Below are 59410 nucleotides of genomic sequence, written 5' to 3' on the forward strand. Positions count from 1 at the left end.
TCTTCGCGATGTCTAAACCTAGGAACACTTGCTGGGTGCGCCTCATTCGGAGCGGAATCAAAGCAGTCAAGCCGCCACAAGACCAAATCACGTGGAGAAACTGAGTAAGATTAAACTCCCTCCCCTTTTTCCCAATGGGATCCAATAGCTATCAGAGGCGCTGTCCCTCCTTGTCCAATCAGAATAGGGTACGCCGCTGTTTCCCGGATCGTTCTATGCTAGTCGCCTTCCCCACCCACCCCCCGCCCCGCCCCAAAGAAAAAGTTGGAAAGATGGCGGCGCTCCTGGCATTGGAAGGCGACGTGGAAGCGGGTTTACAGTCGGTGTTTCCGCAGGAACTGGAGTTGTTTGCTGATGCTTTTCCTGTGCAGACCCGGTACCGGCTCTGTGGGCACGAGCTGAGCATCCTACAGTACCACGGGGCGCGGCTGGGAGTGGCTGCTCCGGTCTGGGAGGCGGTGAGCGCAAGTCCCGCCTGGGACGGTCGAGATCGAAGGGATCCTTGGGTGTTCTCCGAGCTGGGTTGTTAAACGTCTGCAAGAAAACAGCTTCAGGAGCACCAAGGACTGACTCCTCATTTTCATCCCTGAGCTACAAATATTCTCCTTTAATGGTCGAGATCGTTAAGACTGTAACTAGCACGGCTGGTTCGAGCAGATCTTTTATGCCTATATAAGTAATTGGCATAACAAAGAAAGTTTGGGCGGTTTAAAGTCATAACAATTTACGATCATACCGGGGAGTCGTTGGTTTGTTTCAACAAAACCCCCAGCAACGCCTTAACAACAAAGAAACATTACGAATATTGAAGCTTTTGTGTTCCCATTTCATTACAGTAAATACACGGAGTGATCTGGTTTTAAAGGGGACAATAAGGATTTGGCACCCTTTACATGCACATATTTAGCTCCCTTTGGCACCTCTTTTCCTCATTTGGCTTAGCTTGGAAGCTGGATTGTTGCAAGCGTTAATACATGGAAAATACAAATAATATGAAAATTCACTACAAGAAGAAACGAACATAATTGTACCAGTTTCTTTAGGGCTGCTTAATGTATTTTGGTATATCATTTGCCTCATTTCTCAATGCATATTCAGATCTGCGTCTCGATTTTATGTCATATAAGACGTGTGCTTGGCATGTGATGATCCAGAACAATTTAATATGTTTGTGCAAGTATTTTCATAACACTATTCTATTTGATTGAGACTTAAAATCAAAGTAAACATAAAAACAAAAAGTCAAAATGCTAAAATAACTTCTGAATCAGCACAGTCCATTATAATGAATAATAAAAAGTCGAGCCTTGTATCAAATTTGCTTAACTTCTTTATGTATTTATAATTTAATGGTCATATTAGCATCTCTGAGTTAAGCATATCACTACTCTGAAGGTCTAAGGATAAAGGATATCTCAGATAAAGATGCATCATGGGTGTTTGCAGGGGGAGTACAATAGAGAGGGGCTGAAATGTGTAGCAATGTCATGACACAAATCCAGTGAGTTACATATGTGGATCTAATGTCAAAGTGCATGAACAAAACAGTGATGTTTATACTGTGGCATTAATTTATGTGTGCTGCTATTTTTTCATTATCATGGTTACCTGCAGACAGCAGTGGGGTACCTAGGGGTAAGTTGAGATAAAAGTGCCAAAGGGAGGAAAGAATGTCTTCTTTGGATAAACAGCAAGGGCAGGATGAATATATGAAAGAGGAGGCAATTGCATAAGAACAATAAGAGAAAGGGCTAGAGGAAGATATTAATTGTATTGTATGTAACCTTGTACAAGTTATGTTTAGTTATAAAGAACACATAAGGTGTTCTTACTCATTTAGAAAAATATAAACATCAAGGAATCATAATATTTTTACTTGAAGAAAAAAACTATAAAAAGATCAATCCAATGTAGAATATTTTGTGGTAAATAGAATTTTTCCTAGATATGTTACATTCTAGATATGAACTCTGATGTGACCACTTTAGATGAAGGAGCACCTAGAAGAGCCACAAGAAACGGATGAACAAAGACATCAAGTCAGATTAACTGTTCCTCTAAGCCAGGGTTGAATAGAGGTCTGGCTGGAATAAACCAGGGATGTCCAACCTTGGCAACTTTAATACCAATGGACTTCAAATTCCAGATTTCCCCAGCCTGCACCCCTGGATTAGATTAAGACCCTATCTCATCCAGCATTCTGTATTATACAGTGGCCACCCAGATGTGCCTGGAAAAGATCTCCCATTTTCCAATTGACCCCTCAGGGTTTCAGGTATTCTGGGAAACCACTGTTTCTCAGAATTTGACAGAGAAATAAATTTTGCAAGTAATAACTTGTGATGTGTGTGAAACCAGGGTGGTGGAACGGAAGGATGACATGGAAGGGAATATATTTATGTAAAAATAATTGGCTGCAAAGCACCTCAAAACAAATGCTAAAATGTTGCCTCTTGGAAACAAAAAGCTTGTAGAATAAAAGACATGGTATCCTCATCAGAAGAAGTCTGTGAAACAAAATGAATTTATATACGTGCACTGATCTATTAATTTTTTGTTTGAATATTTCATTCTGAAATGCTATTCCCTCATGTTTTTTAAGGCTCTAACCCTCTGTGAATATTTTGAAGCAAAGAAGATGAACTTTCAGGGCAAGAAAGTGATAGAGCTGGGTGCTGGGACTGGTGTTGTGGGAATCCTCGCTTCACTTCTTGGTATGTTGAATTAACTACAGGCAAGGGTGGGGAAGAATACAGTAGTCTTCAATTTACGAAAACAATTGAGCCCAAACTTTTCATTGCTAAGCAGGATATCTTTGTTTTCTTCCCCTTTACAGGTAGTCCTCAACTTATGACCAAAATCGAGCCCCAAATTTCTTTTACTAAGTGAGACATTTGTTAAGCGAATTTTTCCCCATTTTATGACCTTGCTTGCCACAACTGTTAAGTGAATCACTGCAGTTGTTAACAATGTGGTTGTTAAGTGAATCTGGCTTCCCCATTGACTTTGTTCATCAAAAGGTCGCAAAAGGAGATCACATGATGCTGGGACACCACAACTGTCATAAATATGTTAAGCTGTTAAGTGTCTGAATTTTGATCACCCTGACTATATCCCAACGATTGTGTGAAAAATGGTCATTGGTCACTTTTTTCAGTGCTGTTGTAACTTTGAACGATCACTAAATGAACTGTTGTAAGTGAAAAATTATCTGTGCTTTTTTATTACATTTATATGCCACCCTGTCTCGTGGTTGCATATTGGTATATTATGCATAGAATCATTGAAGTTTATGATGACATTTGTCTGTATTCCTTCCTTTAAAGGCTAGGGTTGAGTCAAGGAGAACAGATGGACACCAAGGCTGTGCTTTTGTGCATAATATCTGTGGCCTGAATCCTTGAAAGCTTTTTGTTGCTCAGAGTTCCCTTCCTTTTTCTTTCCAGGAGGTCACGTAACCATCACAGATCTTCCTGTAGCTTTGAAGCAGATAGAGGAGAACGTCCATCAGAATTTGCCTGGACAATGCATGGCACGAACCAGGGTTTGTGCTCTATCATGGGGTCTGGACCACAAGGACTTTCCTCAAAATTATGACCTCATCCTGGGTGCAGATATTGTCTATCTCCAGGACACTTACCCACTTCTGATAAGAACTCTCCAGCATTTATGTGGCGCTCAATCGACTATCTATCTGTCTTCAAAAATGAGAGAGGAACATAGTACAGTGCTGTTTTTTGAGACTCTGCTCCCTGTGCACTTCAACATAAAACTCGTCTTTAGGAATGAGGCTGAAAATATTAACATCTACAAAGTGACCGGCAAGGATTACATTGGTTAAAGACTAGTTAAAGACTGGTTAAAGATGCTCATTTTCCATCTTTTTTTAAAGAAAAAGAAAAAAATTGTGATTTGAGAATTAAGAATGGAATGAATTTGGTGTCTCTCGCTAATTGCTATAAGAACAAATCTGCAAACCTTGCAAGGAAGAACCCTGTCTGAGAAAGGGCAGTCCTATGAAACATATATTCCCAGTGGAAATTTAACGATATGAGGCAGCCATTATCTCTTACTGTCTTCATCCCCTAACTTACATTTTTCTGAGGAAAAAGAGAAATGTCTTTAGGAGTGTGTATTTATATCTGAGGGATATCTGAGGGAACACCTGCTGCCGGCATCAAGTTCCCTTCGTCCAGTGCGCTCCCACAGGGAGGGTCTTCTCAGGGTGTCACCGGTAAGAGATTGCCGGCGGACGACACCCAGGGATAGGGCCTTCTCAGTGGGGGCGCCTGCCCTTTGGAACCAGCTTCCAGTGGAGCTTAGGACTGCCCCCGACCTCCGTTCATTCCGCCGGGGCCTGAAGACCTGGCTCTTCGAGCGCTCTGGCCCAGGCTGAGGATTAATTTTATTTTAACTGGGTTTTTTACTTATGCAGGGATAAATTTATTTTTTTAAAAACTTGGTTTTTTAACTTTTGTATTTTGCTTTTTAATTGCCCTGTAAACCGCCCTGAGTCCTCCGGGAAAGGGCGGCATATAAATACAATAAAATAAATAAATAAATAAATAAATACTAGGGGTGATATGGCTTTCTTACAGAAATGTTCAAAAGTGGCTGAGGCACCAAGTGAACAAAGGCACATTAACAAAGATTAATGTATTTGCAGTAGTGCAAATACAAGGTGACCAAAGCATGAGTGACTATCTTAAGGGCCTCCTGGTCCAGGTATGAGTGCAAATGATGCACACGATGTATTTGTACAAAGGCTCTTGATTGAGCAGAAGTTGAAAGTCTAGGAGAAATCCCAGACTTGCACACCAATTATGTCTGGAGCAATGCAACCTCACCCAGAACTAGTGGAAAATTCCCATTTTTGTGTGTGTGTGGGGGAAAATCCCATAGCTACTCAAGTTTTATTAAGTTCAGTAGCATCACTTGGTTTGTCAAGAATCAAAATATATAGCAATCATCAGCACACTTAAGATACCTGATCTTATGCTGATGATCTCAAACCAAGGAAGGGTAGGATAGATACACCACTTTTATCCCAGTCCTGCTAGAGGTGATCCATAAATATGATTAATGGCATCCTGTATTATACCTAGGGCTGAACACTATGAAAAGGACCTCCAAAGCTGCAGCTTAACCAACTCCCCAAAGAGAGAAATTGTTCAGTGCTGTTGGATACAGTGACCACTTCTAGAGTAGGGAGTTTTTTCCCATGACTAAAATCCTGACTTTGTCTTCCACCCTCTTCCAGCAACATTATTTAACCTTCAGTAGGTCCTTTGAAAATCAGGGGTTCTCTGGAATCAAGCCACATGGGCACAATGTGATCCAAGGTTGTCACACACTCAATCCAAAGTGGCAATTAGGGCCTCAGTTAAACCATTAATCAGAAATCTGAAATCCACAGGGATCCATAAAACTTTCATAGGAATGAGGTGGTTGGTTCTTGCCTAAAAGTACAAGTTCAAGAATACGTTAGCTAGACGAAGTGAAGCATTTAATATGTGCATTAAAACACATGGTGCCTTTTCTCGTTTTGAGGGTTTTATGTCTTCCTCTTTACGATAGCTTATACAAAATGGAACGTGTTTGTACGCTGTGCATTTGTATTTCCAACACTATACTGTCCCATTCACAGGAATCAAGGCTTCACTTGAATTTGTATACTGTATCTTAAAAGATGCTAGTGATGCTAGTGATGTGTATGCATTTTGTGAATAGATTCTGTATTGCTTGTCGATTGTAGAAGTACAGCTGCAACTACTCTGTCGCTGCATTACATGGAAGATATTCAGCATTATGTGGTTTCTTGAGATCATGAACCAAAATAATTTTTATTTATGTTACTTGACCTCCATCAATTAGTATACTGCAAATGGTAAATGGCTAAGTATTTGCATGATTACATAGCGTTAAAAGTCCACCCGTCTTAAAGTGGTCAATTTAGAAGAACACCGGTCTAAACCCAGCACAACGAGCTGACTCGCTTTCCCTCTCTAAGGCTCAGCGGCGTCTTGCTTTCAACCAATGAAACGTCTGGGTAGATTAGAGGGAATCAGCGTCGAGGGAAGGCGGGCTTATTCTGCGCGCGCGGCTTCAGCCTAAGGAAGGCCGGGTCTCCCTGGTCGCGTACCCCGTACGGGGTTTGATGACGTCTAATTCTTGCGTCCTCAACATGCTGCGCGTTTCGGGGCTGGGGTGGACTCTGGTCTCCTTGCAAGCAAGGGGCGCCCTGGTGCTGCAGGTGAGGGGCGCCTGCCTGGAGGCGATGCCGGCTGATTTGGTTTACTAGCAGGGGTGCTGCTTGTGGTCTGGTTTCATCCAGGTCCCTAAGACTACAGCAGGTTGCCACGTTCGTTTTTATAGGCGGAGACCCCTTTGCCTTTAAAACTACAGGATTGCACGCGTGGGAACTTAGCGAGAGGGACTTCCCTGTTTCTGCCTGCGATTCAATTTTCACTTTATTATCTTTGTTTGTATAGAATGGCAGGATATAAATTACTTTGGTGTAGTGGTTAAGATACCAGGGTAGAAATTGGCAGGCTGGGAGTTTTAGTTACCGCCTTGGGCATAAACCAGCTGGATGATTTTGGGCTAGTTCCCCCCCCCCTCTCTCAGCTCCAAGGAGAATGCAAACCACTTCCGAAAAATCTTACCGAGAAAACCGCAGGAAGTTGTCTAGTCCAGCGTTTCCCAACCTTAGGAACTTGAAGATGTTCTGGGAGTTGAAGTCCACGCATCTTCAAGTTCCTAAGGTTGGGAAACGCTGGTCTAGTCAGTCACCCGGAATCAAGGCCGACTCGGAAGGCACAATCAATCAATTTAGTGCCACTCTAATGGGGCTTATTTGAAATTGGAAGATCTGGAAGTAGTAATTCATGTCCTCATCGTCTCAAGGGTGGACTTCTACCATGTTCTTTTCTTAGGGCTGCCCTTGAAAACTATTTGAAACTGCAATTGATGCAGAATGATTGGCAATTTAGTTACTCGTCCCAGCTTCTGCCAACCTAGCAGTTCGAAAGCATGTAAAAATGCAAGTAGAAAAATAGGGACCACTATGGTGGGAAGGTAATAGCGTTCCGTGCGCCTTCGGCATCTAGTCATGCTGGCCACATGACCACGGAGACGTCCTCGGACAAGCGCTGGCTCTTCGGCTTTGAAACAGAGATGAGCACCGGCCCTAGAGTTGGAAATGACTAGCACGCATGTGCGGGGGAACCTTTGCTACTGTCACATGATGTCAATTCTATGCTGCATTGATTTATGGGCATAGTTCAAAATGTTAGTTTTAACCTGTAAACCTTGAATAGCTTGAGTCTGCAGGTTTCTCTAGGACCACCTTCTTCAAATTGGATCTGCCCGTGAATGAAGGCAAATATGTGTGTCCCTGGATAATGCTGGGTCAGTCACTGGGACTAGAGGTTTACTCTTTCTAGGTAAAAGAGTAAACCTCTGTCCTATTGACTGACCCAGATAGGATCTTCAATCTTCCCAACCCATGTGAACAATAAGAGAGAGGAGCCTTCTCAACAGTTGCTTCTACTCTAGAAAACCTTCCCTCCAAAAGTGCAAATGGCCCATACCATGTTATTCTTCAGAACAGTAGTAGAAACTGTATATTTTTGAAAAGGAGCTTCAGAGGTTGATTTGTATATCATCTGTTCAGGGAAGGGCTCATTGAAGTGGGATGTTTTATTGTGGAATTGTGTGTTACAGTTTTTAACCTATTATTAAATATATTGTGATTTTGTAGATGTTGTATTTTGTATTGTAAGCTTCTTAGGGTAGTTTATCACAAACATTATAATAAAAGAATAGAAGTTTGTTCCCACACTCTTTAGCTTCAGATTGTTGGGGAAACCGAGAGGTTTCTTTCATGCTTCTCAAGTCAGTTTGGCTCTATGGACTACATATCTGCCTTCATTTCTTCAGCATCTGAGAAGAGCATCTCTTTTGTGCATGTTCTCACCAGATCATAAGACTGCCTTGCTACAGGTGAATTGGTACCTGCACATTCTCTTTGGGAATATGACTTCCCCCAACAGAACGTTGTCAAACTTAGAATTCTGATTTTATGTTTCTCTGCTAGAGGTCATTTCTAGTAGGAATTGACTCCCAAGTGACTGTATGGGATCACTCTCTAATTCTTCTGCTTCATTTTGTCATACACAAATGGGTCAGTGGGAACTTCAAACTTTTTCATTTCATTTTTGTTTTTCCCCCTATAGCAATGGCATTTGCCTCGTTTCCTTCATGCTGGCATTCCTGTCCTGGCAGCAAAAGAAGCACTGATGAAACTTAGGAAGAAAACTGGCTATTCCTTTGTGAACTGCAAGAAAGCCTTGGAAAAATATGGTGATAATTTTGAAGAAGTAAGAATCATTTTTGTGTGTGTGACATTGTAACCCATATCTTTCATTTTCTCATTCTTTCTCTATCAGCATGCTGCTTCCATGTTCCAAAATCTTGTTTTAAAATATCAGTAACAGTTTTGTTTTAAAGCAACAGTTTTGTGCTTGCTGGCTAAACGGTAATTCTTACTGACATCAAAGTATTTAGGCTGGAGTGAATGTAATTAAATCTGTACTGACCCTTGTTTCTTCTTTTTTTTTTTATTGAAAAGTTTTATAAAATACAATTTTCCTTTAAAAAAAAACCCCCCTTCCCCCTCCCTCCTCCCCTCCCTACCTCCCCCCTATCTCCCCCCCTCCCCCTCCCCCTCCTCCCTCCCCTACCTCCCCCCCTCCACTTCCCCTCCTCCCCCCTCCCCCCCCCGACTTCCCAGAGCAAAATACAAGGTATATATCTAAAAGGCAATCATAATCAATCATATACTAACAATTATAAACTCTAAAATCCATCACTCTCTAGCTTGTATATAGTAAACCAATCCTTAATAATACTAAATATATATAAAAAACTAAAATAAAAAAAACTAGCATCATTCCCATCTATGTTCTTCCACAATTCACTATTACCTTAACATATTCTCATTTGCACATTAATAAATAGTTCTTACACAAATTAACCCACATTAACCCACAAAACTTTCTTCCTCTTCCTCTGTAGTAAGTTGTCCATTAATTAATATTTTGTGGAAGTTCCATAGATTTCTACTGGTCTTATTTTTTTTTCTTTTTTGAGCGTTTTAAGGCAGCACGCGTCACCCTCTGTTCTCTAAGATCATCCAAAAGAGTTGCAGCTTGAACTCCTCCTGTACCCTTCTCGTCTATCTGTGCATCTTCATCCTCTTGATGTTCTCCTTCTCCAGATCCCTCTGCAGCTTCCAAAAGTGTTGACGGGGTTACTTCCAAAACATTATTATAAAAATCATGCGCTTGCTTCACATTACTCAAACAGTATCTTTTGCCATCATACATGAAGCTCAACCCAACTGGGATCTCCCATCTAAACCTTATATCTCTTTGCTTGAGCTCTTGCACAAGAAATATAAAATCCTTCCTTCTCTTTAAAATCTTTGGAGGAATTTCTTTTAAAACCAAAACTTGTTGACCAGCAATCACAACTTTGGTATCGTAGGCAGCTTGTATAACTTCATCTCTAATTTCCCTTTTTACAAAATAAACCACCACATCTCTAGGCAACTTTCTCTGTTTAGCAATCCACGAATTCACACGGAACACTTTGTCCATACCTTGTTTTAATTCAGATGCTGGATGGTTCAATACTCCCTCAAAAGCCTCAGAAACCAGCTGCTTTAAATCTTCCTTAATATTCTCTTTTAGGCCTCTAATTCTCACAGCAAACTGCATCTGGTAAAATTGGGCCAAGCTCTGTTCACTGTCAATTTTGTCTTTTAAATCTTCAATTTCCAATACTTTTGCTTCTAATAAAGCATTCTTTTGAATCAAGTCTTGCACTTGATCATCCAGCACCTCCACACATTTAGCAACTTTTTGCACTGAGGACAAAATGTCTACCTTCATTTCTCTAAGTTTCTGTTCCATCCTTTCTTCCATTCTCTGCTCCAATTTCTCCAATTTCTCCTCCATCTGTAGAAATTTAACACCCATTGACTCCAAAATTAACTGGGTATGTTTTTCAAGATCCTTCGATGTCAATACATCAGGAGAATGCAACGCCTGCAACAATGATTGTTGTTGCACCGGAGAATTTCCAGCACTCCGAAAAGTTCTAGGGGGGGGGTTTCGCCGCCATCTTTTACTTACAATTGTGACGCACTTTCACTTTAAGTTTTAAGCAAAGTCCATCAAGCTTGAGAGTAAAATAAAATCTTCTTCATCTCTTCATCTTTCCCTCTTGTACTGCTCTGCCTGCTCTTTCCCTTTCATAGTCTCTCCTTCAAGCAGGGATGGTCGCAGACGGCTGGCTCTGCTCCATAAAGTCCGGAGCAGAGACGCTGGTCAGCTGGGAGCAGCCCAGGCTACGGGGGAGTTCAATCCTTCGGCCGCCCAAGCTCCAAGCTCAGGCGGCCCCGGCGAACTCAACCCCAACCTGGGGGCTCACCCCCTCCTCTTCTCCCGAGGAGGGGGCTTCAGATTCGCCCGAACAGCTGATCGGCGCTGTTTCGGGCGAAAAAACACCAGCTGAGCCGCGGGCAGCCCGGGAAGGCTCCCTCCGTCGCCGCGGAGCCACCGGAAGACCCTTGTTTCTTCTTGCCTTGAAAATCCATACATACTTTTATAAGCAAACGACTTATAAAGTCACGTTTTTTGTATGTTTTCTGTACAACTGACAAACCTTTATACAGATAAAATTTGAGCAGGCAGGGAAATGCTCAGTTATAGAACCACCCACTGCTGTTCCTGGATCCTCTGAAAATAACATACGTGGAAAAACCTGAAATGTGATCAAGAAACTTTCCAGTGATTTTCTAACTCTCTGTTTACAAAGTATTTTTGAAATAGGGGCCACCCTTCAGAGCTATTTACCACTTTTTGTAGAAGTATAATGAGAGAATACATTTGTTTTTATTTAGTGAATGGCGCATCATAAATAGACTAGCAATGTATATTAACCTTTCACCTAGATAAGTAAAACACAACAAAATATAAATGTTAAAAAGATCTGTATGAACAGTTTGGAAACATTGGATCATGAATCTGCTGAGCCCTCGACATTGATCTGGCAAATTCAAATAATATTCCCAATCTCTCCTATCATTTGGGCCTGAAAAGGTCCAGTTTTTGTTTTTGTTTTCATTATCATGTATTTTGAGAGCCAGGAAAGTCTACAGAGATGTCTGGCTGCCAGCAGTTGCTAGTTCGTTTAGTTCCCGCTGTCACACTATCCAGGGTGCACCATGAAGAGACGAACTAATCTCATACCCTAATCTAATATCTAATACTCCCTCAATTAAACAACATCTCTGGGGGATACAGGAAGTGAGCATTCTTTTCATGGTGCTGCCCTTTTGGAACACTATTCCTGCCAAGATTTATATTTTTATTTATTTATTTATTTATTTTATTAGATTTATATTCTCCCAAAGGACTCGGGGCGGTGTACAGGGCAATTAAAACATGGCCTACAAAGTTAAAAATAAATTAAATTAAATTTAGCCCCAAACCAAGTAAATCAAATTCTAAAATTTAAAATCCCAATCCCTCAGTCCAGGCCGGCAAGCTCGAATAACCAGGTTTTCAGGTCACGGCGAAAAGAGCGAAGGTCGGGAGCCATCCGGAGCTCAACCGGTAATTGATTCCAAAGGTCTGGTGCGCCCACAGAGAATGCTCTCCCCTTGGGGGCCGCCAGCCGGCACTCTCTGACTGACGGCACCCTGAGGAGGCCCTCTCTGTGGGAGCGCACAGGACGATGGGAAGTTGACGCCGGCAGAAGGTGCTCCCGTAAATAATCCGGACCCGTGTCATTTAGGGCTTTGTAGGTCATCACCAGCACCTTGAATCTCACCTGGAGGTGAGGCCCCTCCAGGCCCTTTTTAAGTGAGCCCTTAATACCTGAGTCTGTCTCTAGGTCAGGAGTTAGAATGAGTGGTAGCTCCCTTTGTTTTGATGGTTTAAATTATTTATTTATTTATTTATTATTGATTAATTAATTAATTATGAGACTTGTATGCTGCGCTATCTCCCGAAGGACTCAGGATGGCTAACAATAATAAAATACAAATAAATACAAATATTAAAAAAGAATTAAATTGTGTCAAAGTCCCACTAAAACCAATAAAAACATTTAAAATCATAATTAAAAACCCCATTATCATCAGTCCAGGTCGGCCTGTTGGAAAAGATATGTCTTAAGGTCACGGCGAAAGGACCAAAGGTCTGGGGCCATCCGGAGCTCCCGGGGGAGTTGATTCCACCAAGCAGGTGCCCCAACAGAGAAGGCCCTCCCCCTGGGGGTCGCCGGCCGACATTGTCTGGCCGACGGCACCCTGAGGAGGCCCTCTCTGTATGAGCGCACAGGGCGATGGGAAAACGTTCCTGGCAGCAGACGGTCCTGCAAATATCCCGGGCCTAAGCTCTGTGGCTTCTCTGGTTTTGGCTTCTGGATTATATATCCTTTTCTCTATATATGTTTGTATGGGTGGATAGATAGATGGACGATTACATTATCTCTCATTCTGGGGTTTGTCTTCAAAGGCTGAAATCTGGCTGCACGAACAAGCACAGAAGGAGGGATGGAACAAAGCATTGAAACTTTACGGTCGGAAGGCAAAAGAAGGTCTAATAGGGCTGCTTCAAGAGGGTAGCTCAGCAGTAATGGTAGAGGTGAGTCTTTCCTTTGAAGAAGATTTGTTGGCCTTCAGGATGATTACAAAGGCCCTGTTTAGCCCCCTGCCCTTTCCCCCCCCCCAAACTGGGGCCAGAAAGTTTACAAAGATGGCATGAGCTGATTGGTGGGTGGATGGATATTTTTTATCAGGGCCTCAGTGCAATTTATTTTAAGTAGTTTTTATTGAAATGTATTTTTGTGTTCAGAATTTCTTTTGGCAGATTGGCTACTAGATAAATGGGTTAAATAAATAAATATTAGACACATCTGGGAGCAAGAATGGCTATATGAGAATTATATGGGGATATGCTTCCCTTTGACAACCGTATAGATCTCCTCTGTCCTGAACATGGTGTTCTTCAATAGTTTGGCCTATGGCTCTCTTTGGAAGGGGTTTTCGAAATGTTCTACGTTTGAACATTTAAAATGGTCTGCCTCAGTTATCTAGGTCGTGAGTTCAAAATGAACCGTGTCAAACTGCTTCCAAAACTGCCTATTTGAAATTCACGATGGGATAATTTGAATTTGAAATGGGTCTCTGCACCGCTGCTTTCTGACCACAGGCAGCAGGCCTAGAGATCAGGGATAGCAAGAAATGAACATTTGCATGATAGTTTGCTGTAATTCCTAAAAGCCTCTCTAGGTATAAGTTTGGAAGCAAGTGTTCTCTTGAAAAGCCACTTTTTTATGTCTCCACGTAACACTATAAACATAAATACTTGCTTTTTAGCCTGCTGAGGTAATGCAGGAAATATTCCTGATCTTTCCCAGATTCAAACTTCAGGAAATCTAATTTATCTAAAATATGGGTCAGTTCACTGGTCATAGGTTTTAAATACATGGCGTGTTTAACTTCCTGGGTTTTCCCCTTTAGTTTTTTGTTTTTATTGAGCAATACTGGCATTGAATGACATGATGCTGGGATCCTGTTTTTTTTTGGTAATAGGATTCTGTTTAGAGTCTGTGTCAAAGACAAAGAGATATTTGCAATAGTTTGGCAGCTGTTTTCATTTTCTTTTAGTCTTGGGAGAACAGGCATTAAGAGTACTAAGGATCCTTTTAGCAGCCATTTTACATCCAGTTCTTGTTAGACTAGCACAAACCTTACAGTGGTCGGGCTACTTTTAGAAGTAGGTCCAATATTAAGCTAATAATTAATTAACTATATCGAACACGCAATAAACAGAGAGCTGCTTTTTGACATTAAAACGTACACAAAGCAATAGTTAGCTGATTCATTGTAGTTTAGAATACAGAATATCCTTACAGGGTAAGGAAGAGAGAAGAATGCTGTTGTCACATTAACAAAAAGTTAGGATCCCACTTTCACCCATCTTGGGACTTTGGGAACATCTCAGTGTCTAGCTCTATTTTAAACTCTTTAGCAATATAACTGGTGGTGAGATATTTCTAAGTTAGCCCTGCTTTTCTGCCAGGTAAACTGTGAGACCGATTTTGTGGCCCAAAATGTTAAATTTCAACAGCTGGTTCAGCAAGTAGCGATTGGAACAATGATTCACCATAAGGAGACCGTAGACCAATCAAACACATATGCTAAGGTAAGAATGATATGCACACACGTATGTACAAATGATATCTTGTAATTTTGAAGAATTTGATACTAATGTTGCATTTAAATCTTCTTGCCGGTTGGTTCTTAAGGGGCACCTTCAAACAAAATTCTAGTTGGGCACTTAAAAATGTAGGAGATGTCAAATGTAACTTTTTAGGTGGGGGCTGGCCAACGTGGCACATGAGACTTAGCCTAAGAAACTAGTGCATTGTTGATCAGAAATAGGTATGTATTCCCCATACTAAGAGTGATATGAGGTATCTCTCAAAAGTGCCTGCAGAAATAGAATGATTCTTTGGCATTAAATCCTTAAGGAAAAATGTACCTTGCTGCAAAATTGCCTCACAGCTGATACCTTGCATCCACTTAGCAAATGAGTGTCTGACATGTATTTATTTACATTTTTGTATATTGCTGTATTGTGAGAAAACCTATAGTAATCTAGGCCTTTTCCTTGTTCACAATCATCTTAGCATGAATCCACCATTCTCTGTTTTATCTGTGTCTCAAATGTGTCTCAAAAGCTCTGTGGCGCATGTTCAACTCAATGGCGTATAAAACTCTCCAGAAAGCATCAGAGCTTTACATTCTAGGACAGGGATGGCTCAGTTTTTCATGGCAAGTGTCCATGATTGACATCTTTTGGTAGGGGTGATGGTCATAGTCAGTGCTTTTTTTGTAAAAGAAAAAGGTGCTGGAACTCACACATGTCATACAACCCACCTTGCCTACCCTACAAGGTTCCATCCAAAAAAGGTGCCGGAACTCCGTTCTGAGCGTTCTATGAGAAAAAAAGCCCTGGTCATAGTATATGGAGCAATGATGCAAAATGAACAGAATTTCTATATTTGGGGAAGTTGAAAGGTTTTTTGTTGTGGTGGTGGTTTTGTTTTTGAGTTGTGTGAAGAGTATCTTAAAATGCACAGTTTTCACGTGCTGCTTACCTCAAAATGCTATAAAGCATGCCACTACTGCCAGTCCAGCAATGAAACCAAAGGGAGCTCTAGTTTTCAGCTAGTTGAGCAACTGGGCTAAAAATGCAGCCTCAGTCCTGCCGTAGGACACAAAAACCTTCCCTTCAAAAAACACCTGAGCTGAGCTGAGGCCCTGGTAAATATAGACTCCCCAGCGTCATTCTTGATAATGAGATGTGTGGCATATACATTTAATAAAAGTAAATATGGGTAACTCTGAAGGTCTCTGGTGTATGAAACTATGTTTTTGGCCTCTTCACGAGACAGCTTATTTTATAATGAGCTTATTTTTCTCATTTTTATGGTTAGAAATTACAAGTTGTTGGGAAAAGTGCAGAATTTTCACACATCATCTGTGTTCAGTGAAGTGAAAAGATATCTAACAGCATGTCTCAAAGGCTCTGGAAATCATGGCCACTTTTGATAATGGTTAATGACCATCTTGTATTTTTATTGGCTGTCCTGTCCCCATCCCAATCAAAAACTGGGCTAGAATGAAGAAGGCGTCCTTAGTAATTCTGTTGCACATTAACTTCAGGGAAAAGAATAGCACCTACAAGTCAATTTCCTCCCTCAAATGCTTCCTCATGAGTGTTGTTAGACTTACTTCATGTATTTTAAATTAATTTACTTTTTTAAACAAATGGTTCTAGTACATTACATCAGGATTCTTCAAACTTGGCCCTTTTATGACTTGTGGACTTCAACTCCCAAAATTCCTCAGCCAGGTATACTGGCTGAGGAATTCTGGGAGTTGAAGTCCACAAGTCATAAAAGGGCCAAGTTTGAAGACCTCTGCACTACATTAACTAGATAGCAGGTAGTCTTTAAGACAGTTAAATACATTTTAAGTTAAATATCTTTTACAAACCAGTAGCTGACAATTTCTGAAGCTTTCTAGATCTGATTTGCTACAAGAACACAACAGTCCTATGAAACAGTCCTATTTCTGTTTGTGGGTGGCAAATTGAATGGGTTTGATGAAAGAGGAATACTGCAAGAAAATACTGGAGAAGCCTTTTATTGATGTTGCTTGGGCATTGGACCACTACTTCTTGCTGACAATTTGCTGCTGATGTGGTTTGCACCTTTCTCTTCATTCCATTTTTGTTATTCCAAATTCCTTGCCACATGAGAAGAAAAGCAATGCATACAAGCAAGACGCTAAAATGAACTAGTCACTGGATTTACTTTGCAGGTTTCCATTAAAAAATTAATTGACACCATGTTTGAATGTTTTGTAGCGTCTCTTAAATTCCGATGAGCTTTCTCAACTCAGGACAGGACCAGAAGGATCATTGCTTACTGACCAACTCGCTCTGGCGATAGGTGAGTGTTTGGGGCCCAGTAATACCCAATAGTGGTCAGAAGGGAGGGGCAACAATTTCCTGTTTTCATGCACTGTTCTTTCTTTTTTTTCTTCAATGGATGGAATTTATGATAGATGGACAGACATAATACCGCGTTTCCTTGAAAGTAAGACCTACCCTGAAAATAAGCCCTAGCTTGTTTTTTTTGGGGGGGCGCTAATATAAGCCCTACCCCCAAAATAAGCCCTAGTTTTGGGGCAAAGCGCACACCTAAAAATCAAGCTGGGGTGGGGGTGTGGAGCTGCCCCACATGTATCCGCATACTGTTGCAGCCAGATCTCCCATGAATTGACACCTTGCCTCTCCGGCCCACTTCTTCTGCACCTTTACTGGCTCGTGCTGTTCTCTCTGCTCCCTCTCCTCCCCCCCACCCCACATTTTGACTTTTAAAAATTTTTCTTTTTTTTTTTTCTTTTAAAGGCAAACTTGGCGAGAACATGGTTGTTAAGAGGGCAGCATGCATATCAGTGCCTGAGAATTTCTTCATCGGCTCTTACGTACACGGGTCACCCTCAGAAAGCAGCTCGTTGCTTTCTAACACGTTATTTGGCAAATACGGTGCCATGGTGATCTGCAGTTCCTCGGAGGAAGAGCAAAAGTCTGACATTGCTGAAATGAGTCGGAGGCTGGCCCAGCATGTGGTAGGTATGGCCCCTCTCTCTGTGGGCTCTCTGGAAGACGAACCTGGAGATGAATCTGAAACGAAGATGCTTGCCCAGCCATACGTTATGGAGCCAACTATTTCCTTGGGACAATACCTTCAGCCGACCGGGGTATCTGTGTTGGATTTTGTGCGGTTCGAGTGTGGAGAAGATCCAGAGTTGTCCGAATCGAGCTAGGCAAGATTCGTTTGTACTGGGAATATCAAGACTAGTTCCCAATTCTGCTTGGGCTTGGGAGCGATTCACGGAAGTAGATGGTAATGCCAGTAATGCTTTGTCTAAAGCCACGAATGGAAAACATGGAATGTCTTTCGAAAACTCAGAAACGGCTTTTGTGCAATGTGACCAAGAAAATATGGCAGACAGATGTTAATGTAACAAATAAAAGTATGAGTTCCTTCTGTAATAGTAATGGCAAATTTATGAAGGTTGTGGCCTCTGATTCAAGCCTGTCATATTGTTCGCATTAGTATTCGGAAATGTGACAAGTCTGTTTTTATTTTCTGTAAATGAAATCAATGGGATTCTTTGAAACTTACTGTCAGCAGACGGCATGTGTCTTTTGCATACCTTTAAAGCTTTTAACCAGAGTGACAGAATATGTATTTTGCTGAGTAGTTAATAACTGCTATTCTGATTAATGAAGTGCCTGTGAAGAAGTAAAATAAGGACAGTAAAGGATTCATGAGTGGGAAGAAAAGGGTGGAATGCCAGCGACAAGTTGAGACTGGGACTGACAGTCATCTGGAAAATACCAAATGAGAGAATTCTCTGTGAGGTAAATGGCTGAATCATGAGGAACATAAATTCCTCATACCCCTTGGAAACTTCCTGCAGCCGCTTCTCAGATGAGCACAGGAACAACCACCCTCAATTGTAATGTGTTGACAATGAAGACTAGAATTGCCTTCTTGCTTCTATTCAAGCCAGCTGTTATGTCCCTTTAATGTAGTTACTACCAATAGGTAAACTAAGATTTTTAGATTTTTTCCCCCTGCATCCTCTGTGTCTGAAAGTGTCTGGATTAGCAGCAGTGGGGCGTTGTAGTTGCCGTCCAACAGAATAATGGCTCTTCTGCAACAGTTTGTGCTTAGGAATTTGTTGTGAACTATGTCTGATGGTTAGTAATTGGAAGCATATCGGGGTGGGGGGGAAAGCATTGCAGATTTTAATTAGAGATTGCTCAAGTCAAAGCTAGAGGAGAGATTGTAGGAGATTGCACTAAGTTAAGGTAAATTGGGCTTTTGGTATATATTCTTGTTCTTAGATAAACCTTGATAGATGGCAATCAATGCTATAGAAACTGGTCTTCAAATTTGGCAACTTTAAGACTTGTGGACTTCAACTCCCAGCATTCCTCAGCCAGCCCTCACTCTAACCCTCAGGGCTGGCTGAAGAATGCTGGGAGTTGAAGTCCATAAGTCTTAAAGTTGCCAAGTTGGAAGACTCCTGCTGTAGAAGATGACAGGTTCTGAAACTGTTAAAGCAACTTAGAGGAGAGCTGCAATGTTTTTTAAAAAAAACTGCTGTCAGAATAAAAATACAGTATATGTATCTTGTCAAGAAACGTTAGCTTATTCCATTATTTAATTTTCCAGGCTTTATAGCTGGCATTTTCTTCAGGGGCTTAATGTGGCCATATTTAAGAGCCGTGGTGGTGCAACGGTTAGAATTCAGTATTGCAGGCAAACTCTGCCCACAGCCAGGAGTTCGATCCTGACCGGCTCAAGGTTCCATCCTTCCAAGGTGGGTAAAATTAGGACCCAGATTGTTGGAGAGCAAAATGCTGACTGTAAACCGCTTAGAGAGGGATGTGAAGCACTGTGAAATGGTATATAAGTCCTATTGCTAATGTATAATTTGATGTAGGTTAAACTGAGAATGAGCGCCTGGCCCACAGAGTGAAATCCAGTCATTAAAAATAGGTAATACGCTTATTTTTTGCCCAGCCCTAACCTCAAAACAATTGTTAGTTTTATTCATGGGTAATACAAATTCATGTGTCATTTCAAAAGGTGAAAGGACAAGAACAATCACCATTTATAAACTTTTGAAATGAAGCATCTATAATCCAGGGCCTTTTGTATGCAACCTTGAAGCAGATGGAGAGTCTGGGACTCACTGGATAGCCTCAGATGCCCATCTTTCCCAACTGGCATAGTCATTAGGAATAATGGGGGTTGTAATCCAAGAATGCCTGAAAGGCCATCCTTTCACAGTTCTAATACAAGTAGTCCTCAATTTACAACAGTTCATTTAGTGACTGTTCGAAGTTACAACGACAGTGAAAAAAGTGACTTATGAGCGTTTTTTTCACACGACCATTGCAGCATCCCCATGGTCACATGATCAAAATTCAGAGGCTTGGCAACTGACTCGGGACAGTTGCAGTGTCTCATGGTCATGTGGTCCCCTTCTGACAGGCAGTCAATGGGGAAGCCAGATTCACTAAACAACCGTGTTACTAACTTAAAACGACTGCAGTGATTCACTTAAATGATTGGCAAAAAACCCCCCACAATAATAAAATGGAGCAAAATTCCCTTAACAAATGTCTCATTTAGCAAAAGACATTTGGGGCTCAGTTGTGGTCGTAAGTTGAGGACTGTCTGTATTCCTTGAAAGTAGATAGGAGTCAGAGCAAATAAGGCACTATTCACATGTTTAATGATGACCATTGAACAGTACATGCTTATGTCTGATTTAAACAAAGCAGCAGGCCTGCCAAGCAGCTTGGGGCTCCAGGGGGTCAACCCAGCTGCTATTTATAGGGTACCTATTTGCCAAAAGCACAGCACCAATTCCTAGTGGGTCTGCTGAGTTTCAGCAATTCAATTTTACCTCACAAGCAGCGACTTTTCTGCTAACAGGCTCCTTAGAGAGTGGGTAATTGTTGACAGCAGGGAGAATAAACTTCCTGGATAGCAGCAGCAGCCCTTAATACACCAAAACAACTTTCTGAATGTACTTAGGCCCTACATGGATACGCTCTTAAAAGAAAGATAGCTCCCGAAGGAAGCTGCTTCTGGACTTGGCTTCTTCTCCAAAGCAAGAGAAACCCAAGAAGGTTCCCTTTTTTCGAGTTTGATAAATGCCACATTTTTTTCCCCCTCAGAAAAGACCCCTTTCTTTTTTCATGTGAAGTTGCTTCCAAGTAGGGAGGACAGTGAACTTTTCCCGGGGGATTCCAAAGACTCTCGTAAAATCGTCATCTGACAGGAAATTCTATGGATGGGGAAAAATAACAAGAGATGAGTAAGAAGGATGAGGCGGGAGCAGAGTGTAGAAACAGTGGGATTTCTCCCAGTTCAGTTAAAATAGTTCTACAGATCCCACCAGACTAAATCAATCATGCCAATTGCTTTTAAGAGATTTATTTTGATGGCAGGAAGAAACCACACTGGATAGTTTATCCTACTGAGACGTAAAGGGGCTTACCGCACTGAACATTATGCACTGAAAAACATTAATTGATGCCATTTAGAATATGGTCGTCATGAGAAACCTCTGGCAAAGGACTAAAAAAAATGGACTGATGCAGTGATAAAGGAATTAACACGTGCTGTCCTAGTTACCCGTCTGCAGGCTGACTATGTAAGAGGCAAAGAGAAAGCCTTCAATGAGGGAGTTAGGGCTAGAATCCTTCCTGATATGCTTATTTTGTAGATAAATGAAATTTGGGTAGATATACTTGGCTCTGAGTTGCAATTCAAGCTTCTGAAATCCTTACGTGTGTGTGTGTTTTAAGTCAAGGTTTATCTCTTAATCTGCTGTTTATGACTTCAGAAGCCTGATATGTTACCATGTATAACCCAAATATTTGGAGCTGACTTGTACAGCCATGAGAATTAGGAATATACTGTCTGCAATCTAAAATGATGATTCCTCCCCCTCAATTCTAAAGCAACATGCTTAAGGGATGTCCTTATGGCATCTTTGAGACAAAATCTGGTTACTCTTCTCGGCCCATGGCAAATGCTTGATAGGACTCACCTCCTTCTTAGCAGGATCCACATCTTCAGGTAAGTCCTCCAGACTGGAGAGCAGAACTTCTAGAGGATAGATTGGACACTTGCTGCTCCTCGGGGTTTCAAGCCTGTCACCCTAAACAGAGCACAGCAGATTCTTAAAAGCTTGCTGAAATGTTCATGTGGACCAGCCATCTGGTATCCTCAAAAGAAATGGAACTACAATTCCCAGGCTTCCCTGCTAGAATGGTTTTTCAAAGCATCTAGAGGTTGCTGGACTAAGCAGGACATTCCCTAGCACAGGGGTAGGCAACCTTGGCTCTTTTATGACTCGTGGACTTCAACTCCCAGAATTCCTGAGCCAGCACAGCTGTGCTGGCTCAGGAATTCTGGGAGTTGAAGTCCACGAGTCATAAAAGAGCCAAGGTTGCCTACCCCTGCCCTAGCAGGAAAAAGATATTTGTGGCCTCTCCTGATGCAGCCCTAGATAACAATCAATGGTAAATGATGCTGGAAATTGTAGCTAAACACATGGAAGGCCATAGGTTCCCCCTCCCTCTTCTAGCCTAATGTTTGCTGGTGCCTTCTTTTATCCTGTTGCAAAGATTTAGTCATATCTCATTATTAAATACCAAATGCTTAATTTAAAGAGTAAGAATGACCTTTTCTACTCCATGTCTGAAATGGTATAAGGTCTGAAATGGTACAGGGTCTCCTGCTTGAGCAGGGGGCTGGACTAGAAGACCTCCAAAGTCCCTTACAGCTCTATTCTGATTGATTGGTTGATTGATGTTCCCACTGTTTTAGGTATGCGGTGTTTTCTCCTGCTGATTCTCTGCTTTGGGGACAGGTTGTGCCTGATGCAGAGGTTAGGCAGAACAGCTGGTCCCCAGTAAAGGTGTTTGGAAAAAATAATGAATTGTGTAGGATGTTGTGGAAACCTTTCTCTGAAAATAGAGCCCTTGGCCTTAACAGGAGCTTTAAATTATTCTATCACTGCCACCATCTTTTTGCAGCACACAAGCTTAGAAATGACTTTTGCACAGGCAACTCAAAAACATGTCACCAGTCCAAAGCCACCTTAACTGAGGTACTGAAGAGGCTAAGAGGAGATCTGTAGCGGAAGGTGAATAAAAGTGGATCAGTTTGAGTCCAATGTGCTACACTGATTTATAAGGCTGGACGATGAAGTATCTACCGTAACATAATCAAAGCTCCCAGGCAAATCAGTTTTTAAGTTTCCAGGATTTCCCATTTAAAGGATCTTAGGAAGCAGTTCCTGAGAAAGCCTCTCTGTCCGAGGTCCTGGAGAGCTACTATAGAAAATGCAGGGACATATCAGAGGTGAAGAACGTGTGTGCCTTTGGTATTACTGTATTATAATATCTAGTATCTTCCCATAATGCCTGGTATTGTTTGGGCACCGTGGTTTAGCAACATCTGAAGGACCGTTAGGTCTCCACCTCTGGGCTCATGGGCTGAGTGACTGGATATGACTGAAATACAGCAGCTTCCAATTTCTCTTCCGGCTAGTTGCTTAACCATGGGCAGTGGTTTTCCCAGTATAAGCAAACTAACTTACATCTGCGATTCTGATCATGTCATTGGCATCTCTCAGTTCCTTCTTCAGCTGCTCGTATGTCTTCCCTTCCTACAAAAACACGAAAGTCCATCATTGAATTTGAATTTGAATTTTGAATTTTATTGAATTTATATACCGCCCTTTCCCGTAGGACTCAGGGTGGTTTACAGGGTATATAAAACATCGATACAAAAATTAAGAATAATTTAAAAAGATTAAATTAAATCCCTAAAAAATATAAAACCCCAATTAAAACTCAGCCTGGGCCGGAAAGCTTGAAGAGCCAGGTCTTCAGGTCTCAGCGAAATGATCGAAGGTCGGGGGCAGTCCTAAGCTCCACGGGCAGCTGGTTCCAAAGGGCAGGCGTCCCCACAGAGAAGGCCCTCCCCCTGGGTGTTATCCGCCGGCATTCTTTTACCGGTGGCACCCTGAGAAGACCCTGTGGGAGCGCACAGGACGAAGGGAACTTGATGCCGGCAGCAGGTGTTCCCTCAGATATCCTGGACCCAAGCCATTTAGGGCTTTATAGGTCATCACCATGAAAGAGTTGTTAACACCAATTAAATAAGACTGCTGGTAACTGAGTTTGTGATATGCGCGTGGAGGAGAGTCATTCTCAACTGGGAAGTTGAGAAAAATCTGTCTCCCAATCTGTACTGAACCCTGGTCATACCACACCAGTTCAAGAGGTATTTAAATGCCCTTCCTCCCAGTAAAAAGAATAGTCAAGGAAGAACTTCTGCCCTGACAGCCCCTTATTACAAGTGTATTGTAGTGGAATGATAAGTATATTCACCCTAGGAATGTTCAGCATAGCTTATAGGTTGTGGAATAAATTATCTTTCCACATTAAATGGAGCAATTCTATATTCACCTAACAAAATTTGGATGTACAGGTACGTTTTCTAATACTAATAATACTCTGAGGGAGATGGCTGGTTCTTAAATATGATAAACAGATAAAATAAATATTTGCAACACTAAAATGTCCAAATTAAAAAGTCATATACGGGTGGCTTTTAATTAAATACTCCAGGGCTGATGTAATAATTCTCAGAGTTTCAGAAAATAAAGTATGTTTTTAGGTATTCAGTAGCTTTCACTTACACTCCATTTGTTAGGATCCCAAGCCAGGAACCAGCCAGTGAAGTTGGGTGGTTCAAAACCTTGCTTAATCACTAGGATAGGAGTATCAACCTCCCTCCCGCTAGGATGGCTTTGCAGATACTCCTGAGCAGTTGCCATTGCCTCCTTCTTCTCAACTTCATTGGCTTCTTTGCCAACCCACATGAACACCTGGGGGGGGGAAGGGGAGAAGAGCAGCAGTTTTCAAATAACTTGAGCAAAAGATGAGACTTTTAGCTTGGAAATGATGACAGTTAGGAACTCTTCTGCTGAAACAAGGCTCTAAGTCTAACTGGATGTGAGTTTTAAAACCTGTTGAGTTTTATGATTAGTTATATGACTAGTGCTGTTGGAAGAGTCTGTGGTAGTAAAAAATCAGAAGAATCTGATTTTTATCTTCTAACACATTTTATTAACAGGCACAAGCTGTTGTGAGTTGTAGCTCACATCAGCAGATGCATAGCTGGCTAGACTAAAACAGCATTTAAATAAGGAAGCGGTGAGGGGAATACAGGTTAGCTATACAGGTTGGTTATCAGGTACAGATTATATACGAGACCAATTTCTAATATCACATCAATTACCAATTGTGTTAAAATCCCATTGTGTTTTGTTGAAACATTGAGATAAATCACTAAGTGATCCTTTGGGGGAAAAATAGCACAACTGAGTGAGAGTTTGCCAAACTCAGAAACATCAAAAGATTTCAAGCTATATTTTCCCCCTCCCTTCCCCACCTCATTCCAATTTAAATCCCACGTCTGTACAGCTATCCCATGCTGAGATTGCTGGAAAATCTAGAGAGGCCACAAGTTCCTCATTCCCAGACAACAAAAATACTTTCCCCAAGTTTAATATTTTTCCAGTCAGGTGTCGGAATTTAGCGGAAGGGCCATCGGTCATGAACTCTCACGAAAGGAAATGGTAGTCTTCTCTTAAATCTAGGGAGCAGGGCCATACAATAATTCAAGTTGATTTCCAAAGAAGCAGCTCTAGAATGTGGAGATACACGCATAGCTTGTGCCCACAACTCTTTGAAACAACATTTTTTTTCTTCCTGAATCATTCATTCATTCCCTGAAGTGGGTGACATATAAATTTAATAAATAAATAAGTAAAATTGTGGTGGCGGCAGAGGGCAGCCATAAGGAAAGATATGGATGCTTTAAAGAGTTACAGACAGAGATTATCTTTGCCCTACCATGTATTTCAAAACATGGTTTGCACTGACTGTATAGAAATCTCCTCAGTACCTCAGATTATAAGAGCTCCCACGCCTTCCTAGAGGCTACCAGCTGCTCATGTAAGCTTTAGAAACACAGAAAAACAGTGACAGTTGTATCCTATCCTAGACCGTCATATATATATATATATATTTGTCCTTCATGAAGCCTATGTCAGAGAAGCTGCTTTTGTTATCTTAGAAGCTTAACAACATTTTGAGCATGAAAAGAGCTCTTCTGGGTCAGGCTAACTTCTCATCCAGCCCAGTATTCTGTGTAACTAACAGCATGTTCAAAAATCCACACAAGGGTGCTAATCCTTTTCCACCCCCTTCCTAATAGCTGCCACTTAAGAACTGAGGCTGTCTGCTACTCAAAGTTGTACTCGGTACTTAAGTCTAATAGTCATTAAAGGCTTTCTCCTCCATGATTTTGTGAGTCCCTTGAAGTCCATCCCAGCTAGTAGCTGTCATTATATCTTGTGACATGATGTCTTAGTTAAACAGAGGTACATTACAAAGTTCCTTGCATTTAGCTTCAGTGGAGAGAAGCATGTTGCATGCTCTAGATCAGGGGTGTCAAACTCGCAATGTCACATGATGTGCTGCAACGTATTATGACTTTTTTCCCCATTTCCAGCAATGGGGTGGGTGCAGTTTCACCATGACGCATCCGGCCCACGGGCCGGCAGTTTGACACCCCTGCTCTAGATGGAAATAATTGAACATTGGAGTTAATGGTTTTGCTATTATCCTTTTAGCTAAATTTTCACTTCAACCTCTAAACACATAAACTGTTTATGTGTCTATGTATCTATCTTCTATCTATCACCTATCTTTTATGTATCTTAAGATATAGCACAAGCCTCTAGTGCTAAAAGGAACTAAGGTATCAAAAATTGCCTTTAACTCTCTAATATTAAACAAGATTAAAACACGAGGAAATCAGAGATATGAACTACAGGACATCTAAAAAAACGTTAGGTACTCCAAAATATCACCTGGTCCCAAGTATCCAGCAGCATAACGTCACTTTCACTCAGATCATCCTGGGCGAAGTCAGTTATCTCAATGACCACAAAACGTCCAGTTTTGTTGGAGCATTCAAAAAGCCGTGGAGGATGATCAGGGATCTCTTGTTGCAGTCTGCAAGACAAAGATGGATTAGGTGACTTAGGTCCTTCAAGATGGGCAACCACTGAGGTCGCTGAACTGTCCCTGCAGATCCAACCAACCCTGCAAGTAACGAGGGATGCTGGGAGCATCCTCAACAACATCTGGAGAGCTACCAATCTTCCACCCTTGCTCTAGATCTCACTTATAGAAGCTCCAAAATTATATGGATGGAGGCTGGATAACAAAGCTGCAGGTCAGCTGACTCTTTCCCTGACCTTCTTTTATTCGTATTAGTTGTATATAGCAGAAATCTCTCATGGATGAAATAGTTTATTGCATCTGGGGGAAGCTTTTCGCCCAGTGAAGCTTTTCTGCTTTCCTTGCAGTCTCAGGGTCCCTCAAGAAATCTGCTCTGGTGGTCCTTCTTTTTATTAATAAGAGCATTTTGGGTTGAACTCTAGTGGGAAGATCCTGCCAATGGAATAATTTTTGAAAAAAATTCTTAATTCAGCTGTACTTGATACATTTCATCCCTTAGTTCTTGTTTTTCTTTTACCGTTTATCCTTCAAAGGTGCTACCAAATCCTTAAAATCAATGCGTCAGGTTTCCAGCAAAATACACTTAAATATTTGGGTTAGTGTACAAATACACAAATTCAAACATCAAACATAAACATTAAGCGCAAAAAATATTATACAGAGTAATGACTGATAGCTACAGAAATAGTTTTAATTTATGAGTTAAAGGCCCAGTTAAAGACCCCATAAAAATAAAAATGGCCTCTTTGGAAGACTTCACACTAGGCTTAGTGAACAGTCTTAGTGAAGAAGACCAAAATATTAATGATTGAGTTAGAAGTCATTACTTTTTATCACTCGAATAAGGGGCTTTGCCTCCGAGCAGCTCCCAAAATTCAGCCGGTTCTTGTCCCTCAGCCACAGTCTCCTGAAGTCCATCACAGATAATAGCAGCCAGCTCCTTAGCCATTTCTCGTTCATCTCCACTACAACCCTGCCGTAAAAACCACAGAACCACAGAAGTGTGTGTGTGGAAAACACAGAGAAGTAGAGCCATTGTTAGAAATACTATCCAACTTTCTTCAATAAAAATCAGTGAATTCTCTTCTTCCCTAAAAGCCTAGATTCTGCATGCCAAATAATCATTTTATTTTAACTGTGCATGTATGAATGCACGCCCTTCCTTGTGATGTAAAAGTAGTACAGTAAACGCCATTGTCTTAAGGACGTGGAGATTAATGGAAGGCTAATGAAGAAATTCTCCTCCTCCTCCTTCAACTTCTAAAGCTCTCGGTCTCACCTTGCCATACCACAGGTAATGGTCTCCCTGTGTCTTCAGCAAGAAGACATCGTTGGAATTCAGAGAAGCAGCAGAAGCCAGCACCTCCACGGCTTTCCTGTTGAAGGTCTCTATTCCACGGAACTGGAAGAGCCTCACTGGAGGTTCCAGCTCATTTCTGTCTTTCCTGGATGTCCCGCCCTGCAGAGAATGTGACAAAAAGGAAGAACAAACCAGCTTTGCTGCAAACCAAATTCGTGGTGCAAAAGGCACCCTCTTGGTGTTCAGACCTTCAACTCCCATCAGCTTTGGGTAGCACGGCTGATGGCAAAGGATTCTGGGAGTTGTAGGCTGAAACATCTGGAAGATACCATGCAATTTAGACTTTTATTACTAAGATCACCTGCAATTTCATAAGGTTAAAAACTGGCTGAATAGTTTTCATTTGTCATGCAATCAGTGGAAGACTTGAAGGACCAGGTTAGGTTGTTCTGGAGAAAAATCTATGTAGTAACTAAGGATCAACATTGACTTGATGGCACATAATCAATCAAAATTTAATAAAATATATTTCAGGATGGAATGATATTATGACTTTCAAAATTTTTCTGTGATGACTTATTTTCCAAAGTCATCGGAATTATGCAACTTAGTCACCATATATGGAAGAGGGATTCAACCTGTTTATTGCATTTCAGGGAAACAGAGCTGCTAATTTTAACAGCTGTTAACTGGAATAACTATAGCAATAGTAACCTATCTTATATCACTTCTCCCTGAGTATAATATTTGAAGAAAATTTAATACTGTCGCTGTTCCCACTGCTCCATTTCTACTGGCATATTCAACTTTTGCATCCATTTAATCATATAATCTTTGACTTGTTCAGATTCTAAGACTGTAGTGTATGCAGCTAACATACACGAGCTGACAGCACAACAGGAGGTGTGGAGCTGGACAGCTCCAGGGTATAACCGCAATTGGCGGGAAAGCTTGGTTCAAACATGTTTGACAGCTCCGGGCTATAACCATACCGGCGGGAAGCCGGGGTTTAAAGAGATTGGTTACCTGCAGTGATGGGAAGCCCAGGTTTGAATCCATTGGCTGGCATTCACCTGGGCAGGTATAAAAGCACGCCAGGTAAACCCCTTCCTCAGCGGAAACCACCCAGCAAAATAAAAGGTCTGCTACACACACGCCCTGGCTGTCTCGTCATTCCTGCGATCCCGCGACTTAACAAAGACATATTTCACTATCCACTGGGCCTAACAAATGTTGAGTATTAAGAATTGTAAGACTTTTCAGATTCTCAAAATTCCCTTTTGTTTCCCTCATTCTTTTGTTGCAGAGCTGCTTATTTGAAGGTATTGAAACTAGTGGTGTGGGAGCGCGCCAGATAGCAAAAGACCTTTAATGCTGTCCCGTTCATCATAAAATCTTTTAATCGGAACAAACATTGTCTTTCTACTTCTTTAGTATCTTCCTCATCACAGACATTCATAGGCAAGAAAGGAAAGCTCTTGAGTTTATTCCTTTCCTGTATTCATTCCAGGCATTCAATAAGTTACTTAATAACAGAGTTGGAAGGGCCCTTGGAGGCCTTCTAGTCCAACCCCCTACTATTTCAGACAAATGGCCGTCCCATCTCTTCTTAAAAACCTCTGGTTTTGGAGCATCCACCACCTCTGAAGACAAGCCGTTCCACTGATTAATTGTTCTCCTCACTGTCAGGAAATTTCTCCTTAGTTCTAGGCTTGCTCTCTCCATGATTAATTTCCATCCATTGCTTCTTGTTCTGCCACATGTAATCTCTTGAAAATAACTTATTTCTGTTTGTTTCAACCCCGATGTATCTTCCAGGGCAGCTGCTCTGGAGGATCTGCCTCTTTCACGGACATGACGGAACTAAAAAAACATAAGACCCATTCTGAAATCCATCAGCCAACATGACAATACAAGCTGAGGCCTTAGCAGAGGTTTTTACCCATACAATTCCCCCACCCCAATAAAATAGTTTCCCAAGAAACAATTGTTGCTCTCTCTCAATCTCATTTGGAGCCTGAATGTCAGGGGCACCTAACTTGAGGCTAACTAAATCATTTATTTTATACTGCATGGCTTTTTCCCACAGCTTCTATCCAGGAGCAAAACAGAGTCACATAGCAAACATAACACGCTCATTATCCATAAAATGCCATCCAATATTTCTCTCACTATCATTTTCAGAGAAGCCTATTGCTACCTAGAATTGCAGACTTTATTTGAAAAGGGATTGGATTTGTTTTTATTTATCTGCTTGTTTGTTGTTTTTCCTCCCCAGGAGGAAAACTGAATCAAAACAAAAATGAAAGAATCCCACTGTCCGTTAAAAGTTACTCTGAAGCTAGCAGTCGCAATTGTTTTGAGTTCAGACTTTAAGGAAAACTAACTCTTAAGTACAGATTTTCCACCTCAGAATGGTGTTTTTTTTCCCCTGCAGCAAAAGTGAGATAAAATGGAAATGTATAAGGCCCACTGTACTTAAAAAGGCACCTCATTCTAATTGTCAAAAAGTTATTTTGAGTCAGGACTTCAAAGCCGCCTAATCCTAACTGTAAGTTCAGAGTTTCCTCTGCATGGCTGTTTCCCATAGGTTTTCTACAGATGTAAAACTGAGTCAAAATAGAAAGGTAAAACACCCAATGTCAATATTAAGGCATCCTGAATTTGTGACACTTGTTTTGATTCCAGACTTCAAAAAAGTCTAACCCTAACCTAAGGGCTGATTTTCCCCTCCCCCTCAACTTTTGCCCTAACTTTTCACTAAGGGCAAAATTTGAAGATGCAAAATGCAAATGTAAGAGTTCCACTTATTTTGTACTCCAAGTGTAACATTCACACATGTTATGAGCTCAGACCTCAGGGCATGTTAACCCTAATTATCTGGAGATTCTCTATTAAATGTCTTTTTCCCATAGCTTTTGCCTTGAAGGAAAGATGAGCAAAAAGGGAAATGTGAGATTCTTTGTGTTAAATATAAAAAAGCACTCCAAATCTAACCATCACAGTCCTTTGTCAGTCCCTACTCTAAGCATAAGTACAGGGTTTTTCCCCCCCTCAGAATATATTTGTCCCATAGTTTTTTTCCATGAGTAACACTCAGCAAAAAGAAAATGCAATATGCTCACTATACATACAATCTCAATCTGAATTTAAACTTCATGCTTGTTCTAAATTAGATTTCAGGGATTGCTAACCCTAGACCTGATCACAGATTCAGTTTTTTCCATAGCTTTTCCATAGGATAAAACTAAGCCCAAGAAACAACCCCAAAATGCAACAGCTCACGAAGGATAAAATGTCAACTCCAATCTTACCATCCACTGCTTAAAAGCCATTGTCAGAATCAAATTAAATGAGTGTTGGCAGGCAGTGTAATTAAAAATCACCCATCTGAATAAGTAGTTTGTGGGAGTTTCTAGCCAAGCTAAGGAAGTCCATCCTTATTATCCTGAATCAGACAAAATCTATTAGTTTAAAATATTATGTTAGGAAAAATCAACTGCAGATGAGGTACATGTTTTTGTGCAGAATTATACTCCATAAATGGTCTCTAGGTTAAAAAAACCCATTAACACATTAGTTATTTAAGTGCAAGGTTATTTTTTGACATTGAAGCATGCTCACAAAGGACTTATAATGAACAGTAAGACGCATAAGGTAGCCTAGTATCTTTTAGCATCCACAGAGCCAATTCTGTACGCTTTTTTGAGAAAATGCTTAACAAGAAAATTAGTGGTGAGAAGAAAAAAGTCAATCTTCCATAGTCTTTGAACTTTACATCATTATCATTGTGTGCAAAAAGTGAGCCAGTCCTGATTATTGCATTTCCAGCAGTTTTTGAGCATGAATTATCTATTTTGGCAATCAGCTCGGTGGCAAGCCTCCCCTCCCCCATGAATAAACATCTTGCATCAATTTTCTCTTGAGTGTCAGATCTGCAGTAAATGTAATATTTATCTTCTATGGGTATCGTCGTTGCTGCGTATCAAATGTTGTGTTTCAGTCCCTGATTTTTGTGGGAGAGCAGATGCTGCATGATCCCATTTCTTACCTCAAAGATAACAAGCTTGCCTTTGAAAATGGCCAGGAAGTGACGTGGCTCCTTGCCCATGTTCACTCGGACCTGCACAGGTTCCCCATTGAACTGCTGATCCATTTGCACAGCAAGATATGCTGAGGCTGCAAGCTCATCCACTGTTGCATGGCGTCCCTGGACCCAAAGAAAACATCACATGGTTTAAGTTAGAAGGATATGTAGCTGCTATTGTCATCTTACACTTACAGTACATTGGTTAAGAATTTAATAATAATAATAATAATAATAATAATAATAATAATAATAATAATAATAATAATAATAATAATAATAATAAAAAAATAGTAGTAGTAGTAGTAGTAGTAGTAGTTGGAAGGGACCTTGGAGGTCATCTAGTCCAACCCCCTGCTCAGACAGGAAACCCTATACCATTTCAAACAAATGGCTGTCCAGTCTCTTCTTAAAAACTTCCAGTGTTGGAGAATTCACAACTTCTAGAGGCAGGTTGTTCCACTGGTTAATTGTTCTAACTGTCAGGAAGTTTCTCCTTAGTTCTAGGTTGCTTCTCTCCTTGACTAGTTTCCATCCATTGCTTTTTGTCCTGCTTTCAGGTGCTTTGGAGAATAGCTTGGCTCCCTCTTCTTTGTGGCAGCCCCTGAGATATCTCATTAGTGGTCTTGGAATTAGACTGGAGAGATCTGGGTTCAAATCTTCATTTAGCCCTATAATCACTGGCTGATGGTAACATCAGGATCCCTCTGTCTAATCTATTTCACAAAACTTTTATGTAGGTAAAGTCTCTCCATGTCTATCTAAGCTTGTTAGGGAGAGATTTGAATTCAGATTTTATAAGAGTAGCTACTAACACTTTGGATTAATTGCAAGAGATGATATAAATCTACTTCACAAGGAAATATGACATCTTTATTCCCAACTAGCTCTGACATTTCAGTTGTAAAACACTATGATGAGATGTCTGTGGAGATTCGGTCTCTATGATTTCATCATAGTTGAGACAACTATGATGAAATCAGCAAATTTGAAAAGGGCTGTCTCTGTCCTCATATCAGTTGTCTCACTGAAATTTTGACATTTATCCTTATTTTTTCTCCTTTACAGCTAAAAACATGTGAGGGGTGGCGGGGGGGGGGAGGATTTGAACAAGGCAATGACACAGAAATAAAGATCTGGGCCTGTTCCAGATCTGGCTCCAAATCAGGGTTTCCAGTGCCATCTACATGGAAGACCCAAAGGTGCTTTTTTTCAGGAGGCAACTGGACTTTTTTGTGTTTCTTTTTGAAGATGTTTCGCTTCTCATCCAAGAAGCTTCTTCAGCTCTTGGGACAACCTGGATGACTGAGATTCTCCACAGACTCTATGGAGGACATTCTCTTGAAATTGCTAATATATATTGTGGACCTAGGAAGATTCAGGGAGGGTTCAAGGAAACAAATCACTTTATAGCAAATTCTAGTACAACCTAAATATTCTTAGGCCTTGGAGAATAATTCTTTCATTGCCTAGTGTGTAAGTCAGTGCTTCCCAATTTTTTTTTCCTTCATGAGCCCAAACCCCCTAGCAGAATGTCCTTTTTACCCAATGTAGGGAAAACACTTTAAGTCAATTTAAATATCCCTGTTGTGATAGGTTCATGTGTTATTACCAAAACAAAACCCACTTTTACCCAATTTGGGATAATTGGAATGAGCAATAAGTAAATCTTGAAATGTAGTTCAATTATGTCAGTTAAGGGCAATTAGGGGACGACAGAGAATGAGGTGGCTGGATGGAGTCATTGAAGCAGTAGGCGTGAGCTTAGATGGACTCCAGAAGATGGTAGAGGACAGGAAGGCCTGGAGGAACGTTGTCCATAGGGTCGCGATGGGTCGGACACGACTTCGCAACTAACAACAACAACAAGGGCAATTCAGTCCTGGTCTGAATTTAAAGAAATTGACCTGTTAAGAATGCCTATGGAGATTCTCAGTCATCCAGGTTATAGTTGTCCCAGAGAGGCTTTTTCAAAAACCAACTGGACTTCTTTTGTGGTTTTTTTTTCCTTGAAGACATTTTGCTTCTCATCCCAGAAGCTTCTTCAGTTCAAAGCAAGAACTGAAGAAGCTTCTTGGATGAGAAGCAAAATGTCCTCAAGGAAAAAACAAGAAAGTCCAGTTGCCTTTTGAAAAAGCACCTTTGGGACACCTGTGAAGAAGCTATACATTAGAGATTCTACACTTACCTGCCAAATGTAAAGTACGTAATGTGGCTTATTTTTCAATTCATAGGTATACAGGATTAAATAGCAATCTCCACCATAGAAAAATCCATGCCATTGTTTCTCCACTTCTACCAACTCCAGGTTCTCAATTCTCCAGACCTAGAGGTGACGAAACAAAGGATACATATAGCTGTTGGAAAAAAATTGTAGCCTTCCTAACTTTTGACTTGTTGAGACAGTCCAGAATAGTAGTAGTAGTAGTAGTAGTAGTAGTAGTAGTAGTAGTAATTTAATTTAATTTAATTTATTAATATTTCTATACCGCCCTTCTCCCGAAGGACTCAGGGCGGTGTACAGGGCAAGAATAAAATACAAAATTACAAAAGTTAAAAGTAATTAAATACATGCCCATTAAAAGAACAATTAATACATAATAAATAACCCCAATAAAATAATAATAAACCCCCCCAATCCCCCCTCAGGCCAGGCCGGCTTGTTCGAACAAGTATGTTTTTAGGTCGCGGCGGAAGGAGCGGAGATCGGGCGCCATCCGGAGCTCAACTGGTAGCTGGTTCCATAATTCTGGGGCGCCCACAGAGAAAGATCTCCCCCTGGGGGCCACCAATCTACATTCTCTGACCGGTGGCACCCTGAGGAGGCCCTCTCTGTGGGAACGCACAGGGCGGAGGGAAGTTGATGCCGGCAGCAGGTGTTCCCTAAGGTACTCCGGACCCCTGCCATGTAGGGCTTTAAACACCATTACTAGTACCTTGAATCTAGTAGTAGTAGTAGTAGTAGTAGTATAATATTTATATTATATTTATATTTATTAAATTTTTATACCGCCCTTCTCCCGAAGGACTCAGGGCGGTGTACAGGGCAATAAATACTAAAAGACAAAGTACAAAAGTTAAAAAACAATTAAATATTATGCCCGATATATACAATAATTAAAAAACCATGTTAAAACCCCAACCCCCAAACCCATCAGACCAGGCCGGATTGCTCAAATAAGTAAGTTTTTAGATCCTGCCGGAAGGAGCGAAGGTCGGGGGCCATCCGGAGCTCAACCGGCAAGCGGTTCCACAGGTCTGGCACGCCCACAGAGAATGCCCTCCCCCTGGGGGCCACCAGTCAACATTCTTTGATTGGAGGCACCCTGAGGAGGTAGTAGTAGTAGTAGTAGTAGTAGTAACAACAGCAACAACAACAGAAACACCACAAGGCACTTGCTTTGTGGACTGGTAGTTGGAATGGATGCACAACCTTACCTACACCTGTTGACTAACTGACATGTCAAGACCTGCGTAGATATTACAGATATTTCCTATAAATCCTTACTTGCAATGAAAAAAAAAAGAATATACATGAAATGATAGGAAAATGTGGGATAGTTAGAAATTGATGATAACTCTGTCTGGACTTTCAGTAAAAACCTGTGAAGAAGACAAATGTGTTTTCACATTAATAGTTTCATCTGGAAGCACACCAGATTCCAGCAGGCATATTTTTCACGCTTCCAACATTCTAGCATTTGTGACCTTTCTTTTTTTTTTTATTGAAAAGTTTTAAAATACATTTTATCTTTAACAATCCCCCCTCCCCCCACCTATCCCTCCCTACCCCTCCCCCCCTTTCCCCCTCCCCCCCCCCCCGACTTCCCAGAGCTAAGTACAGGGTATAAAAACAAAGAACAATCATAATCATCCATATGCTACCAACAATAAATTCTTAAATCTATCACTCTCTAGCTCATATAAGATAACTACAAGCAATACTAATATTACATATAAAAAGGAAAAAAAAAAGAAAATAGAAAGGAAGATTTATTCAAATGCTAAATGAAACTTTTTAGTCCCATATTTATTCTGGATATATTCAATCCATTTTTTCCACTCCATAATATAACGTTCTTGCGAATGATCTTTCAAATAAGCTGAGATCTTTGCCATTTCTGCCAGGTCAGAAACCTTTAAAGTCCATTCTTCTATAGTCGGCAATTCCTCCTTCTTCCAATATTGACCTATTAAAAGTCTTGCTGCTGTAATTAAATTCAACATCAACTTAGTGTCCACAACAGTAGCATCTGTAATTATACCCAACAAAAAGAATTGCGGACAAAACTTTATCCTTTGCTTGAAAATCTTCTGCATATTCCACCAAATTTTTATCCAAAAAGCCTTAACCTTTTTTACAGGTCCACCATATGTGAAAATATGTTGCATCTTCGCCACCACACCTCCAACATTTTGGCTGATAATTCGGATACATACTTGCAAGCTTTTTAGGATCTAAATGCCACCTATAAAACATTTTATAAAAGTTCTCTCTTAAGTTTTGAGCTTGTGTAAATTTTACGTTCCTCACCCAGATCTTTTCCCACTTGCCCATTGTAATAACTTCTTGGATATTCTGGGCCCATTTTATCATACAATCTTTAACAAGTTCTGTTTCTGAATCAATTTCTATCAATGCAAGATATATCCGTTTGATATGTGCTGGACCCTGATTTCTAATTTGCTTTATCAAGTTTTCATCAGTCATTGCAAAACCAATTTTCTGATCTTCTTTCCACCTGGCCCGTAACTGAGTATATTGAAACCAAGTTTGAACAATCTTCTCATCTCGCAAGAGGTTGTACGGCTTCAAACACCAGACATTTCTTTCCAAACTTAAAATCTCCTTATACGTAGTCACATCATGTTTGAAACCAACATTTATGTTTTCTATTGCGTGTTTTGGAATTGCCCACAATGGCATCTTACAGTCTAACTTATGTCTATACTTCTTCCAAACTCTCAACAATGCCTGTCTTAAAATATGCACTTTAAACACATTATCTACCTTCTTATCATACAACAAATATGCATGCCAGCCAAATAACAAGTCGTGGCCCTCAAGATTTAATAATCTCTCTTGTGTCAAATTAATCCAATCACTTATTCCTGCTAACGCAGCAGCTTCATAATATAATTTAAAACTGGGCATTTTGAGACCACCTCTTTCTCGAGTATCCTGCATAATCTTAAGTTTAACTCGTGGCCTTTTCCCTGCCCAAACAAATTTATTGATACCCCATTGCCATTCTTCCAAATTAGAATCTTTCTTAAGAACCGGTATCATTTGAAATAAGAATAAAAATTTAGGCAGGACATTCATTTTCACTGCTGCGATTCTTCCCAGCAAAGACAATTGCAATTTTTCCCAATTCTCCATTTCTTTTTGAATTTTTCCCCATAATTTTTCATAGTTATTTTTATATAACTTTGTATTAGAGGGTGACAAAAACACCCCCAAATATTTGACCCTTTTAGCAATCTCAAATCCAGTTAATCCTTCTAAAAGAGCCTTTTGCGATACTGTCATATTTTTGGCCAGAATTTTAGTTTTTTGTGCATTAACTTTAAATCCAGAAACCTTCCCATATTGCATGTCCACAACAGAGTTCTCCGGCTGGGTCACCGTAACAACCAGATCATCTGCGAACGCTCTCAATCTATAATCCTGATCTCTTATTTGTATACCCTTAATTCTTTCTGAATTCCATATTTTTACCAGTAATATCTCCAATGTTAACACAAATAGTAAAGGTGATAACGGACACCCTTGCCTTGTGCCCTTCTCAATATTACATGCTTCAGTCAAACTATTGTTAACTATTATTCGGGCAGTTTGTTTTTGATATAATGCCCTAATTGGTTGCAAAAATTTATCCCCAAAATTCATTTTATCTAAAACTTTCATCAAAAATTGCCAGTTCAATTGATCAAAAGCTTTTTCAGCATCTAAAAAAATTAGCGCCGCAGGGATCTGGTTGTTCCTTTCCAAAAACTCTAACACATCAACTATATGCCTCACATTATTTTTCATTTGCCTACCACTAATAAACCCAGTTTGATCCCCATGAATCACCTGTTGCAGAACCCTCATCAATCTGTTAGCCAACACCTTAGCAAATATCTTGTAATCTGTATTTAAAAGTGATATCGGCCTATAGTTTTTTTACTTGAGTAGCATCTTGATCTTCCTTCAGAATCAAAGAGATAAAAGCAGTTCTCCAAGACGGTGGCACCTTTCCCCCTCTCTGAATTGTCTGGAACAGTTCCTTTAATGGCTTTATCAACTCTAATTGTAAATTTTTGTAGTAAGCCGCAGTCAAACCATCCGTACCTGGCGCTTTATCCACCTTCAATTCCTTAATTGCTATAAGAATTTCTTCTTCTGTTATCAATTGGTTAATCTCCTCTTTTTGTACTTGCGTAAGAACCGGGATGCTAGCGTTCTCCAAATATACATCAATGTCTTTTTCATTAATCTTCTCCTTAGCATATAATTTAGAATAAAAATCCACAAAGGCTTCCTTAATAAGATCCTGTTGAAACACAACCTTTCCCTTATGTTCAATTTTATCTATATTAGAAGCCCTTTGCTTTTTCCTTAGTCTGTAAGCTAGCCATCTACCTGGCTTATTAGCATTGCAAAAAGTATTATGCCTGGCAAACCGCAAATTGGTTGCCACTTGATCAGCCATCAATTTATCAAATTGTCCTCTTAATAGCTTAATAACCTCCTTAGTCTTCACATCCAATGGGTTCAAAATTAAGGCCTTTTCTTTTTCCCTAATTTCATTCTCCAATTCTTTCCTTCTGGCTTCCAAAGTACGTCTGTATTTATTATTCATATATATCAACACCCCTCTCATGTAGGCCTTGCTAGCATCCCAAACCATGTCCATAGAGGTATCCTTGTTCATATTAATTTCAAAAAAATCCTTCATCTGCTGTTTACATTCTTCCACATTTCTCTGATTTCTAAACAAATTCTCATTTACGCGCCACGAGCGCCTATCCCTATTGTCCTTATTGATCTCTAACCAAACTGGACTATGGTCAGAAATAGTTCTTGCACAGATCTTTACCTTCTTAATCCTAGGAAAAAAATCATTAGTCAACAAAATAAAATCAATCCTGGAAAAAGTTTGATGTCTGTCAGAAAAAAAAGTATAATCCTTTTCATGTAGGTGTGTGTCATGCCAGATATCTCATAGTTCCAGATCATCCTTCATTTCAAAAAAAGATTTAGGCAATCTGGCATGACTCGGAACACGCTTAAAAGAACCAGCCTTATCCATCCGTACGTCCAAAACACCATTCCAGTCCCCCATAAAAATAAACTATTTGTAATCCAATTGAGTAAGCTTTATATGAAGTAAACTAAAAAAATCAACTTGTTGTTGATTAGGAGCATACAGTCCAACTAGAAGCGTTTTTTTGCCTTCTAACAGCAAATCTATCATAACATATCTTCCTTGCTTATCTGCTTCAATTAATTCCGCTGTTAGAGTACTTTGAACGTAGACAACCACTCCATTTTTCTTATTCATCGCAGAGGCAACAAATTGCGTGCCCAACCTTGAGTTCGATAAATACTTTTGGTCCATAACCCTAATATGCGTTTCTTGCAAGCATATAACATCAATCTTAAATTGTTTTAAATACTGAAAAACTTTCTTTCTCTTCTGTGGTGAGTTTAATCCATTAACATTCCAAGTTAGAAATTTAGTCGCCATGCTTGGCGCCCCGAAGCTTTTGGAGCACATCCCCAATAGCCCCTGTATCTTCTTTGGGCCGCGCTCCTCCCACAGCTTCACTGTAAGTACGCTTTGAGAGTTCCATAAACTTCTGCTGGTCTTGCTCTTGTACTTGCCTTGCTCGTCTTAAAGCGGCACGCGTCAACCTCTGCTCTCCAGCAACAGCCGATGAAGCTATAATTTGATCCCCTCCAGCACCATTCTCCTCTGTCTGCCCACCTTCAGCCTCTTGAGGTTTTCCCTCTCCAGATCCCTTTGCAGCTTCCAGGAGTGATAGAGGGGTTGCTTTTAAAACATTGCTATAGAAATCACGCGCCTGAGTCACAGTAACCAGACGATATCTTTTACCTTCATGCATCACCACCAATCCAACTGGAATCTCCCATCTGAACTTAATATCACATTGCTTAAGTTCCTGTACAAGAAATGCAAAATCTTTCCTTCTCCTTAAAATCTTTGGAGGAATCTCTTTTAGAACCAGGACTTCTTGCTCAGCAACCACAACTTTAGTATCATAAGCAGCTTGAATAACTTCATCTCTAGTTGCTCTCTTTGTAAAATAGACCACCACATCTCTAGGTAGCTTCCTCTGCCTTGCAATCCATGAATTTACACGAAAGATTTTATCCATACATCCCTCTATTTCAGATGCTGGCTGGCCCAATACTGCTTCCAAAGCCTCAGAAATCAGCTGCTTTAAGTCTTCTTTAGGATTCTCTTTTAAGCCCCTGATTCTAATAGCATACTGCATCTGATGGTACTCGACAAGGCTCAATTCTCCGTCCATTTTATCCCTTAAATTTTCATTCTCCAGTACCTTTATTTCTAGTATAGAGTTCTTTTGACTAAGATCCTCCACTTTTTCGTCCAAACGTTGCACACATTCAGCCATGCTTTCAACTGTAGACAAAATGTCTACCCTCATTGCACTAAACTTCTCTTCCATCCTCTCCTCCATTACATTAAACTTCTCTTTCATCCTCTCCTCGTTTCTCCAGTTTCTCCTCCAGCTTTGCCATCTTATCATCCATCATTTCTGACATTACCTGGGATTGCTTTGCAAAGGCATCTTGTAAGTCCTTAAGCGTCAATGCCACAGGAGGTGCAGGAGGAAGCATAGCTTGCAAAGATGTCTGTTGCACCGGGGAATTTCCCGCACTCCGAAAAACTTTAGAGGAAGATTTAGCCGCCATCTTTCCCCACTTTCACTTGTTGCGTACTTTCACTTTAAAGCTATAAAGTCCATTGAGCTAGGGAGTAAAAATAAAAATCCATTCCACCTTGACCTCCTGTACCGCTCTGCCTGCTCCTTATTACTCCAAAGTCTTTCCTTCTGGCATGGGTGGTCGCTAACGCCTGGCTCTGCTCCAAAAATCCCGGAGCAGAGACGCTGGGTAGCTCGGACCAACCCAGGCTTCGGGGGGGCTCAATCCTTCGGCCGCCCAAGCTTTCAGCTCAGGCGGCCCCGGAGAGCTCAACCCCTACCTGGGGCCTCACCCCTCCTCTTCTCCCGAGGAGGGGGCTTCAAATCCACCTAAACAGCTGATCGGCGCTGTTTTCGGTGGAAAAACACAGCTGCGAAGCGGACAGCCCGAAACGGCTGTCTTCGACGCCGCGCCGCCACTGGAAGTCCTAGCATTTGTGACCTTTCATATGTATAAGCACAGATATGGATCCCTCCAAATGTCAAAAGCGAAGAGACAAACACTCATAGTTTAAAATCAGTCTATATAATAGGAACGTAAAGTGGAGTCCCTGCAGATTTTACTCCGCTGGTCGTTGCTGACTTTAGGGGCGGTGCTCATCTCCATTTCAAGGCCATTGAGACAGCACTGTCCGAAGATGTTTCCACGGACATGTGGTCAGCATGACATCACGGAGTGCTTTTACAGACCTCAGAATATATCATGCCTGGCATGATGACGGTGCTATGTTGTCAAAACAGCATCTCTGTGCCTACAGAATTCTCTATTTCCTATCAAGAAAATTCAGTTTAAGAAACAGGAAAAAAAGAAGTTGGTTTATATTCGCAAGAAAGTCAACAGAGAAAATCCAGCTTCCACAGCAGAATAGAAATTGTAACTCTCACCTCAGCTTTTCCTTCCCCGTCGTCTACCATCCTCTCCTGGGCTGCCAACTGTGGCAAAGCATGCAAAGCCGAAACGTCAAATCCCTCCTGGCTCACCTTAGCTTGAAAGGAAGGATGGGATCATTTTAGACCAGAGCTCTGTAAGGTGTAAAGCATGCTCTCACAGGAAGATGGGTGAAATTAAAGAAATCAAAGGCATTTAAACATCATGATTAAATAGAGGCACATCACAAATCAGATGGGCCTGAATTAGGCAAGAAGAATAGGTGGCCCTCCACTGAGCCACTGAGTATCTCCCTCTTGAGAATTGCAATATTAGGGAGGAATAGAGGGAGAGACAGATTGTCGCTATCTGTTTTGAGGACTGGAGCAAGGATTTGTGCAGAGGTGAATAATGACTGAACAGCTGAGGGGTCCCAATTCATACTTCCAGCCTACAGCAGTGGTGTGTGTGTGTGTGTGTGTGTGTGTGTGTGTGTGTGTGTGTGTGTTTGTGCGCATGTAATGCTCATGCTTTCATCCTAAAAATTCCATCCATCCCCAGATCATGTTGATGAGATAGTTTCAGTATGGAAATCGTTATATTTAGATTCTACCTTTACTTTCTACAACTCAGGATGCCACATATAATGTTTCCACCTCCTATTTTCCTCACATGATCCTCGTGAGGTTGTTTGGACTGCAAAGCAGGACCTGGCCTGCTTTCATGACCACGGAAGGACTAGTCTCTTGGTTTCTAGCCCAGCACTTAGCTAGTATACCAAATTTACTCTCTATAACTTGAGGTGATCGCTAAATAGCAGCAAAAAATCCCAGAGAGCCCTAATTCTTTGGTGCCATCTAATGGCAGTCTGCATTTTTGTAGGCCTGAAGCCTTGTTACAAGTTGGTTTCAACCGCAGGAAAGGGTCAGATGAGGATGTTACTTAATTCTCTTTTCAGATGGCATTCGGCGTCGTATTCAGCCACAAGATCTTTCTTACCGATTCTTCCTGCGTTGTAGGCTATTCCTAGCCCTACGGTTTGTTCCTGGACTTTCCAGTTCTGAAACAGCTGCTTGAACATGGCCGACTCTGCTCCATCATGTACAGTCTCCACATTGGTGCTGGGAGGATAGCCTTTCTTCCTAATAAATTCCTACAGGAACCAGACAAATGGCAGAACAACTCTGTTTCCACAATATACTTAAACTCTGTTCTGCCAAATTAGATAACAGAAGCAAAAACGGCTATTTACTGTATGTAAGCATGATTCTGCTGACTTGATTCTAGGGAAGTGAGAATTGTGTGGGTGAGTAAGTCAAATGCCATGAGAATGGAGTACATCTGAAGTATGTATGATAAAAGAAAGCCTTTCGAAAGGGTGATGAATTAACCTGGATTGAATCCAAATCAGTGATCAGTAGAGGAAAAAAGTCTTTTGAGGTGATTGGGTCGTAAAGAAATGATTTAGGAGAGCAGGTCAAAGGAAAGAAGATGAAGAAAATTGTGGTCAAACAGAGATGACAAAATCCTACAAAACTTTTTTAAAATAAAAGGGAATACACAAAGGAGAGTATGGATGGGGTGCAAGCAAAGATGGTTTGCCATGAGCAAAGGTTCCATAGAAGCAGAGTGAATAGTGATAGTATAAATCAAATATACCTGTATTTTCTTTCCTTTTCCATATGCTGTATTTTTTTGGCTTACTATGTCTTACTTCTTTTCTGCTGTTTGTGTAACACTGCAGACCCCAAAGGGGAAAAATATGATAGAAGTATATGGTTTGCCTTTTCTCTCCAGTAATTTTTCTTAGACATATTATCATATCTGGGCTGCAAAACTTCAGACAACCACAAGATGGCAGCAAAGTTACCTAAGATTCTCACTCTGCTGTCTTACAGGACTGATTCAGAGTTTCCCTGGGCAGATCTAAGCAGTAGTTCATGCAAACCATTGGCCTGCTGAAGATCCTGCTCTATCTAGTGATCACTGTGTGTATACAACCTGCAAAGGCATAATAATAATAACAATAATAACAAGAACAACAACAATAAAAAGTTGGAAGGTACATTGGAGGTCATCTAGTCCAACCCCCTGTTCAGGCAGGAAACCTTATACCAGACATGTCAAACTCGCAACGTCATGTGACATCCCGAGACATATTGGAGCTTTTTCTCCATTGCCGGCAATGGGGTGGGCACGGTTTCCTGATGACATGTCCGGCCCATGGGCCGGCAGTTTGACACCCCTGCTCTATACCATTTCAGACAAATGGCTGTCCATTTGTGCTTGTGTTGTTCTATTAGAATAGAGCCTGTTGCGAACTAACACTGATCTTAAACACACATAAGTGTGTTATAATTCTTTTAAATATTTCACACCACTAGCAACTGGAGCATGTAAGCTTTACTTTCCTTAAGAAATCTATTTAGAATCTAATTTTAAAAAGAGAAAACTAGGAAGCGGACAGTTGAGTTGGATTGTTCCACCATACCAGGGCTTTTGACATGGCTGTTTGTTTCTCCAACTTGGTGGCCCCTTTTCCCTTCCAGACATAGATTTTTATCCCACTGTGATCCAGAATGTAGCAATCCTAAGGCCAAAAGAAGATAATTAAGAACATGGTATAAATAGTTTAAATCATTTACTGCAAAAAAAAATAGTTCAAATCAGTGGAAAAATGGCTTTCAGTGGCTGCTGAATTGGTTTTACAGTCATTGGGAAAGGCAGGTTTTAAGGCAGGAGTCTTAGTCTTCCCAGAAATCCCTCTTCAGCAAAGGCTGAAGCACATCTAAGGCCCCTCTCTAATGCCAAACTTAAACTGGACAGTGAGCAAAAATATTTGATACATTTTGTGTAGTAGCAGGATAAGGTCAAGTTTATTGTAGAGAGCAGCAAATGACAGACAAGTGAACAAATATTTCCACTTGTAGCATTCAGGTATCCCCAGCTATATTCACGCAACCCACTGTGATACAACTCAGCCAGTCACATTTTAGCCTAGCCAATTGCTCAAATCTCCAAGCTGTCTGGCTCATATCCAAGAATATCATTTGGCAGAAAATAGGGCTTTCTGACTAAACTGCGATTAAATTGACCATAGCAAACACAAACTTATGTCTCCAAAATCTTGTGCCAAAACACTGCCTCGTATGTTTCCCATATGTTTGGATTTTAATCCAATATTTCTAGGGAAACATTGTCAGCAAAAGAATGTAGAGCTTCAATCCACTTTATGTAATAATCCAACAGGCTACTCTCTTGATGTTTTGGAGCTAAGAAGCTCAATTTAGCACCACCTATGCCATGTCAATCTTAGACTTACATTGTGGTTTAATAATTCCTGCCTGAGAGGACGTTTGGCTTCTTCTGTAATTTCTATTTGCCCTCCAGAGTCTGTAACACTAGAAAAGAAGAGAAAATTGCTTGGTTGGTTAGTCTGAGTGTTGGAAATGGCAGAATTCCATAACTATTTCTTTTAGAATTCCTTACAGATTTGATTCATTCTTCCCAGAGTATCTAGTGTGAAGTTTGATTCTGAGGTCACACAGGTACATGTAAATTGATTGATTAAGAGTAAATTAACCATTACAAATCAAATACCTATATCAATACTTCCCATTTCCAAAGAGACAATTACCATTCCTTCTCTAATGCAGGGGCCAACTGAGTTACTATAAATAACTGATGTATAAGCATGTATGAATCCATCCAGAGAAACTATTGTTCAGTTGTGTGATTCATCAGCTGCTCCTTTTCTGTTTTAATGTCTTGGTATTTAGCTTCTGATTGTATTAACAATGATCTGGCACGGTGGAATGATTTGTCAATGTTCAGCAAGTATATATCCCTGACCTAGAGCAAAAATGTGGGTTAAGTTACAATCTGACTATAATTTTACAGATTTAAAACCTGTATTTAAAATAAAAAAAATCTGGGAAAAATAGCTTCCTATCAAGTAAGTAGCAGCAGTGAAGAAGTTCCGATAAACTTCAGAGATAGTTTCAAAGATAACTACAGTAGCTTCAGAGATAATTTTGGTTTTGGTTTCAAAACCATTCACAGATCTACAAATTTGGTCCAATAAGGTTTATTTTATCAAGATCGACATACCGGTACTTATTCCTGCTTTTCTTGCCTGGCTGACATTAATCTGTCTCTACCATCACTCTGCATGTCGGCTCCACTTCCCTTCCCTTCAGTTGCCATCTCTTTCATTTTTCCTCTCTCCTTGCCTTGACACACCAAATTCTACAAACCTCCATGTAAGGCACTCCAGTTTCCCCCAAATCTCACTTTTCCTTTCATTTTCAAAGTGTTGTCAAAAGCTGAATTTGGCAATTTTTGTATTCTTCCAATCCACCTCCATCTATGAGTAATATAACATCTTTTCAATGGAAGTATCATTTATATTCATAGTTGAGCCTTGTTGTACAATGGCTGCATCACCTATGGTCAAGTCTTGGCCACAAGTAAAAACTTTTCAACATACTAATAGAGGAAGAGGCTGGCCTTCTGCCGTTGATCCACTATCTCATCAGAAACGGCAGGTTCAATTTTGTGAGTCCTTTCTCCCAGCTCACTCTCCAACACCTTCATCAAATCTGAACTGGCTTCTTCATCATCACCCTCTATGACCCCAATTTCAGCACGGCCTCCACGTTCTCTGTTGCGGATATCTTTGGCAAGAAGCATAGCCTAATAAAGAAAGAAGGGACATGGGAAGTTGCCTCGTATGCAATTGGACTACTGTCTAGGTCAGTTCAGTGGATCTTGGGTGGCATTGATTCTCTTCAGGGGCCTTCAAACTTGGCCCTTTTATGACTTGTGGACTTCAATTCCCAGAATTCCTCAGCCAGGCACGCTGGCTGAGGAATTCTGGGAGTTGAAGTCCACAAGTCATAAAAAGGCCAAGTTTGAAGACCTCTATGTACTGTATTAGGTAATTTATTTTTTTATTTGTCAAAGTTATAGGGCCAGCCATCTCACCCAAAATGACTGTACAGTAAAAACCAAGAATTAAAACATTTTGTAAACCCATTAAAGGTATAAACACTGATAAAGAAGGCCTTGAAAGGGAATATGTTTACATGCAATATAACCAGCGTGCAGCTTTCCTATTACCAGGAGATCCCCAGGCTTGCTGAAAACAAACACATTTTGAGAACTTTATGGAAGGCCATAAGGGATGGGACTAACCTCACCCCATGAAGGATTATGCATAAGAAGGTGGATGCCATGGCAGAAAAGGCTCATCTCCTACCTAGACCCTGTCAGATGGAACACCTTTGCAGACAGGACCCACCGCATGTCTCTCTGCAGACCTAATGGGACTGGTAGATGTCTCTCAGGGAAGAGATGGTCTTTCAGATAACCTCAAATTGTCTCTGCCTTTTCTGAAGTTTGTAGGGATGGTACCCAAGACCTTTTGCATCCTAACCATACACTCTTCCTCCGAGTTATGCTTGCCACGGTGTTACCATAAGCAGATACAGCTCATTTCATAACTTCTTTTAGCTCTCTGTGGCTTCATGTACTCCACAGATACACAAGATGAAGCTCTAGAGATCCATGTAGCTGCAAAGGCCTTAGGTGTGATGCTCCAAAAACAAAAACACTAAATAGAAGGGAATATTTATAGCTCAGGGTTGAAATGTGGGGTCCTTGTTACTTTCTGAGTTTGGTTGTTTTCTTGCATATGTTTCATTACCATACTAGGCACTTGTGATGTTACCTAATTTGGCAATGGAACATCTGCAAGAAAACCGCCAAGCTCAGAAAACACCAAGGACCCCACACAACACTAAATGCTACCCCTAAAATCTTCATTTGTGTGCAGTAAGAGAGAGAGAAATGGTTAAACACATGAAAATCTTGATAAGGACATTGATTTAATTTATATTAAAATGATAGGAAATGATTTCATTAAATATTAAATTTAGTTTTCAGTTTGGGACAGCCCCATTTTTTTTATCCTAGCAATTTCTGGATTTGGAATAAGGTCTTCAGCTCAAAGAAAGTTCTATATCTCACATCCACAGAAACTGATATATTAAAACTGTTATGTACTGGGCTCATAGTAATAACACGTGGGTTGCTGGAGCAGCTAACGGCTCTCCAGAAACCCAGACTACAGGTCTCCAGCGCTACAATTGGCTATCCTTAGGGGGCAATGGTTGTTTCAAACCTATTGGCTGCCGCCTAGGGGCTAGACTATATATTGCAGCTAGTTGCAGTCATTTGCTCAGTACAGATTCTGCACAAAATAAAATATGAGTTTCCCTGTACTCAGCTACCTCGTCTTCATTCCTGCGCCAAAGAACCCGCTATTTAACAAAACAATCTATGTCTGTGATGCTATTGGAACAAATATAACAAAGGAGTGTTTGTCTTCCATCTGTCTTACAATTCCCCCCCCCCCTTTTCTCTGCAAGGGAAGAATCTTCGGCGATTGAATTCTTCTCTTCTCCACTCCGTGGCCAATAGGACCTTAAGAAGGGACAGATCTGACCCAGGGACAACAGGAGCGAAGAGAAAGTTTTGCAAAATTCCCAAGTGTCATAGAGTCTCAGATGAGGAGAAGTTCCACAATCCAAACCATCCTGCTACCCTTTTGGTCAGCGGTAAAACAATACCTTCAGCCGCTCCTGCTTGTTGCTTTCTGGGCCATTCCACTGGACAATGATTTTACCCAAATCTAGGAGGAACACATCACCAAGGTTAAAGCTGTCCCAGCTTATCTCCACCTGCAGGTGAGGAGGTACAAGAGCAGACGGAGGGATCAAAAGAGGCAGCCAATCACCATGTGTGGCTTACGTGAAATGTAGGAGTCAAACCCTGGTTGGGCCTCAGGCTCACCTCTCTGGCCATAATGTTCCTTTTCCCTTTGACGTGTAGAAGCCGCTTGACATTGTAGACATTGGTCTCTGTATGGTTGAAGCCAGATGCCCGGCCTCCTTTCTTGTAACTGTCCAAGTGAAAAAGAAAGGGAAAGGATACGATAGCCAGATAGGCTAGATAACAGTTACTGAGGATTAAGAATGCTTAATTTCGATTTCATGCTAAAGAGGGCCAAAGATGACCCTTAGAGATTTATTTATACAACTAATAAATACCACCTGTGTGCATGAGGCCTGGTGACTAATTGTTTCAGGGAAATTCAGGAGACTGCAGGGACGGGGAGCGGAGGAAGCGCAGACTACCCCATCAGGAACGGGGACAGCCAATTTCCACCGGTATAGTTTTCTGTCAATTGCTGACAAGGATGGGTGGGGGCGGGGGGTGGTGTTTCAAATCCACAGTGGGAAAGCCTGTTTTTAAATACCTACTGTGGCTTGACTATCTCCATCTAGTGGTTGGATTAAGTAATGCATTCCCCTTGAACTCGGCTCACAGATATTTCTAATAAAAGCAAAAGGGCATATTGTGGGAAGAAAACAAGTATTCACAATATCAGCACTTCAAAGTATCATTCCACAACTTGGTGGTGTGAAATGCCATAACTGACATTGAAGCAAATACAAACACACATCATATTCACCATTAAAGAAAGCCTACCCCCCACCCCCCCATGGCCTTCTTCTCAAATGACCTTCTCAGCCTTTTGGCAAAGATCAAGATACTCACATGACCCCTTTCTTAAAGTAGCCCTTGAAGAGGTCAGATTCATAGTCTTGCACCTCCCGGTGCTGCACTGGGACTCCGCCAAGATAGTCATCCAGTTGGATGGTATAAATGGCAGCAGACCCCTGCTCATCTTGTGAAGAGCGCCTTCCAATCCAGTAGTGAACATCATAGGAGATGATGTTGCCTGATTTATGGGTCTGCAGGTAGGATAAAGGTTATGAAGCACATAAAGCTGATGGAAGCTGAGCACGTGGTGATTGTAAAAAACTGGGGTACCTGTACCTTTTATATTCCTTCAAAATAAATAAAGTATCTCAGTATCTGGGATGTTTCCATCTTAGTATTCCTATGAGTTTGTACTGAAAGTCCAAAAATATATATTTTTTAATCCTAGTGGTACGTTAATATTACCGCTAGAGAACTGAATGGCAGAACTTTATTTGCAGATAATCTGAGGTTCAAACTCCCAAGTTTAAAGCATGTTTCTCAGCCTTGGCAGCTTGAAGGTGTATGGACTTCAACTCCCAGAATTCCCCAACCAGTTGAAAGTCGAAGTCTACGCATCCTCTGGCTGCCAAGGTTGAGAAATACTTCTCTAAAGGTTAAAGAACTATTAGCTGTAGAGAGTAAAGACCTCCTTCACTGGGCTTGTCAAGTTTCAAAGCACAGTTTTGCTGGCGCAACAATTATCGCTTCTCAGCTTGCCAATGAACTTGGGGGGAGGGAAAGGGGTTGGAATGCAGACTTCAAAGATCAAGAAGCCAGAATGTGAGAATCAAGGACAGAGCACCAGGTGTCTGGCCAGACGCAGAGACACTTTCTCATAACAATATTTTTTCACTTAATTGGGCAACGTGACCTGACCAAGAAGGAGGAGGGAGAATTCCATACTTTTACTATATGGGATTGGGTGGGGTCTTGCCAGGACTGGTTTTACTTTCATACGTGTTGAAAAGATGTACTCAATAAAGTTTTACATTAAGAGATCGGAATGCCTCGAAGATGTTTACTTGGTTGGATTTGTCAGTTGGAACTGTGATAGTGCTCTTCAATGCCAGTCCTAGCAATCAGTTCAGGAATTGGCTCATTTGTCTTCTTCTGATGTTATACAGTTACAATACATGTAGCAAAATGCTCATATCCATCTGATATGTTTGGCCTATGACTGCTAGTATTGTTTTTTGAGTATCTGGCATATTGAATCAAACACAAAAAGTTATATTATACAGAAATGCATCACAGCCAACTTTCAAGTTACTTACTGAAAGGAGAACATAGCAGTCGCCTTCATAGAAGCTGCCATGAGTTTTTGGAGGCACCAATATTAGATCCATATTCTGGAAAGAAGAACATACCATTAAAAGACGTGTCCTTGGCTTCACTCAAGATCTTGACCCATTGGGTCTCTGTCCAACCTCTCCAATCTAAAAGTATCCCTCCTTGGGCTGTTGGTTTGATCTCTGAGATTGGTGATTTGGCTGCAAATGTTTCATCTCCATTTGGAGGGACATCTTCAGTGCAATTTTAATTGTGCTCGTCTGTCAGAGCACTGGCCTTTAAGTACCTTTATGGGTGATGTAAATTGGTGTGGTGTTGTTTGTCTGGATTTTTCTGAGTCATGGTCTGGTTTCAGGCTGTTTGATTGGCTGGTTGTTGTTGCTGGGCCACAGTCTTTGGTGTTTTAAGTATCATCTGTGTGATGCAAATGGTGTTTGTTGGTTTGGTTGCCTCTTAGTCATGGTCTGTTTTGGGGTTGTTCGGCTGTTGTTGAGACGTGGTCCATTTTCTTGTGGCGGGGTGGGGGGTGATTTTTGTTGCTGTGTGGTGGGGTGCCTGTTTGTTTGTTTTAAATGCTGCCTTTGGGATTGATTCGTTCTCAGTGGTTGGTAAATTAGGTCGATGTTAATGTGTCTGTTTATTGGCTTATTGGTGGAGAACCCTCATTCCTGATGCCAATCAGCGTATTCAGGGCAGTTTCCTTTTACTGTAATTAAGTGTACTCAGGGCTTTTTTTCTCATAGAACGCTCAGAACGGAGTTCCGGCACCTTTTTTGGATGGAACCTTGTAGGCAAGGTTGCAAGGTAGGCAAGGCGGGTTGTATGACGTGTGTGAGTTCCAGCACCTTTTTCTTTTACAAAAAAAGTACTGAGTGTACTAGACTTACATTTCTGTTGCTTACTTTGGCTTTAATTGTCCAGTTAAGGAATGCTCAGAAAGTATAGAGTGGCATTTTCTGATAGACATCTGGAAAGTTTTCAATCAATTGCAAAGGTTTCAATGCAATGACAAACAATAAGAACAGCCACTTCAAAGCTATGCCCATCCCATCTGGTACAGAAGTTGTACAGGTAGTCCTTGATTTTCAACCACAATTGAGCTCAAAATTTTTGTTGCCAAGTGAGACAGCTGTTAAAGTGTGTTTTGCCCCACTTTGTTAAGTGAATCACTGCACTTGGAAAAGGTCATCACACGACCCCGGGACACTGCAACCATCATAAATATGAGTCAGTTGCTGAGCGTCCGAATTTTGATCACGTGACCATAGGGATCCTGCAATGGTCTTAAGTCACTTCTTTCAGTGCCGCTGTAGCTTTGAACGGTCACTGAATGAACAGTTGTAAGTCGATGACTACCAGTACTGATAAATTCTGCATCCAAAATCAAATATGGGTGCCTTAGGTTAGTCCTTTGGCTCTGGGCTACAGTCAGATGCTGCAGAAAGGTACTGTATTTTCTGGCGTATAAGACTACTTTTTAACCCATGAAAATCTTCTCAAAAGTCAGGGGTCGTCTTATACGCCAGGTGCTGAAAATTTAGGGACAGGGCTGGCTGGAAAACCTGGAACGGATCTCCCATTTAGTCTGCGCAGGGAAAGCAGGACCAATTGGAGAAGAAGCTGCAGTCTGTGATTTTTTACAGGGTTTATAGGGTTTCCTGCCTTAGCAGGGGGTTGGACTAGATGACCTCCAAGGTCCCCTCCAACTTCTTCTTCTTCTTCTTCTTCTTCTTCTTCTTCTTATTATTATTATTATTATTATTATTATTATTATTATTATTATTGTTGTTGTTGTTGTTGTTGTTTAATCCACTTGCACTGTTTTATGTTTACATGTTTGATGACAAACAGCCTTATGTTTATAAGTGACAGTTTTCCTACTAAGCACCTGCATGTCATAAGCATTTGAATTAAAATTACCATATTAAAATCAAATCTGATGTTTTTTAATTTTTATTTAGTGTGCGTTGGAAGAGGGGTAGTCTTATACGGCGAGTATAGCCCAAACCCTATAATTTTGACAGGAAATGTAGGGGGTCGACTTATACGCCCAGTTGTCTTATACGCCGGAAAATACGGTAGACTTTTTGTAGAAAAATATGACCTTTTTGTTTTCATTTCCTCCTAAAATGCCAGATGGGGGAAAAGGGAAAGAGGTCAGTGACTGACATATTTATGTTCTTATGCTATGAATATTTCACCACATATTCTCTAATTTGAGGAGAGAGGTGTTGAATTGTCTATTATCCTTTGCCTGCAAGAGTCATCTAATTCTGTCCAAAAACATAAGCACCCTGAATCTTTTACATTCGATTTTAAAAGAAGCTGACTGCAAGTCCCTTGTGTCTACTTTATACATATTTTGCCAGGTGGGGTTTTAAAAATGGTATTTCTATAGAGTCTGCTATTTTCATAAACTTTACTCATCAAACAGTGGGGGGGGAAGAGTACATTTAACACTCAGATTTAATCTCAGACACATCGAATATCCTCCAGATGAATAAACCGGCCCATAGACCAATCGTATGAAACAATTGTAAAACACCTTTTACAATCTAGCTAGGATGTCACTTCCTAGATTTTAGGTTCTAAAGAGGCCCATCATGGAACGAAATGGCGAACATTCAACAGTGAATCTGGAAGAAGACAGAAACCTTCAAATTAGCATGGCAAGAGCTGCATTTATCCCACCTCAACTCTCCAGATGATCAGTCCAGGCATATTTGTTACAGCCTTGAAGGCGCCGGTCAGAGCCATGCTCTCTTCCAGTCTTTGGAATATCCACAACCTGCCAAGCAAGAACAAGGGGTATCTTCTTTAGCATCCCCATGAAACCACTGAAAGACATCATCCACTGAAGGAGCATTATCAATCATCCGCAAAGGCCTGTCTTCACTCCAGGCTCCCCATTCTGCCTTTTTTGGCTTAGAGAACATGCTGCAAGTAGTCATCCTTAGAGAATTTGGTGGGTTAAGACCTATGGAGTAGTGCACGGGTCTGCAACCTTGACAACTTTAAGACTTGTGGACTTCAGCTCCCAGAATTCTATGCTGTCTGAGGAATTCTGGGAGCTGAAGTCCCCAAGTCTTAAAGTTGTCAAGGTTGCAGACCCCTGGAGTAGCGTCTTCAGTGGCAGGCCCTCGTGTTGGAATAACTTGCACCTGGAGGACCTGTCAGCTCCCGCCCTATTCTTTTCTTTTTTAAAGAACAACTGAAGAAGTCCCTCTTTCATGGGTCTTTTGCCGAATTGAGTTTTATGGAGGCAACATTTTTTTATATATTTGTAACTGTTTAGGCTTTATGGATGTATTTAATGTATTGTTGTAAGACACCTACAGTCATTCAAATGCAGCATATAAATAATAGCAAAAAGAGCCTTGGTGGAGCAGTGGGCTAATGCCTCCTTAAGTAACACCAGCTGCCTGCAATTAGTGCAGGTTCGAGTCCCACCAGGCTCAAGGTTGACTCATCCTTCCATCCTTCCGAGGTAGGTAAAATGAGGACCCAGATTGTTGGGGGCAATAAGCTGACTTTGTAATAATGCCGCTTGGGGGGGGGAAAGCCCTAATAAGCAGGCATCTACATAGAACAGGGGTGTCAAACTCAATTTCATTGAGGGCCGCATCAGCATTGCGGTTGCCCTCAAGGGGCCGGGTGGGTATGGCCTGGGTGGGTGTGGCCTACTGGGTGGGTGTGGCTAGAGTGCGTATGGCCTACTGGGTGGACGTGGCCAGCTCTACATCGTTCGCATCAAGGGTGCCTATGGGGGCCTGGGCAGGAGTGGGACAGATCTGAGGGTCTCTGGCAGAAGGAGGGTCTCTGGGCCAGGGCCAAGGCAGTGGGGGCCGTTCCCTCACTGTTTCCAGGATGGCTTCGCGGGCCGCATGAAACCACTTTGGGGGCCGGATCTGGCCCCCGGGTCTTGTGTTTGACATGTCTGACATAGAATGAAGGCTATTGCTAAGCACATTGATTTGTGCTTCTTAGATTGTAAGCCACCCTGAGTCTTCGGAGAAGGGCGTGATATAAATGGGATTAAAAAAAAATAAAAAAAATAAAAAGTTCAGCCCCCAGCAGCCTTCCAAAGGAAATACGGGCTAGCACCTCTTTCAGAGCAATATTCGAAGGCATTGTTAAACACATGAGTTCCAGTCTGTTCTGACAGACACAAGATAGTAGTTTGTGAAGTGAATAATGAGTTTATAATAACAATTGTCACTGTGATTATTAATGTTTGACAGTTTGCTTTTTATAATAAATGTGAAAATTGCTGTTTTGGGGATATGTAATAATTTCATTACAGTGACCGTTATTTAGTATGACAGAAAACCACTAGGGGGCATTCTTGCTGTGTGTGTTTTAACCCGGGGATCCCCGACCTGCCGGCCCACCCTTCAATTCATCTTCCCAACTTCAGTTCAGTTTGCAGCCAGGAAAACATGTATCTAAAGTGCACACATTTCTCCTTTGAGGGTCAGCTTTTTGCCAGGAAATTTTCCCCAACGTAAATACAATTTTTGATGCACTTTTATTCACTTATTAAAATGAACCCACAGCATGACATGCCTTTCTTTCAACTGGAACTGCCTAGTAAATTCGGAGAAACAGGGATTTCCGCGTGTGCAAGGGAGTGCATTCTGGAGACTGGCTGAGGGTTCAAGAGGGCAAACTGAAATCCAAACAAATTGAATTTTGTCCTCTACCTGTTTCTAAGAGGCTCTCAACAGAGACTCCCAAGTTCTCACAAGCGACAAAGAGGGAATTTTTTTTTTTACAATCTTATGGGCTTTCCACTTACATTTTAGGCGGGTAATAAGAAAGACACTCTTGAGAGAAGCAGAGTGCTGGTGACTCTAAGAACATTTTTTTTGGTGGGTGGTAGTGCTGGGGAGAATGCAGGAGTGGTTTGCCCTTGTCTCCTTCTTAGGGCTGAGAGGGAGTCACCTTCATGCCTAAGGTAGAGTAGAACTCAGGGTTTCCTGGTTTCTAGCCTGCTGTCTTAACCATTACACCAAACTGCCTCTACCATTGAGTTTAGATGACAATATATCGTAATGGTGAATCTATGACATGCACATCACAGGTGAAGCACCATGAGGTTTGGGTGGCATGCCAACATTCACCAATACCCGGCAACAACTATTCTCAAAAGCATGCCCTGTTCTTGTGCAATTTTCAGAGACCACAGAGTTGTGCTAGAATGGGGTATAGCACCACTGGTCTATTTTTTAAAGAATAAATGAACATGTAAACAATTGTTTCTCTATTGTTCACAGAGTGGGCACAGTTCACACGCTAGCAGAGTCCAGTTAAGCATTAACTTAAATTTTGATACACCAAGTCCCAAAGAGTGCATTTGTTTTTAGGAGCTCTCTGTTTCACAGGGTTGCAGAAAAGGGTATACAGCAGGGGTCTTCAAACTTGGCCCTTTTATGACTTGTGGACCTCAATTCCCATAATTCCTCAGCCAGTGTGCCTGGCTGAGGAATTCTGGGAGTTGAGGTCCACAAGTCATAAAAGGGCCAAGTTTGAAGACCCCTGATATACAGTATAGAATCTATTGGAATGGTCTAGCTTCCATCAAATTCTCGGAACAGAGATACAGATGTTATATCATGTCATCCTCTGGTACATGATATTTCACATGATTTCCACTTCCCCTTTTGAGCGGGGAGGCCAGAAGATTTCTCTATTTTTATCACTGTATATCTTCCCATAATGTAAGATATGGACCTCTAGAAGATAATATTTGTAGGTCAGGATTGAACTGAGGGGTCCTTGATGCTCTCTGACCTTTTCTTGCAGATGTTTCATTACATGGGAAAGGCCCCCCTGCCCAGAATATAATATTGTAGAAAATATTAGAAGAGGCAAAATATAATATTTCCCCTAAAGGAGGAGGAAAATCTCCTTAACCAAGGCAGAAGGCCACCCCCAGCCCTTCAACTATAGCAAAACAGCCTCAAGCAGAAGCCTGAAAAGGCTAGACTTTAGGAATGGATATTTTGTATCCATTCATAAAGCCAGGACACTCTACTCATAAACAAAGGGCACCCAGAAGCTCCAAATAAACAGCACTATAGGCAAGGAAACTGTAATGTATGTGACTAAAGTCATAATCCCAGAGAAGTTGAGGAATAGGGTCATACATTCACTCCACGAGGGGCACCCCAGAATTGTGCGAATGAAGGCCCTAGCCAGGAGCTACCTATGGTGGCCGGGACTGGACAAGGCCATAGAGGAACAGGTAGCTGGTTGTTACACCTGCCAGAGGTCTCAGCCTGAACAGCCACAGGCACCAGTCCACAAGTGGGAAGTTACACACACTCCTTGGTCCCGAGTCCATATTGACTTTGTGGGACCATTTCAGAGACAGACATTCTTAGTAGTAGTGGACAGCCATTCTAAGTGGTTGGAGGTGGTGCCAGTAAGTAGCATGACCACACGAAGGACAATCCAAGTGCTCAGGGAACTCTTTGCCACACATGGCCTCCCTGACGTGTTAGTTTCGGATAACGGTCCTCAATTTACGTCTACGGAATTCCAGGTGTTTGCGAAGACCAACGGGATTAGACACGTCACGACTGCCCCGTTCCATCCATCGTCTAACGGGATGGCAAAGCGCAAGGTATGCACAACCAAAGACGCTCTGAAACGCATCATCCATGGGGACTGGGGACAGAGGTTAGCACAATTCTTACTCCATCAACACACCACACCCTGCACATCCACAGGAAAGAGTCCAGCGGAGCTGCATTGGGGCAGAAGACTCATCACGAAACTGGACAGACTTCACCCCAACAGGGTAGCAGCTGAAACAGAGCAACCCAAACCCCTCAGAGAATTCAACATCGGAGAACCGGTCTGGGCAAGGAACTATGGGTCTGGACATGTGTGGGTGCCGGGGGAAGTGATTCATAGAACGGGGCCATTATCATTCATAGTAAGGGTGGAAGGGGGCCGTCAATGGAGGAGACATGTAGACCAAGTAAGGAGAAGAGCTCCTGAGAACACACCAGACAGCACCACACAGCTGGAGGGCCCAGATTTCAAACACCCTGACCAATCAGATAATCCGGACCAATCAGATACAGAAGCTAGCAGTGGGGACACTGATCTGTGGACCATAGGGCCCACACAGACACAGCAACAGCAGGACCAGGGGAATACCCAGGCACATAGACAACTCAGACGGGGAAACAACACTACACAGGACTCAGGGAGGACGCTGAGGTGGTCAGGCTGGGAACACAGACCCCCGAGCTACCTCTCAGATTATGTGCGGTCTTGAGAGGAACATATAGTAAGTAGTAGTTATACATTATAGCTTAAGGGGGGCGGAAACACAAGTGGATCGCATGTCTGTTCTTATGGGGGAAGGGGTGTAATGTATGTGACTGACATACAGGATAACGACTACAGGAGTCGCTGTGCTGGACAGCTCCGGTAAGGAGCCGCGTTTGGCGGGAAAACCTCGCAAGCCCATTGGTTGACAGCTTGGCGGGAAAACCAGGTTTGAATCCATTGGGTAGCGCTCACCTGGACAGGTACAAAAGGACCAAAGTAACCTCCTTTCCCCAGTTTGCTTTGTTTCAGTCTGCCATTCCAATAAAGACCAACTGTAACTTTCACGCGTATTTGTGTTACTGCTCCAAACTTAACAGAAACTGACAGGATTAGCTCAAACAAAACACCTAGGATTTGCATTTCCCTTTTTGCCTATAGAACCAGTCATGACCCCTACATGACCCCATAGTAATCTGGCAACAGCCATTAAAATATTAAAGAACACAGTCTGGCACAGGAACAGGCATCTCAATCACAAAGCCCCAAAATTGTATAAAAGCCCATCTATTCTCAGCCCCAATTTGTCAGCCACCCCAGATACATGCTACTATCATGGTTGTTCCTGGCTACCAAACAAATGGAGATGTCCTTTCCAAATTGCAGCCTGCATTCGGTCCATTCCTTCTGCATCTTTCTCTCAGCTTTGAATTAGAACTGGACCAGATTTTTCTTCCAACAATTTGGCACGCGATGGGACTCCAAGCTAACCTGACCGATGGACCTGGCCTGGGTAAACCTCCACCTTGCCGGCAGCAGACCCCTTGTGTCTGTGCGAGGGTTTCCCAGACCTTGCCGATTTGGAGTAAGGGTAGTAAAGGGAGTTTTGAGCCTTGCGCTGAATGGCTGCTCAGAAAGGAGATGAGTTCCTCTAAATTTTAACCTTTGAGGCCTCAGGAGAGTGAGGGATGTATGTGCATGTGTGAGTGTGAATGAAAGGGTCCCTTTTCCCAACCATAGCTGGATTCCACACCCTTCAACACTATTCCTAGTTGCAACCAGGCTTTCCTAGTCCCGCAGGACCATGACTGACAGACCCCGGAAAGCAAAGGGGGTTGGTTGGACCGTGGGACCTTCTTTAAGGGAAAAGGAAGCTTTGTGAAGGAAGAACGGGGCATGAGTGAGAGGCTCGCAGGTCAGAGGCAACTGACCTGAAATCACTGAGCAAAGCCCTGCCCTAGGTAGGAGGTGCCCATACGAGTGCTAAGGGAAGCAGAGGTCCTTCCAGACTCTCCTGCGTCTGAAAACCACGAGGCAGGTTGTGGAAGTTGGGGCACGTACTACTACTGCTAGGGGAAGCAGAGGTCCTCCCAGACCCCATTTTGGTCAGAAAACCAGCAGGAGGATCCTATACTCTGAAAGGGAACCAGAGTCCTCCCAAACCTCTTTTTTTTTGGTTTGAAAACTGACAGGCAGGACAGGAAGTTTATAAAGAAGCTTTGCCACAAGGGAGACCCGGCGGAGCCGAATGAATGTCAACAGCCTTGGTGGAGCAGTGGGCTAAAGCCTCCTTAAGTAACACCAGCTGCCTGCAATTAGTGCAGGTTCGAGACCCACCAGGCTCAAGGTTGACTCAGCCTTCCATCCTTCCGAGG

At 41.6% G+C, this 59410-nt stretch overlaps 3 protein-coding genes across 3 annotated transcripts; 2 read left to right on the forward strand and 1 right to left on the reverse strand.

The window, feature by feature from the left end:
• Positions 1-272: 272 nt before the first annotated feature.
• On the forward strand, positions 273-5633 carry EEF1AKMT3 (EEF1A lysine methyltransferase 3; the record flags this gene model as incomplete). The annotated part of the gene is made up of 3 exons (XM_083353438.1): positions 273-458; positions 2603-2714; positions 3447-5633. 3 exons carry the CDS (start codon positions 273-275, stop codon positions 3839-3841), a joined length of 693 nt encoding a protein of 230 aa, XP_083209564.1. The 3' UTR covers positions 3842-5633.
• A 524-nt stretch (positions 5634-6157) lies between these two features.
• TSFM (Ts translation elongation factor, mitochondrial) lies at positions 6158-18149 on the forward strand (the record flags this gene model as incomplete). The annotated part of the gene is made up of 6 exons (XM_083352079.1): positions 6158-6253; positions 8238-8381; positions 12591-12719; positions 14160-14282; positions 16515-16599; positions 17061-18149. 6 exons carry the CDS (start codon positions 6158-6160, stop codon positions 17477-17479), a joined length of 996 nt encoding a protein of 331 aa, XP_083208205.1. The 3' UTR covers positions 17480-18149.
• Positions 18150-20413: 2264 nt separating this feature from the next.
• AVIL (advillin) lies at positions 20414-53228 on the reverse strand (the record flags this gene model as incomplete). Its single annotated transcript, XM_083352078.1, has 19 exons — positions 20414-20527; positions 21296-21406; positions 22853-22921; positions 23960-24148; positions 26201-26345; positions 27182-27327; positions 27634-27813; positions 31706-31864; positions 33930-34067; positions 41588-41688; positions 42570-42723; positions 44062-44160; positions 44893-44971; positions 46060-46265; positions 48203-48313; positions 48426-48534; positions 49194-49390; positions 50456-50530; positions 53163-53228. The coding sequence occupies 19 exons, from the start codon at positions 53226-53228 to the stop codon at positions 20414-20416; spliced, it is 2448 nt and encodes an 815-aa protein (XP_083208204.1).
• Between the last annotated feature and the right edge of the window lie 6182 nt (positions 53229-59410).

Source organism: Vipera ursinii, assembly GCF_947247035.1.
Source record: "Vipera ursinii genome assembly, chromosome: 2".
Lineage (NCBI taxonomy): Eukaryota > Metazoa > Chordata > Lepidosauria > Squamata > Viperidae > Vipera > Vipera ursinii.